At 47.6% G+C, this 70,787-nt stretch overlaps 3 protein-coding genes and 2 pseudogenes across 12 annotated transcripts; 1 reads left to right on the forward strand and 4 right to left on the reverse strand.

Annotated features, from left to right (window-relative positions):
- Positions 1–11,617: 11,617 nt before the first annotated feature.
- Positions 11,618–35,953, reverse strand: LOC136499023 (G-type lectin S-receptor-like serine/threonine-protein kinase SD1-1). 10 transcript variants are annotated; one of them, XM_066494722.1, is made up of 15 exons: positions 35,356–35,953; positions 30,629–30,704; positions 30,354–30,451; positions 29,822–29,945; positions 21,651–21,722; positions 21,410–21,553; positions 21,270–21,341; positions 13,991–14,056; positions 13,833–13,900; positions 13,468–13,581; positions 13,182–13,363; positions 12,814–13,024; positions 12,479–12,716; positions 12,217–12,367; positions 11,618–12,126 (listed from the first exon to the last, which is right to left on the reverse strand). In XM_066494722.1, exons 2-15 carry the CDS (start codon positions 30,640–30,642, stop codon positions 11,824–11,826), a joined length of 1,857 nt encoding a protein of 618 aa, XP_066350819.1. In that variant the 5' UTR covers positions 30,643–30,704; positions 35,356–35,953; the 3' UTR covers positions 11,618–11,823. The 10 variants fall into 10 exon arrangements, with proteins under 10 accessions (XP_066350819.1, XP_066350822.1, XP_066350817.1 ...); XM_066494725.1 differs by having other exon boundaries at positions 13,468–13,524; positions 29,822–29,951; XM_066494720.1 differs by having other exon boundaries at positions 29,822–29,951; positions 30,354–30,441; positions 35,356–35,952.
- Positions 14,621–17,002, forward strand: LOC136499025 (uncharacterized). Its single transcript, XM_066494728.1, has one exon. It carries the CDS (start codon positions 15,281–15,283, stop codon positions 16,991–16,993), a length of 1,713 nt encoding a protein of 570 aa, XP_066350825.1. The 5' UTR covers positions 14,621–15,280; the 3' UTR covers positions 16,994–17,002.
- Positions 35,954–37,493: 1,540 nt separating the features above from the next.
- LOC136499953 (probable methyltransferase At1g29790) lies at positions 37,494–42,319 on the reverse strand (annotated as a pseudogene).
- Positions 42,320–47,362: 5,043 nt separating this feature from the next.
- On the reverse strand, positions 47,363–50,103 carry LOC136500437 (serine/threonine-protein kinase RIPK-like). Its single transcript, XM_066495779.1, has 3 exons — positions 49,389–50,103; positions 49,064–49,200; positions 47,363–48,385 (listed from the first exon to the last, which is right to left on the reverse strand). Exons 1-3 carry the CDS (start codon positions 49,918–49,920, stop codon positions 47,654–47,656), a joined length of 1,401 nt encoding a protein of 466 aa, XP_066351876.1. The 5' UTR covers positions 49,921–50,103; the 3' UTR covers positions 47,363–47,653.
- Positions 50,104–64,353: 14,250 nt separating this feature from the next.
- LOC136500760 (serine/threonine-protein kinase RIPK-like) lies at positions 64,354–66,847 on the reverse strand (annotated as a pseudogene).
- Positions 66,848–70,787: the final 3,940 nt, after the last annotated feature.

Here is a 70,787-nt window from a genome sequence, read left to right on the forward strand (position 1 = left end):
AGAATCGGTTCTCTGGAGCAGGACCTAGAGACGGCCAAGGCGATGATTGGTTGGAGCATGGAGGCACTGGCCAAGTCCCTTGAAGAGCGACATGCTCTCGAGGGGGAGCTCGACCAGATCTGCAATGTTGCCTAGGTCATTGTTTTGGAGGTGTTCAGGTTGGCGCCGAGCACCAGCACACCCGCCATCCAGCTGGCGGAGGTCCCAAATGAGGTTCAGGCACTCATCTCTGATGGGATGTTCTATGGGACATTGGGGGTGCTGACCTCGGTGGCGACGCACCACCTGGACCTAGACTTCGCCGCCGTCTATAGAGGGTACACCGGCGGTTGGAGCACGGACACCATCCATGTGCTCGGGGAGAGCTTGGTGCCTTGCGCATAGATGGTTGCTGAGCAAGGCTCCACGCAGTGGGTGATGGAGGCTCGCCATGCGAGCATGGCTAAAGGTAGGCGTCAAGAAGACGTCATCTAGCCTATGGATGGAGTGGAGGCCGGGTCAGAAGCGAGCGTCGTCCCGCCTCCAACCGAACTGAACATCGCCCCATTAGAGAGAGAGAGAGAGCAGCCCTTATCTTCGTCGGTTGCGCTGTCAGCTGGGCTGCCATAGTAGAATTTATAGTAGTAGTCAGTAAATGTAAAAGTTAAGTTCGTGGGGGAGCCCCTGTGTGAACAGTTTGTATTCATGAATACATTAGTTTTGTTTTGTGAGGAATCACTTCGTAAGGGGAAGCTTGTCCTATCCGTTCTTTGTTTTTACCCTAGCACAGCTCTATTTTTTATCATTTCTTTTTCGCACCTACCCATTTGACCCATAGGCTACAACCTTAAGAACCCAGGCATGGCCCACGAGGCTCAGCTACTCGTAACCATAGGTTGTGGCGGGGTGTGATCGGTCGGGAGTTTAAAACATGAGTTACATAGGGTAACTAAAGGAACGGACTACCCTTTTGTTTAGGTAAAAAGTGGTAAAAAGTATTTACTATATGATTAGTAAAAAAGAGAGGTGGTATCGCACCCTTGTGGAGCCCCCGAGCGACCCAAGCCAAAAGTGTTCGGGCTAGGGTGCTTCTAGGAGCAACCGTTGAATGAAACAAAGCGGTAAGACCGAATTTTAGGGGAAGAAATGATGTAAATTTTTGATGTTCCAAGTGTTGGTGAGAATGTTGTTATTGTCGTCCTTCAGCCAGTAGGCGCTCAGTCGGATCACCTCGGTCACCGTATAGGGACCTTCCCATGGTGGAGAGAGTTTGTGTTTCTCCTTCATTGATTAGATTCTTCGAAGTACGAGGTCTCCGACCTCGAGGATCCTCCCTCTAATTTTTCTTTCATGGTACCTGTGGAGAGTTTGCTGGTAGCGAGCAGAGCGGATGATAGCCGTCCCGCAAGCCTCCTTGAGTAGGTCAACCACGTCCTGCCGAGCCTCCGCGACTTTGTCACGGTCAAAGGCCTTCACTCTTGGGGCGCCATAGTCAAGGTCGGAGGGCAGCACTTGCCCACCGCGCCTTCTTTCTTGGCCGCTGTCTCCTTGCCCATTCCTTCTTTCGGTCCGCCGGCCTAACGCAGAAAGCGCTTGAGGAGTTGGCAGTCCTTGTAGAGATGCTTGATGAGGTAAGCGTGGTTGGTGCATGGGCTATCCATGAGCTTGTCGAAGTGATCGGGTTGACCCTGCTGGGGCTGCTTGCTCGCACGATCGATCATAGCAACCAAGGTGGAGTTGGCTAGGTGGCATCGATCCCTCTTGTTCTTTTTCCCCCTTTGTGAGGAGGGGCCCTCATCTCGGTCTTCATGCTTGGCCTTGCCCTTGTCCCGGCCCCCACTAAAGACCACTCCAACCACCTCCTCACTGGAGGCATGGTTCGTGGAGACGTCGAGCAGGTCACAGGTGGTACAGGGCTTCAGATAGACAAGCTTATGGATCAAGGACTCACAGGTCGCCCTAGAGAGGAACACGCTGATGACGTCCGCGTCAATGACATCAGGAAGAGAGTTGCATCGTTTTGAGAACCTACAGATGTAATCCTATAGGGACTCATTGGGCTCCTGCTGGTAGCTCTTAAGATCCCAGGAGTTCCCAGGGCGGACATACATTCCCTAGAAATTCCTGATGAAGATCCTCTTGAGATCCACCAGTCGTGGATGCTGTCATGCGGGAGGAATTCGAGCCATGCTCGAACATGTTCCCCCACACAGATGGGGAGGTATTGAATGATGAAGTGGTCAACATCCACTCCTCCGGCTCAGCAGGTGAGCCAGAAGTCTTCAAGCCATATACTAGGATTCGTCTCCCTAGTATATTTGGTGATGTTGGTAGGCGGTCGAAAGCGCTGTGGGAACGGTGCCTTTTGGATGTGATGGCCAAAGGCCCATGGTCCTAGGCCGTCTGGGCTAGGACTCTAGTCATCTAGCTGATGACCATGCTTGGGGTGCGTTTCCCTATTCCTCTCAATGGTCCGGCCGAGGCCCGTGCCGCCTGCTCTTACCGCCCTATGATGGACATCATCATCATGCCAAGGTTGACGCTAGTTGTTGATGACATTGCAAGCGTCTTAGTTCAGCCCGAGCCATTCGCGCATAGGGGGTTGGTGTGGAGCAGGCACCAAGTCAGGCCGTGGTGTAGCTGTGGCCTCTTATTCCACGCCTAGCGACTGTAGTGGTGAGCAGACGGATCGATTCATCTGGTGCGTCCCCATTCCCTGGTGGGAAGAGAGGCCATGAGTCGGTGTCGTGACATGGAGCTCTCTGCCTACTAAACGGTGGCGGTTTCCACTAGCGCCCAGAGGTTCTGGTGGACCGCCTGCTCTAGGGGGTCGATAGGCTCTGGAAGGTCGGGCAGAAGCATCGCCACAGCGGTGATGTTCTAGCTAGCCCGAGCAAACTATGGGGGATCATTCCCCCCATCCATGATGTTGCGTTGAACCTAGCAGGCATGAACCTGGGCACCACTCGAAGGGTCACACGCGCGTGGCAGCTGGCTCTGCTGCCTTTGTTGTAACTCCTCGCTGTGCTCCTATGTGAGCGCGAGGGCCTCCACACGAGGGTCCGAAGGGGTGTGAGTCTGTAGAGACTCCGCTACCACCGACGGCTATCCTGGAGCATCCGCCATAGCGCACCCCCGGGATAGAGGGTGGTTAGGTGCCACGACATCACCGATGCTAGAGTCGTCGCTCTCAACCTCATCATCCACGAGGTCGTGGAAAGAGGAGGGAGCGTAGCCCATCATCCCCACAAATTCGGATATGAGAGGGGGCGGTGTTGGCATCTTTTGGAGCCCCATGCGTACGTGTACACAGGGGACGTGAGGCCATAGGGGAACCAGTTGCATGGCGGTTGCGGTGGGGACAATGGGGTCCCTCCGGAGAGTCAGCAAAAGATATGAAATAGCCAGTAAAGAACAATATGTACGTTACTCACAGTGGGGTTCGAGCCTAGCTTAGGCTCGGAGCGAAGCGTAGGCGTCTCGTCATTGAGGTCATCAGGTGCCTCAGGCCGATGGAGGGCACTCCTCCTTCGACAGGCGCAGGGACAAGTGCCTCCTCACGGAGGCAAAGCATGCCGAGCTAGTTGGCGACAAAGTCTAGGCTTCTAAAGAGAAAGGTCTAGAATAGCTCGAAGATAGGAGGAACCCATGTTCCAATAGGTGGGAGCATGGGCAACTCCAGCGAGCTAAAGCGAATCAAATTGCTTGAGCCCATCATGGCGAAGATGACGGAAAGGTGGGACATCCAACAATCAAAAGCGTGAACATACGACGTCTTCCCCATGGACGGCGCCAACTATTGGTGCGAAAAGTGATCAACCAGTAAATATTTGTTGTTTTACCATACATTGTGATCGGATGTAGCCTAGCGCTCAATGACACAGAGTTTATACTAGTTCAGGCAACATGCCCTATGTCCAGTTTGAGTCGGCCGGTGACTTTATTCCTGAGTCCAGGTGCTCGAAGTTTATTGTGGGGTTACAAACGAGTGGGAGTAAGATGAGGGGTGTAAGAGGTCCGGTTGGACTCTAGACTGAAGGGCCGAGAGTGATGGGAGCTTCTATGTGCGCTAAGTATTTGAACATGTGCTCTGTTGTGGCTTAAAAATGTCTAAAGCTAGCAGAGAGTGAGTTAGAATGATTCGTCTATTGTTTGTTTTGTCCATCGATCTCCCTTTTCGGAGAGAGCGTATCCCCTTTTATAGATGAAGGGGATGGCTTTACAAGTGTGAGAGAGAGTGTGTGTGCTACCTAGTCTTGTTGCCCACGACGTCGGGTATAAGACGGTTTGTTAGCACCCACAATACTGTTGATGCCCAAATGTATATGGTCGGCTCCATTGTGTTCTTCTAGTATGGCAAATGTCAGCGCCTATCATACTGTAGGACAAATGTCAGTGCCCACAACACTGTTCACGTTTTGATATGTCTAGAGGGTTGGAGAGCACCCTTCTGATATGGCCTGACAGTATTGTCCTGTAGGTGTGCAGGGTATGGTCCTCGGTATTGTGGTTGACTTTAGAGCCTCACCTTATCTGCTTCGCCTGATTCTTGGGTTTTTTAACGAGCGGGCGTCCCCGTTCAGTCGTTTCCTAGTTGGCTCCGACCACGCTGGTCGAAGAAGAGCTGTAAGTAGAGGCTTGGTGTATCCCTGGTCGGAGACACGGGTCGAAGGCGGAAAGCGAGCATCGTCCCTTCCTTGGCCAGGCCTCCCGGAAGGAGACACGGGTCGGAGTCGAAAAGCAAGCATTGTCCTCTTTGGCCGGACCTCTCGGTCGGAGATGCGGGTCAAAGTCAGAAAGCGAGCGGCTTCCTCTCTTTGGCCAGGCCTCCCGATCGGAGACTTGGATCGCTCTTCTGGCCTTTTGTTTAGGTATCTGGGCTGGCCCAGGAGTTGCGTGTCGTTCGCAACATCGTCTGTTGGGCCGAGCTTTTGCTGAGAAGTAGGCCCATTATGGACCCTAGGTTTATGAACTCGACACCACTCCCATCAAATCAAAAATCTGGTTTAGTCTCCTTTTCAAACCAAGGCTAGCAATTTTGGCTTCTTGTTCCTTGTCAAGATAAGGCCCACAAATCTTTTTGGCCTGGCTTTTGACATGGTCAACAAACATCTTGTCGTTCTTAAAGGTGCTAGGCCTTTCTCATTCTATTATGGGACCTCTATACCCATTCAGGTTAACTATACCTCCAATTTTGGTATGAACGCAGAGTGGTTTCCGCCCAAGGGCTATCCACTCTTCAATCATATCCCTGTTGATTTGCCATTGTGAGGTAAGAACGAAAGCTACCCCGCTTCTCACCTCACTTGGTCGAGAAGTCAAAAACGAAGGCATGCGGATCCCCGAAAGTGGGGTTAGTGTCGAAACTAGTGGCGAAGCTTTCTACTTGACATTCGCCTCAGCGTCCACAATTTTTGAGTCAGTACACACATGATGATAAACCAATACTGTGCCCACTATGGCCACTTGTTCTGAAAGGTTGGCACAAGCCCTTCACCATCTTCTAGCTTTTTTGGAACAAAAATATACGCACTGAAATTCGAATACACCTCTTCGTTTGTATCAGGGTTCCGAATTTTGTTTTGGCGTTGCTAAATCTTGTAGAAACAAGCGAAAGTGTCAACCAGTAATTTGGATCCAGTCATCTTCATAGCCATGGCAAAAACACATAAACGAGCGATGGCATTTGGAGTCAGTTGATGAAGTTGTGCCCCAAAATGGTCCAGAACATCCAAAACAAACTGCTCTAAAGGAAAATGCAAGCTGGCGACAAAGAAGTCGCAAAAGACAACCGCTTCATAGGGTTTCGGTTGTGGCACTATTTCATTGCCAGGAGGGCGAAACAGTGGGTGGCCCAAGCTATCCGGCTCCAGGTAGCCTTTGTTCACGAAATTATGTATTTGCTTGTGATTGGCCCGAGACCGGCCTAGGATGAAAGTATTCCCAACTAGCACTGGAGCAGGAGAGTTACTAACAGACTAAGTAATAGACACCTACGCTGAGTTATCCGACCCTTGTGGCTCTATCGTTTGAACCGGTTGCGCACTTTTGCCATTCCCAGAAAGTCCATCCCGAGATTCACTATGGGGGTGATTGGTTGCACGCAGGAGGTCATGCTGAGCCCCATCCTAGCATCGCTCGGTGCACTTGGACGTGTTTGGATGCCTGTCTCGCATCCTTTTCCTGCTTTGTCTCATTCATCTTCACTCCCCCATCCTGCATGGATCCGTCTTCTCGATTCCCACTTCCCTCATGATGCAGGACGACGCGATGCACCCATGATACAGAGGACCATGTGTCATACACTCAAAACTCCCATCCATGCGTGCAACCAAACAAGATCTTATCTCATACTGGACCAACAACAAAGACAACCAACACATGACTGGGTGCACGATTTGAGCATACATCTCACCATCTTGGACCGGTTCTCCATCCCGGCTCTCCATCACCGAAGCAACCAATCACCCCCTAAGGCTTCGACGAGAAGAACCAGAACTGCTGGTACTGGTCAAAACAGATGAGTTAGATGAACTACAAGAGGCCTTATCCGCAGCTATATATCTCCAGCCCTTCGGCCCAAGGAGCTAGAGCCCTTGCTACTTCCGCTTGATGCGTCGGATGGCGAAGCGATCTCTACCGAGCAAACCATCTAAACAGATGGCAAAATCACCAAACAAAACAAAAGCAAGTATAAAGCAACAAAATAAAACAAAAACAAAGATAGGCAAAAATCGTTACCTCGACGAAACTTGAAGCGAAAGCTAAAAGCCCTAGCAAGACACGAAACGTTAGCCGAAGGCTCAGGAGGTTTCCAGCAGAAGCATCGAGGCCGGGGCAGAGGAAGCGCATCTCGAGCCAGCACATGGGGGACTATATATAGCCATCCAGCAGAAGGCAAAGAGCTGCGGCACAAAAACCAAGAGGTACATGATCTAGCCGTTACCTCACGTGTCGCGTCGATTTGATTTTAAAACAATAGAAATAATAAAAAATATATAATAATAATAATTAAACAGTATGCCAATTTTAAGAAAATAATGTCCCATGAAAAATAAAATCAAACATAAAAGACAATCGGTTAAGCGTTTCGCACCTTAGGGGAAGGCGCCGCTGGCCGAAACATTGGCCAAAAGCGACGACCTCTTTCTGTGCGAGCGGCGAAAGAGATCATCGAGGGGCTACTGTTGGGGGAGGCCCTATGACTTAGGCCCCCTCCTTTTCCTACTAATTGGCCAACGTTTTGACTGCTAGGGATGAAAGGCTTGCCGACGAAACAAGTGGTGAAAGCCAGCGACACTTTCACCCAGCTCGCGTAGGAGGGCGTAAAAGTTTTCGACCAACGTTTCACCTGCTAGGGACGAAAGGCTTGCCGACGAAACAAGTGGTGAAAGCCAGCGGCATTTTCACCGGGCTCGCACTGGAAGGCGCAAAAGCTTTCAACCAACGTTTTGCCCTTATGAGTCGGGTCAACAATTGACGAAACCTTTGGTGAATGGCACCGATAGCTTTCACCCTTGAATGATGCATCGGCGGTGCCCATGGCGAAAGGCGACTGCTGCTTTCATCAATAAGTGATTAGTGGCAAAGTGCGATATTTGGGAGAACTTTTTGGTGGGACAGTGGCTAACCGTTAAGGAGTGACATGTCGTCTTGTAGGTCTTTTGTTGTTTTTGGCCCGCTATCCTACTAAGAAGGCCCAGCGGTCGCCTGCCCAGGGGGCCCGAATGGGGAGGACCCACCTGAGGAAGGAGTTTTCTAGGGCAGGCCAAATGCGGGTTGGACAAAAGGCGCCTCTAGGGTAAAAGAATATGCCTGAGTATCGTAGTAGTTAGGGGGGGCATTTTTGTCCTTGTAAAAATATACGACCGTGTATAAATAGAGCTCCACGGGAGCGTTGTAAAGGGAGGAAAAACCCTTGTTTTGGTGATCAATACGTACTTTTCATTTTGTTCTTCCTCCATGTTCCCTTCTTTCGGTATCATCATGTTTTCGGTAGCTACAGCAGCAACCTGGTGTTCAAAGACTGTGGCCTAGAACAACACTTAGATTATCAAATCTCAATCACTCCACTAGCCTCAAGCTCTCCCTTGGACACCAAAGGGTACATGTATGTGTGTGTTCTGAATGCCAAGAGAGTCCAAATGCACGAGATGGAGGGGTACATAAAGACCCCACTCAAAAAACTAGTTTGAACTCCAATCAGGATTTTCGCACTCACTGAAAAAGTCTGGTGCGCTTTTGAACTGAGCACCGGAGTTTCTGGTGCCTCTCCAACAACTATTTCTAACTAGTCATTTACTGTATGACCCTTGTAGCACTTTATCTGGTGATACAGACCGGATAAATCCGGTGACTCCAAACCCTTACTGGAACCTCATTGGTGAGCACTGGATTCTCCAATGATCCTTACCGAATTATTCTGGTGAGTCTAGGAACTCTCTGTTCCTTGTTCCCTGTTCCCAGTCGATGTTGACTTAGAGCCTTTTCTCTAGTGCCACTGGAAGAAGCGATAGCACCATTCATCGAACAATATATCCAATACACATGTCACTTCTCCTGTGACACTATATGCCAAGCACCAGATAAATCCAGTGGTATAGAAAAAAAAACCATTTTCGTCCAATTCAACCAACTTTGAAAACGGGTTAACTTTCAATTGATCTTATGCCCCGTAGATGTCTGTATTGAGGCCCAACATTTGGAATTGGAAAGGTCAGGCCTGAAATCCACATGTTTGGATGGTCATGGGCACTGTAGTCTCAAATCTAGGCTCGTTTCCTCACGACATTCACTTCACCTAGCCCAGCCCAAAGACGATACCGAGCCAAGACCCACGGTATTGGTTGGAATCCTTCACGTACCTCCCTCCCACCATGGCCTTGAGACATCCTCGCCCTCGTGCCGTCGCAAGTCTCTCTCTGTCTCCTCACAGCCTCACCAGAGCACCTCCACCCTCCTCGTGTGCCAGCACCTCCGCCCCCACCCTCCCCCCTCGTCGTAGGCCTCCCCCCCTCGTGTGCCAGCCCATTCTGGTCCCTCGCTGGAGGCCTCCATCCTCTCCTGCTCCGACAAGGGTGGCAGAACACCTCGTCTTCTCCTACTCCGGCAAGGGGCGACACCATGCCCTCCGCTTCCTCTGCCCACTCCCCGACGATGAGGACGGCGACGACCTCTGCACGGTCATGGACGCCATCCCCATCTGCCTAGAAGTAGAACCATCCCCATCTGTAGGTGCTCGGGTTGGCCAGCTCCGATGGCGAGCACCTGCAGCTTCACCTCCAGCGCCTATTCCTGCAGTGCCCCTCCGCACCTCTTGCTGTCACCGGTACGGGCTAGGTCGTGGGTGAAGAGGGGAAGAAGATGGGTCAATTCCCAATTCCATGGTATGCACATCCAAACATGAATTTGTATTTGGCACTGCATTTGATTCTAGCTAGCAATTGTATCTACATCCAAACAACCACTTCGGTATTGATATCCATTTCCAATATAAGTCTGATTTGGTATTGGTGTCAATTCAATTCCAGGATCTCTAATGCCTATATCCAAATGGACCCTTAGGGTTTCATCTGAGCTACATAGTGCTAAGTTTGACAACTATACATCACACTCACTCCCAAGACTCATGTAGATCAAGCTACTAGTTCATACACTTTTATAGTACTATAGGATCTCTGCTAAGCCTAGAGGGAGGGTGAATAGGCTGTTTAAAACAAACTCAAACAAATGTTAAATTCCACACGCGGCACTGCCGCCCAAATACGCGGTACGGCCACACAACAAAGTGGCACTGCCGCACCTATAGACAAGCTCGAGTTGCAATTCAAAATCTATTAAAGGAAACTTAGATTGGGAAATTTATTGAGCTTCTTGAGGTAGAGTAGAGCCTAGATCACCAGTTGGAAGTAGTTAGAGAAGCACAAGCGAGTAAATCGGGACCAAACCCTACAATCACCACATGAACAAGTATAGAACAATATAAAACAAGAACATAAGAGAGACAATGATTTATCCCATGGTTCAACTCGCCACTAAGGCTTGCCTAAGTCCATATTGTTGAGGAAGCCACAAAGGATTTAGGTTTCACAAACCCTATCCTCGTTCTCAAGTCAAGAGAGGTATCTCTTGAGATGAGGGGGTTCTTACTAGATGCTTGGGTGATTACAAACGTCTTAGAGCAGCCACACAAGAGTTAGAAGCTTTCGGGCGATGCCTAGCCGACTAGGAGCAAAGTTCTAAGAGTAACAAACACAATCCACCGGCTAAAAACGTGAACCAAGTGCTCTAGAAGTTGGGAATCAGTTGGATTTGCTCTCTAATCAAGTTTGGAGCCTTTTTCTCTCGAGGATTTGATGGGAAATCAAGAGGGGATGCTTGGGAGCTTGGGGTCTCCAATGGAGAAGAGAGAGAACGAGTTGAGTGCACCGGTTGAGTTGGTCTGGTCGAGATGACCGTTGTGAGGAAGAAGAAAAGGTATGAATACCCCCTTCCTAAGGGTCAGTTAAGTCATGCCGTAGCGCGGCAGTGCCGCGCGCCTATGCGGCAGTGCCACGACAGCCAGGCAGCACAAGGTTAGGGAATGGAGTGCTTGCTACCTTGGCTAGAAACTTGAGGATATTTTTTGTGGAAATGTGAGCACTTGGTTGCACATTCAAGCTTATGCATTGTAACCCCTTTGTAGTACGACTTTTCCTATACGCCTTTGAGTTCAACGCCACAATCTTTTATAATTGGGGGCTCCACCGTCACATGTGTTGTTGTTCTTTACGTCTTTCCTGCTTGTCATCTTGATAATCTCATTAATCCTCTAATCGCATGGTCATTATCACCAAAACCCATATTAGGGCTTGATTGCACTTACAAGTACAGACAAAGGAAAAACAAAATCATAAACTACTCTAAGTGTCTCACAACTCCAAACGAGATTTAAAACTAGTTGTCTTTAACCTTGTCACTCATCCTTTAAAAATCGGACCAAAAACCAACATAGGGGCATGAAAGCCATCGATTGCCCATTAATCAATAATCATTGTGACCCAACTTAGAATGCCCCCCCAAAACACACGTTAGTCATTAAACACTAAAGCCGGATTAGAGGCCTAGATGCTTTCAAGGGTATTCGTGAGAGTGTTGATAGAGGTAACCTATGAATATAGATACATGGATTAAATTATCTAAAGGCCCATTTCGATCCTTGGAATTGAATTCATTCTAATAATTATAATTTAGACATAGATTAATTAAGCTAATATAGTTGTATATGAAATACATTTGTATATTTATTGTTAGGCATATAAGGGACATACTTATATGTTGTATTTCTATTGTAGGGAAGTGAGTTGAAGAGTGTGCTATAAGTTGGAGAATAGAATTATAGCATAGTAATCTATAGAATCCATTTCTATCTCCCACACTATGAATTTGAGATAGGCTTATTTGTGAGCATGGGAAAGTTATGGAATGTCAAATTCCAATCCAAATAGCCTAATCCATTATGTAGATTTCAATTCCTCCAAAATGAAGGGATCCAAACGGCCCCTAATAGTGATACCATGTGATAATTTGCATTTTAGGACGATACAGATTGTTGGAGAGTGGCATCTGTTTCTTATCTTAGTTTTAGACAAAAGGATCACTGCTACGTTGTCATAAAATTCGCAAATGAATCCATCAATTCACTTGACAAGCAATGGAGGAAGCAACAACCTCCCTAATCCTAGAGTTCTATTTGGAAAAAGTGAGACCCAATGAAAATAGTTTACAGTTTACCCAATGAAAATAGCACAAACAGTGTCAAACATACTCATGAAAATCCAGATATGAAACAAAATTATTACAATATTATCTACCATGTGTGCTAGACATAGTCGCGTCATTGATACTGTATGTCTCTGCAATTGTGGACGCTTCTTCCTTTGCTACCCTTGCGTGGAAATATCCTGGGTGCTTGGGCTCAGGCAGGACCATGTCCTCACTGCCTAGCATTGCAACTACGTCTGACGTGGTAGGCCTATCAATCGCATTCTCTTGCACACATAGCAACGCAATGTTGATGCACCTCATCATCTCTAGTGTACAACCATTCGTAGCCAATGATATATCCACAAGTTCAGGCCATCTTTGCTTTTTCCATAGCTTCCATGCCTATGAGAATTTTCATCGTAGAATATGTAACTACATAAGTAATAATGCAATCAAAATAAATTTACACATGTGAATATGAACTAGACTCACGTATCCAAGTAGGTTTAGGAAGTTTCCATGGTAATAGAAACCTGAATTTCTTTCTCCAGTGATAATCTCAAGAATTAGCACACCGAAGCTAAATACATCAGATTTTCCAGAGAAAAGGCCTTCAGAAGCGTACTCTGGAGCCATGTAACCACTGTAAGGGCACACATGTAATTAATACAACATAAGAGAACCAATTTTGTACTAGAGTTGCTATATTTTGCTAGCAAATGACATCATTAGAATGGAGCCGAAAAGAGCTTACTATGTGCCAACAACCCTTTCTGTGTTTCCTTCATTATCATTTGAGCTAAACATTTTTGCCATCCCAAAATCAGAAATCTTAGGATTCATTTCGTAGTCCAAGAGTATATTGCTTGCTTTGACATCTCTATGTATAACGCGTAACCGAGAATGTTTATGCAAATATAAAAGTCCTTGGGCAATCCCTTCGATTATCACGAGTCGTTTATCCCAATTTAGTAAGGTTCTTCTTTTTTCATCTGCACATCAATTAAACATAAACACAATAGAGAAAACATCTACAGAGTTTAGAAGCAGTGCACAGAACGGACTGGCTAATTGTTGAAACAGTCATACCGAATATGAAGAAATCTAAGCTTTTATTCTTCAGATATTCATAGACCAGCATTTTTTCCTCCCCATGGGAGCAATATCCCAACAACCTAACCAAATTTCTGTGCTGGAGTTTTGCTATGAGCTGGACTTCATTTCTAAACTCTCTGAAACCTTGCATAGAATGCGAAGCAAGTCTTTTAACTGCTATCTCCAACCCATCAGGAAGCCGGCCCTGTGGAAAAGAATTTTTTTCTCTAAACTCAAGTCAATGGAAACTACGATGTGCAAGATCATCAGTCTTCTATCATGCAGAATGTTAATTTCTCTATTTGTGTGCATTCGTGCATGTTTTCTAGAGACGTTAAAAATAATCAACCAAGATCAGCTACCTTGTAAACAGGACCGAAGCCACCTTGCCCAAGTTTATTTTCTACCGAGAAGTCATTTGTAGCATCCAAAACTTGTGAATAATTGAAAAATGTGAAATCTGGATTGTTCCCTTCTGTTCCCCATACTAGCTCTACATCTCGGTGCATAATCACATTTGATCTATCCTTTACTCTCTGTTTGCCTGTATCAGCAATTGATGTAGTCCATTAGTCACAAACTACCAACAAAAACGTGATAAGTAGATGAAGCAGCAAGTACTAAGTAGCACAAAATTCCGTATCTGACCTTTGCTGAGGCTTCTGAACACGATTGGTCCAAAGCAAAAGATAATGCACAAAGCAACTCCAAGTAGAGAAGAAACAACAACCAAGATCCAAACATTACTTTTAATTTTAGGCCCTGACATAATGAGAAGCTATGTATATCATGAGATGGCATTTTTTCTGGTGTTTCAGAAGTCCAAGCAAACATCTGAAATACTTGTTCCAAAGTTTAAATTATTGTGTTTTGTTCAATGAATTCAACGAAACAAACACATTTCGGGAAGACCGATCAGATTTTGTGCTACTTTGTATTTAGGTGAGTACATATTTTAACAGAAAAGAAACTTACAATTATGTATATGGATTGAGAAGTTCTTAGTGACTTACCTGTCTTAGCTGTGCGTTTTTCACATGGAGTTGATTGTCGGCTACAGTTCAAGTGGTTGCCTGTATAGCTGAAAAGAAATAGAACATTGCACTTATACTAAATAAATTTAGAGTAGTTAACATATTCCACGGTCTGCTGCATTGCAGAATTGGCATACTTGTATTGAGCAACCTGGAGCAGTTTTTCTGGTATTTCACCACTAAGATCGTTGTCTGATAGATTTCTGCAAAGTAAAAGTGAGTCAAATATATAAAGTAGAGAACAAGCTAATTAGTTCAGTCCCAAAACATAATATATATTGGCTGTTGAGCCTCCCAAAGCTGGAAGTAGCAAAAAACGGAGTTCTGGGATAGGCACTTCACGAAAAAGGTATGCCAAGCGTCTCTCCCTCTCCCGTCGCCTCGTCTCCCCCTGCCCTCCCGCCGGAGCTCACCCCGAGCCCGCCGGCCACCCCCTCCTCGGTCGCGCAGGCGACCAGTTTCTCCCCATCGGCGACGACTTCCTCCCCTCCTCTGTTTTCTCGTGGTCGCTCCAAGCACGAGCGGTGGGGCTGTGACAGCCCAGACTCGGAGTGCTCCGACGGCTCGCCTTCCTTCCGCGACGTCGTCCTTTCGTCCTCGGGTCCTTCGGCGGTTGGCTCTGCCGCCGTGGAAGCTGTCCCTGCGCCGCCCCGTCCCAGGATCATCCTTGCCCGCCGCTCCCCTGCTCCTGGGCGGCGTGGAGGTGGGGGCCCGGGTCCTGGCGGGTGGGAGGAGGTGGTGTCATGTGGCGTGCGGCGCCGGCGCCGGCGCGAAGCCTGCCCCCCCCCCCCCCCTCGTTGACCCGTCCCTGCTGACTTGGCAAGTGCTTCAATTGTTTGTCTGCCGGTCACACTGCCGCCCAGTGCCGTCAGCGAACCCGGTGTTTTCGCTGCCGTTTGCTGGGGCATCGTTCCTACGAGTGTCCCATGGAGTCGGGAAGTGGCGGAGCCTTGAGGCCGGAGCGTGTTCCTGTCTGGAGATGGCTTGGGCCAGCCATGTCGTCGCCTGGCGACTTCCCCTGAAACGGCTCACCGGCGGGTGTGGAGTCTGGGGCCGCGGCGGCTAGGCCTGTGCACAGCCTGGAAGCTGCTATGAGAGTTTGGCGACGCAAATCTCCAGCCCAGCTGCCTGCCGAAGATAATCCCTGCAACGGCATTCCGGCATGTGACATCTCTGGTGGCGGGGTGGCTGAGATGGATCGGGCTACGCGTTCGGCTGCCGGCGGTGCTGTGGCGGTGAAGTCGGGGGCCGTCATGGGGGACGGGGAGAGGCAGAAGCGTCGTCGGCGTCGGCCTCGTTTCCGTCAGCCGGCTGCCTCTTATGCGGATGTTGATCCTGCGCCTTCGGTTTCTGCGTCGGTGGCTCCCCCTGAAGTTCCTGTCATGCCTGTGTAAGCTTCCCCATGCATTATCAACTGGGATGATCGCATGGCTAGGGCAGAAGAGGACCTCGCGCATGCTGTGATAGTGACTGTCTGTGCTGCAGAGCCCTTGGCCCCGGCTAGAGAGGTGGCGGAGGTGCTCGCTATTCGTCTGGGCGTTGAGGCAGGCTCCCTGGTGCTTCGTCAAGCTTCCAACTCGAGTTATCTCCTTGTCCTCCCTGATATTGGCTTAGTCGAGCGCTTGGTGGATCAGCGACTACCCCCACTCCGCTCCCCTGCGTTCACCCTCCTGTGCAAGCGGTGGAGCCGATTGGCCGGTGCCTCGGGACGGACCCTGCCATGGTTGGTTGATCTTGAGCTTCGAGGAATTCCTGCGCATGTCTGGGAGACCTCGACTGTGGAGCAGTTCTTGAACCCTCTGGCCTGCATCCAGCAAGTGCACCCAGAGACCCTCGGGCTGGTGAACCTGGCCTCCTTCAGATGTTCGGCGTGGTGCATGGACCCGGCTGCACTCCCACCCTCTAAGGAGCTCTGGGTCGTCGAACCTACTGTCGCTGCCATGGAGGACCCCCCAGTGAAGAGTTTATTGTCCTACCCAATTGAAATCAAGTGCTCCATCCTACACGGACTTGGCACTCCTCCCCCTCCGCCGCCTCCTGCTCAGGGCGGGCCGCCTCCTGCTGGGGGCGATGGCGGGGATGTTTCTCCTGCTCAGTGGCGGCGTCGACGTCCATCTTCCTCGTCGCCGTCTTCTCCGACGAATCAGGGCGATGGTCACGGGGGTTCTCAGCGTCGGACTATCCTTGAGCGGGTGAGCGTTGGCCACGTGGTGGCCCCTTCAAGCGCCGTCATAATGGCGGCTTCCTCGCTCGAGGCTACTCCAGAACAGGTTGCGGGTTTCCAGGGGACGCTAGATGTTCAAGGCTCCCCAGAGATTGAACACCTCGGTTCTATGCCACCCATTACTGCGTCGCCTGCCAACGGTTTGAAGGGCCCTACTGATGATAGCCCAGCAGCTGCCAACCCTTTCTCGTCAGACGATGTTGCGCCATCAATGATTTCCCCCATGCTTGTTCGGTTTGCTGTCGATGAGGAATTGACGCTCCCGTGGGCTGTCTCTGGTGCCCCTGGGCTAGCCCCCCATGGGCCTATGGATTCCCCCTTTGGGCTTCGAAAGAAGTCTGGGCCTTCAGAGGTTGGTGCTGAAGTTGAGGATCGTAGTGAGGCAACGGAGTGCTTGCTGGCCTCACCGTGTTCGCCTCTGTGTTTCTTCTCTGGTGAGGCGACGGATTTGCCGGCCTCACCGCGAACCCCATCATCTTCCCCTCCCATCCCAGAGTTCAGCCTCCTGGTCACTCCGCCGCTGTGCTCTCAAGCTCCAGTGAAGCCGCTCCTAGTTTATTCTAGGCGCCGCTTCCACCACTCAAGGACCCCTGTGGGTGGGGAGGCGGCGGCTGCTGCTGTCATTCCATCTCCGGCCTCGTTGGTTGGGGATGTGGTTGCGGTTACAGCTGCTCCACCTCTGGCCATCACTCTGGGTGACCCGGCGACCTCAACGGTGACTACTCCTCCGGCGGCCGCAACGGTTCCCCGGCGGCCGCAACGATGCTTCTTCCGATGGCCGTGGCTCCCCCAGCGGCCACAATGGTCCCTCCTCCGGCGGCCGCGGGCGAGCCTTCCTGTTCGGCAGCTAATGTGGGCGTCCTTCAGGTGCCTCCTACTCCGCCTGATGCCCGGGCAGTATTCTTCGGCAAGATAGTTCAACGCACTACAGGCTTATTGCCTGTCCCTGCCGTCAGCAAGCATGGAAGCAAGTCGCTGTCTCCTAGGGTTTGCCTCCGCCGCAGCCGTCGACTTGCTGGCGCCGAGGCCGATGTGGTCCCTACTGACATGGGAGGAAGAGTACAGAAGAAGGCGATGAGGTCTCTCGGCATCATTAACGAGCATGAAGGTATAAATCAACAGGCCTAGAACGATTATGCAAAGCTGTTTGGGCAACCGCTCTCAGACTCTCATCTTCAGGCTCTGACTGCATTGTTTTTTTGGTCTCTCCCTGAGGAGCTGAAGCCTGGGAGTGATGATGTACTGATGGTGAAAGTTTGAAAGTCTGATTTGGGTCAGATTTGTGGTCGTTCTTTAAGTGTGTTTAATGGATCCAAAAATTTTTTTGATTTGGAATGTTAGGGGTCTAAATTCTACTGCTAGGCAAGGTTCAGTGCGCTCTCTGGTAGCTTCGTCTTGTGTAGATATTGTTTGTGTTCAGGAGACTAAGATCACAGCCATATCCCAAAGAGTCATTCTCTCTGCTCTCGGGTCTGATTTCACAGGATACTTAGCTCTGCCCTCTGTTGGGGCTAGTGGTGGTATTCTAGTCGCTTGGAGGCACCATGTGGGCATCTTAGGTGCACAGAGGGTGGACAACTTTAGTATGTCCATTCAATTCTCCATGGATAGTGGACAGACGTGGTGGCTGACCTGCGTTTATGGACCACAGGGGAATGAGGATAAGATTCAGTTTCTTCAGGAGCTTCATGACATCCGGGCGACCTGTCAAGGGCCTTGGATGATAGCAGGAGATTTCAATTTGATTTACAAGGATGAGGATAAGAACAATGTCAACTACAATAGGGCTATGATGGGTCGGTTCAGGCGATTCATTAATGATCTGGCCCTCAAAGAAATCCCCCTCCATGGTCGCAAATACACTTGGTCTAATCAGCAAGATTCCCCTACTTTGGTAAAATTAGACAGGGTTCTTTGCTCTGTAGACTGGGAGGATAAATTTCCTAATTGTTTGCTTCAAAGTTTGGCTTCAGAAGACTCTGATCACTGCCCACTCTTGCTGGGACTTCAGAACAATAAAGTAGGAAGGCGCAGATTTCATTTTGAGTCTTTCTGGACCAAACTGGATGGTTTTCAGGAGGCGGTGGCTGCAGCCTGGATGTCAGTTCCTACTGGCTCCTGCCCCTACTTAACTCTAAGCCAGAAGTTTAAGGCAACCGCTAAGGGATTACAGAGATGGAGCAGCAAAAAGGTTGGTAATGTGAAGTTTCAGCTTGCCTTGACGCGGGAAATCTTGCATCAGTTTGAAATTGCTCAAGATAATCGTTCCCTATCTCCAGGAGAATTGTGGCTGAAGAATAATCTGAAGAAACACAGTCTTGCCCTTGCTTCCTTGAGTAGAACTATTGATAGACTGCGGTCACGCATTGGCTGGCTCCGGGAGGGTGATGCCAACACCAAGCTCTTTCACTTGCATGCCCGTCATAGAAAGAGGAAGAATTTTATTGGTCGCCTCATTTCCGGGGATCGCATCTGTACAAGCCACCAAGACAAAGCTGAAGTTATTAATAATTTCTATGAAAATCTGCTTGGAAGTTGCACAGACAGGTTGCAAACTGTCAATTTGGATGAGATTGGAATTGATACTCATGACTTAGCTGATTTGGATCTTCCCTTTAGTGAGGAAGAAGTATGGAAGACAATTCTGCAACTGCCATCAGATAAAGCCCCTGGGCCGGATGGCTTTACGGGACGATTTTACAAATCCTGTTGGCCAATCATAAAGGAGGACATCATGGCGGCAGTCTCAGCACTCTGGAGTAGGAAATTTATGAATTTTGGCACTCTCAATTCAGCCTACATCACTCTGCTCCCAAAGAAAGATGGTGCAGATCAGCCCAAAGACTTCCGGCCCATCAGCTTGGTACACAGCTTTGCTAAACTTATCACCAAGTTATTGGCTAGTCGGCTTGCTGGTCGTCTTCAGCAAATGGTTTCGCCGAATCAAAGCGCGTTCATAAAGGGGCGCTTCATACAGGATAATTTTATGTTGGTGCAACAAACAGCTAGATATCTTCATCAACAAAAACAGCCCCGCATACTCCTTAAATTGGATATTTCTAAGGCATTTGATTCGGTCTCTTGGCCCTTTCTCTTGGAGGTCTTGCAACACTTGGGTTTTGGGCAAATCTGGAGAGATATTATTTGTGGGCTGCTATCTTCCTCAACCACCCAAGTCCTCTTGAATGGGGTCCCCGGGGAATGTATTTCCCATCGGCGAGGTCTACGGCAAGGTGACCCCCTTTCTCCCATGCTATTTATCTTGGTCATGGATGTTTTGGGACACTTGATTGCCCAAGCGGCAAGTGAGGGTCTTTTACAGCCTCTCTCAGCAAGAAATCTGTAGCACCGAATCTCTCTGTACGCGGATGATGTGGTGTTCTTCCTCCGACCTGATGTTAGGGACATTTTTGTGACAATGGATATCCTCCAAATTTTTGGTGAAGCTTCGGGTCTGAATACAAACCTTCAAAAGAGCAGTGTACTGCCTATTAGGTGTGGTGACTTGGATTTGACAATTACTCAGAACCTGCTGCCTTGTGCCCTTGCTGAGTTCCCTTGCAAATATTTAGGTTTGCCTCTCTCCTTGAAAAAACTAAATAAGAGTCAAGTACAGCACTTTGTTGACCGCATTGCTGATCAACTGCCGGGCTGGAAGGCAGAGTTGATGACACGAGCAGGAAGGAAGATTCAGGTTCAATTTGTGCTCACTGGTATGCTTATATACATTGTCATGGCGACTGACCTCCCAGCTTGGGCTATCAAAGCAATTGACAAAATAAGGCGTGGCTTTCTTTGGCGTGGTCGCAAGGAAGCGAGGGGGGGACATTGTCTTGTAGCATGGGTAAAGGTTTGCCGGCCAACTGGGCTCGGGGGACTAGGAATTTCAGATTTAAAAACCCTCGGCTGGGCATTGAGAATGAGATGGTTGTGGTTGCAGAAAACAGAGCCAAACCGCCCCTGGGCTCATCTCCCAATTCATGTCCCTGTTCAGGTGAAAGCCTTCTTTGCGGTGGCCGTTATTTCTGAAGTTGGTGATGGTGAACATACCCTTTTTTGGGCTGACAGGTGGCTGCATGGTCAGAGTATATCAGAGCTGGCTCCTCGACTTTTTGCTGTCATCTCTAAGAGACGGATCAAGCAGCATACAGTCAAGGAAGCTCTCAATAACCGGGCATGGATCACAGACATACAGGGGGCTATAACTGTTGGAGTAATGGTTGACGTTCTCCAATTATGGGATATCCTTTCAGACGTTGTTCTACAGCCAGAAAGGGAGGATAAACATATTTGGAGGTTCTCTTCAAGTGGCCAATATTCAGCCAAGGCGGCATATGAGGGTTTTTTCTTAGGTGCTACTCTCTTTGCACCATGGGAAAGGATTTGGAAGACTTGGGCGCCACCAAAATGTCGTTTCTTCATGTGGTTAGTGGCACACAATAAGTGTTGGACATCTGACCGCCTTGCACGTCGTGGATTGCCTTGCCCAGATGGCTGTCCACTCTGTGATCAAGAGCAGGAAACAATCAACCATCTCCTGGTTCAATGTGTCTTCACTAGGGAGTTCTGGTTTATTTTGCTACGGCAGGTCGGTCTCCAGGCCTTGTCCCCACAACCTACTGAAAATTCCTTTCTTGATTGGTGGGAGAGAGCTAGTAATGCTACTTCTAGTTTGGTGAGGCAAGGGGTTAACTCCCTAATCATTCTGGAGGCCTGGATTCTTTGGAACCATCGTAATCGTTGTGTTTTTGATGGAGCAGCTCCTAGTGTTGCTGGGGCTTTAGTAGTGTCTGGGGAGGAGCGCCGGTTGTGGACCACAGCAGGAGCCCGAGGCCTTTCCCTCTTGTCAGCCCATCTCCCTGGATATTAGTGTTTTGGATCTGTGTGGGTCGTTTTGCAGCCATCTTGGCTGCAGTAGCGTGTGTGTGTGAGTTGTGTTTGGGTGTCTTGTAAGTGTTGGGTACTTTTACCCTCTTTCTTCTTAATACAATGAGACGCAGATCTCCTGCGTTTTTCGAGGAAAAAAAACATAATATATTTAAAATAATTTTTTTCAACGAAAAAACATAATATATTTAGAAATGGAGGGAGTATGATATATGATAGTGGACCAATTATTGATATGTTTGAACAAATAAAATAGCAGTAAGTATAAAAATGTTGAATCGATGACACATGTCAAGTCAACTTACATATTATTCAGTGATGAAAGATTTGAGAGAGAGATTGGGATTGTCCCTGCCAATGTATTTTCGCTTAGATCCCTGTTCAGGTTATCAAATTGTTAGATTTATTGACCAACCTTGATAGCATGTGTTATGGGCTGACTTACAGGTTTTGAAGTTTTAGGAGTCGACCAAGAGAGTTAGGTATGGAGCCATTAAATAAATTTCTTCCTAGATTTAAAGTTGTCAAACTTGATAGGTTCCCCAGCTCCTCAGGAATTCTACCACTTATGGCATTCCCATCTAATAACCTGAATCCATAATATGAAAAAAAAACAGAAAATATGCCCGTCAATGTAGAAAAGTAAGCTTATGTATAACTGACCCTCATTTAGGAGGAGAGCTTACAGCTGTTGTAAAGTTGTTATCTTTGCAATGCTTGGAGATAAGATTCCAACTAAGCCTTTTGAGCTCAAAGTTCTGCAGACACAGAAATGAGAAACGAAAGAAAATATATGAAGAGAAGTGAATGGCATTACAAACTTGTAATGACAGAAGCATGAAAGCATTTAAATCAATTATGTGGTATCCAAAAGAAAACTCTTCTCCTGTGATGAACAGTTAGTACTTAGTAGCAATCCCTTCAGATATAGTTTTTTGTTCTATATAAAAATATTAGATATTTATAAAAGAAGATTAGGGCAGTTAACAAAAGCATCTGTTGGTGCTTAAGCTGGTTTAGGTCACATTAGCACTTTGCTTTAGGTGTTAGCCTAGAGTTTAATGAGGTTTGCACACCTCTTTGCTACTGGTACTTGCATGCACTATGGTTGTACATTCCAGGGCTTGTAAGTCATCACTCCAACCATGTCTGTGGAGTGGCTGCTGGTGGTGTACGAGGGAGGATATGCCCACCAAGTGAAGATGACGGGGAGCGACCCAGGAGAGGCTTGGCGGAGACCCACTTGTGCGTTGGAAGGCCCATGAGCTATCCATGAAGTTACCCTGACCAGGAGATTGGCCTTTGTGAAGGCATCCTTGCGACAGGCTCCTACAAGGACTAGTGAAAAACACGAGCTTTCCGATACCTCAGTAGAAAAAGTTGTCAGAGTGGGAGTTTGCATTCTTTAACTCTTTGCACTTATATTCTTGCGTTCCTTTCTACTGTTCTCTTTTACTTTGTAAGGAAAATGGACCCTGGGCCCATTTACTTTGGATTTTGGTGTTTGATGACCAACATAACTAAATTGGACTAATAAATTTGTAAGTAATTGTTTTGTAGTTCAATAGGGTACAAGACGTGACTTGGACGAAGGCGACATGATGATTCCACAATCAACACCATAAGCAAGACCCTAGAAGCACAAGAGAAGACCCAAAATATCAAGCATAGTCCAAGCATGAAGATGGGAACCAAGCCGGACGCAAGATCGCGAAGAAATGAGCTCGGCAGAGGTGACTGGACGCGACCCTTATAGGGACCGGACGCGTCCGATCACTTGCTCGACAACAACAGGCATCAGCAGCTATAACCGGACGCTGAGCAAAGCAGTGATCGGACGCACCGATGACACTGTTCTTCATCTCAGTAATGTTTTCAGCATGACCAGACACAGCGGCACTGGACAATCAGACGTACAAAGTACATCGTCCGATCGAGTCCAGAGAGGTTCCAGAGCGGCGCCAGCGTGACCGGACGCATCCGATCGAGTGAGACCGGATTCAGCCCAGAGACCGATCAACATGCACGCTTTAACGATCGGGACAACCGGACGCATCCAGTCAGGACGATAGCTGCGTCCGGTCAGTAGCAGAAAGTTGGGTTTTGCCCCCAACGCTACTTTCCCGGTGGGGCTTATAAATAGACTCCCAACTAGCCATTTGATATGTGGAGCGCTAAGGAAACATACCAAGGATGTTGATACACCATTTTAGTAATCTCCACTTGCATAGTGCTTAGTGATTCATTAGGTGATTAGCGTAGGTGCTTTGCGAAGTGCTTAGGTTGATTAGACCACCACTTATGCGTTTGCTCTAGGTTTAGGCCTAGTGTTTAGTGAGGTTAGCACATCTCTTATCACTTGGTGCTTGCACGCACCATTGTTGTACATTGGAGGGGCTTGTAGTCTTGCGAGATCACACCAACCGTATTTGTGGTGTGGCCGCCACCATGTACCGAAGGGAACAAGGCCCGCGGCGGTTCAGCCGGAAGCTTGATAGTGAAAACGGTGCGGAGCGGTCTGGGAGAGACTTGCCGGAAGGCACACCGGAGACCCAATTACGCGTGGGTAAGGCCCGAGGCTATCCATGGAATTACCCGACCGGGAGTTTGGCCCTTGCGAGGGGCTCCAACGAGGACTAGGGGTAAGCTTACGCGCTTCTCGATACCTCGGTAAAAATACCGAAGTCATCGACGGGGGTTTGCATATCTCTACCTTACTCTTTAGCTTCCGCATTTACATTGCAATCTTGGTTTGTGCTTTACTTTCCTAGCTTAGTGATAGGCTAGTTGATAAGTTTGTAACCTAGGTTGCATAACTTCTTTTTGTTGTAGAGATAGCAATAGACTAGCAAAACCGTAGTTGCACGTTTAGGTATTTTATCTTTTGCATAGGTTTTTGCTAAGGATAAAAAGAGGCCATAGTTTAGAGTTAGATTTTTAAGTTGCCTAATTTATCCCCACCCCTCCTCTTAGGCATCACGGTCTCTTTCAATTTGTATCAGAGCCGGTTGGCTCAATTTTGACCTTTTGGCTTCATCGTCGTTGAGCCGACGCTATTTAGAGTGGTTGGGATGGATACCTCTAGGCCTCTATACTTAGATGGCACTAACTTCCCCTACTATAAAGCTAGAATGGCTTGTCACCTTGAGGCGGTAGATTTAGGTGTTTGGAGAGTCACTCGTGACGAGATGAAACCCATTAAGAATCCTGATAAACCCACAAAGAGTGAAGAAAAAGAAATTTATTTCAATGCTAGAGCTAAAAATTGCTATTTTGAATCTTTTAGCATGGATGTGTTTAACCAAGTGTTCACTTTAAATATGGCACATGAAATTTGATTAAAACTCCAAGAGCTCCATGACGGCACAACTAATGCCTGTGAGCAAAAACATTGTCTAGCTAAATAAAATTATGATTCCTTTAAAACGAATGATGATGAGCTTGTTCGTGATATGTATTCTTGTTTGAATCTAATTATCAATGAGCTTCATTCAATAGGATTAACGAAGCTAGATGATGTAGATATCGTAAGGAAGATCATCTCCGTGCTACCACAAAAAGAAATATGCAAGCACCATCACCATCCTTCACAACATGGAGGACTTGAGCACCATGACCCCGGTCATAGTCATTGGCAAGATAGTGGCATTTGAAATGTCACGCAAGATGGGTCAAGAAAAAGCCTCTTCATCAAGCAAAGGCAAAGCTCTCACTTGTAGTGAGAAAAAAAAGATGAAGGGCAAGTAAGTTGAGACAAGCTCAAGCTCCTCAAGTGAAGATGAAGGAGAAGATGAGGATGATGATGACGAAGAATCAAGTGATGATCAATCTTCCTCCTCCACCTCTGACCTTGATGAAGAATCTATCAAACTTATCAATAAGGTGGAGAAGATTATCCAAAAACTCAATGTCAAGGGTGTGCCCAATTAAATTCAAGATTTCATCTTCACCAATCAAAGAAATGAGCAAAGAAAGAAAGAATGCTATGGATGCGGCGAGTTGGGGCATTTTGTGGAAGTTTGTCCAAACAAGACCACACCCAAGACAAAGAAGAAGGCATGCAAGGACAAAGCCCTCACATCAATAAGGTCATAGAACGATTCTTCAAGTGAAGAAGAAGACCACCACAAGAGGCGCGGGCACAAGCACTCATCATCAAGCTCTTCTCGTGTGTGCCTTATGGCACGAGGTAACAAAAATCCTATCCCTAGTGGTAGTGACAATGATAGTGATAGTGATGATGAGCTACCTTCTTATGATGAAATTGTGCAATAAAATCTTAACTCTGCTAAAGTTTGCACTAGTCAATAAAAGAAGCTTGAAAAATTAAAAGAAAAACTAGATAGCTCACAACAAGCTTATGCTACTTTGCTTGAATAATATGAAACTTTTGTCAATCTTAATATAGAGCTATCTACTAAAATTGAGCAACTTGAGACTAGTGCAAACACAAATAATTGCACAATCAATGATGAGCAACTTGTAAAGAAAAATGAAAAATTAAAGGAAAAGTTAGCTAGCTTACAAGATGATTATAAAAGTTTGCTCGCTAAAATGGAAATCATGTGCAAACATTGTGATGAGCTAACTAATAAAGTTGTTAATCTTGAAGCCATCGGTACAACCCCCACCGAGGCACCTAAAAAGAAAGGTTTAATTTTTTACATGCCTAAAAATGATGCCTCTACTTCTTGTAATGATTTATGTTTAAACTCACCCTTGTGCAACCAAGTTTGTGTTGAGAAAGTTGTTGTAGAAACATACACACAAGAGGTCGCAATGGAGAATGAACAACTCAAGCAAGAAGTGGCTCGCCTCACCAAGGACTTGACTCAAGTGAAAGGCAAGACGGAGCAAGCCTAACTTCATCAAGATAACACCGTCAAGGGAGTGAAGAAGCTTGATGAAGGATAAATCGTGGTTTGCTACATATGCCACAAGGAAGGCCACAAGTCCTATGAGTGCAAGGTGAAAATGGGGGAGGAGAAAAGAAGAAAGAGAAAAACAAAAGGCAAATAAGCAAGCTCTCCAACACCTACATCAACAAGGTGGACAAAAAAGCCTCCACACCTTATCTCTTGAAGAAGAAAAAGAATGACTAGGTGGTGGCCATCAAGGTGAACAAGCAAGCCAACAATGTGACCAAACACAGTTGGGTGCCAATGAAGATTATTTTTAATATGAAGAGCACCAAGAAAGTTTGGATCCCGAAAGGGAAGTGAGAAGTCTGATGGACTTCGGGAAATTTAGGGACTTGGCAAAGTATGGGTGTATTTCATGGGGCGCATCATTATGGACAAGGTAATTGCCAAGTGGGTTAGCGAATACTATGGACCTAAATTCTCCTTCCCATATTAGGTAACTAGATTTAATTTCTTGCAATTTCAATGAGCATCTAGTTCCTTTTCATACCTAGGTTTGCATTTGTATGTTTAATCTTTTGTCTTGCATACACTAGGTATATCTTATGGTAGGCTTGCTCGGTTTCATTCTTAACCCTTGGAGCAAACCTACATGGTTTAAATTGTTTTGGAGCACGGTACATAGCTTGTTTTACAATTATTCATCTAATATGTGCCAAAGTCTAAATTATAGATAATTTCTCCCGAATATCACCTTCGAAAATGATTCTCACATTCATTCAAGTGGTATTTTTTATTCTAAAATCAATGTGCATGTCTCCTACAAGTATTCTATACTTATGTGCATAAATTTAGGGGGAGGTTACTCTATAAGTTGGATGCTTTAAGACTAACACATTTTCAAGCTTATCATGTATGTAGTAGTCTCATTGCAAGAAAATGGAGTCCCCGGAGTTAAGCATCATACTTCAAATATCCACCACCTATTGCAAGTGGTATAAATCAAATTGGGTTCCACATGTGGTATTTCTAAACCGATATCATCATGTTGATTTCACTTTGGTATTTATATGCTTTCTCTATGCATTATATAGATTAAACTTCCTTGAGCATTAATTTGCTAATTATGCATAAACTACATTCTCCATCATATGTATGCATATATTTAGGGGGGAGCTTAGTCTATGTAATGTGAGAGTCAAATTTTATGACCTATTTCACTCCACATACAAAGGATCACAAAGTTTGACCCTCTCTTGTGCTACTAATGTCTTCATTTTCGGTGTTTGATTCCAAAGGGGGAGAATTTGTAGGACCAAAAGCAAGCCCGATCATAATAATTTACAAGCGGTAATGGTCCGAGAAAGAGAGGATAGTGGATTATGAAGTTAGGGGGAGGCTTAAATCCATAATGCCACATGTGGACATTTACAAGGGCAAGATAAGTTTCCAAAGATGTTTACATGTGGTATCTTTTAGCATCATATAACCTTGCCCTTTGCATTGCATCCTAGTAAGTAAATAGTTTTTAAATTTCAAAATTTTTATTATGTGCTTACTTTGGTCGTGTTCTCATCAATCACCAAAAAGGGGGAGATTGTAAGGAAAATGGACCATAGGCCCTTTACTTTGGATTTTGGTGTTTGATGACCAACACAACCAAATTAGACTAATGAATTTGCAAGTAATTATTTTATAGTTCAATAGGGTGCAAGACATGACTTGGACGAAGGTGACATGATGATCCCATGATCAACACCATAAGCAAGACCCTAGAAGCACAAGAGAAGACCCAAGATATCAAACATAGTCCAAGCATGAAGATGGAAACCAAGCCAGACGCAAGATCACGAAGAAACAAGCTCGGTAGAGGTGACCGGACGCGGCCCTTATAGGGACTAGACACGTCTGATCAGTTGCTCGGCAACGGTAGGCGTCAGCAGCTATGACCGAACGCTGAGCGAAGCAGTGACCGGACGCACTGATGACACTAGTCTTCGTCACGGCAATGTTTTCAGCGTGACCAGACGCAGCGGCACTAGACGACCGGATGCACAAAGTACAGCGTCCGATCGAGTCCAGAGAGGTTCTAGAGCGGCGTTAGCGTGACCGGACGCATCCGATCGAATGAGATTGGACTCAGCCCAGAGTCCGATCAACGCGCGCGCTTTAACGGTCGGGACGACCGGACGCGTTCGGTCAAGACGACAGCAGCGTCTGGTCAATAGTAGAAAGCTGGGTTTCGCCCCTAACGGCTACTTTCTTGATGGGGCTTATAAATAGACACCCCAACCGGCAATTTGATATGTGGAGAGCTGAGGAAACATACCAAGAGTATTGATACACCATTTTAGTGATCTCCACTTACATAGTACTTAGTGATTCATTAGGTGATTAGCGTAGGTGCTTTGTAAAGTGCTTAGGTTGATTAGACCACCGCTTATGCGCTTGCTCAAGGTTTAGGCCTAGTGTTTAGTGAGGTTAACACACCTCTTATCACTTGGTGCTTGCGCGCACCATTGTTATACATCGGAGGGGCTTGTAGTCTTACGAGATCACACCAACCGTGTTTGTGGTGTGGCCGCCACTGTGTACCGAAGCTTGATAGTGAAAATGGCAGGGAGCGGTCCAGGAGAGGCTTGCCAGAAGGCACACCGGAGACCCACTTACGCGTGGGGAAGGCCCAGGGCTATCCACGGAGTTATCTGACCGGGAGCTTGGCCCTTGCGAGGGGCTCCAACGAGGACTAGGGGAAGCTTGCGCGCTTCTCGATACCTCGGTAAAAATACCAGAGTCGTCGACGGGGGTTTGCATATCTCTACCTTACTCTTTAGCTTTCACATTTATATTGCAATCTTGGTTTGTGCTTTACTTTCCTAGCTTAGTGATAGGCTAGTTGATAGGTTTGGAATCTAGGTTGCATAAGTTCTTTTTGGGTAGAGATAGCTACACACTAGCAGAACCGTAGTTGCACGTTTAGGTATTTTATCTTTTGCATAGGTTTTTGCTAAGGATAAAAAAAGGCCATAGTTTAGAGTTAAAGTTTTAAGTTGCCTAATTCACTCTCCCCTCTTAGGCGTCACGGTCCATTTCATACTTTCTTACTCTAGTTTGCTAGATTAGTTGATAGGATTGGAACCTATGGTGCAATCCTTTTTTTTTTTGCATTGGAGATACCAACACTTAGAGAAACCTTGTTCGCATATAGATAGAATTTGTGTAGGTTTTTATAAGTGAATTTTAGCCTTAGGTTTTAAGTGACATAATTCGTCCCCTCTTAGGTGTCATTGTCCCTTTACCAAGCACATCTAGATTGACATATACTTTGTTTGTGGAAGATGTTTCTTGGACAAGTCCAAGTGTTGCATGTTCTGTCCTCTCACCAATTTACAGGTATTATGATCAAAGCCTTGCATGTAAGTTGATTACTGAGTTTAATTTTAGTCATGCGTCCATGATCCTCCCGCTTTGACTTTAGATGTGTATTAGACATGTATATGTGTGTTTATACACATTGACTTATAACGCAAGCTATACGTAAAGTCACTTGATCTAAGGGGTACAAGGGGTTTCCCTAATTCTCTGCAAAAACAAAGGAGGAATTCCCCTAATGATTAGACTTGTATTAATAATAAAAGCAACAAGTTTTTACATAGAGGAAAAAGAAGAAAACCAAAAAAATTACACACATCGTACTAACCATTGAGGTTTCTCTATCTTAATAGGCAAGAATGCAAATTAAATTTGGTTAAGAATTGAGGCTAGCTCAACAAGTTGGGTGGGAGGTGTGGTCATGCACCCAACCACCCAGGTTCATGTCCTCTCTTGCCTTGAATTTGGGTGCCTATATTTTCCCTTCTTAATGAAAAATGAAAAATCCATCCTATGTTGGATCACATTTTTTTCAGAATGCGAATTTGTTTAGATCTAATTGACTTGGGCAGGGATGGCAGTTCACAGTTCAGACAGTGAGTTATTAAATAGAATGAGCTTACATTGCGATAACTTTGTTGTCTTGACAATCAATGTTAGTCCAATTGCAGGGGGTCATTTGATTATCCTTCCAGTCTTTTAGGACACCACCATCATCACTGAGCTGCATCCTCATTTCATACAATGCTGCAACTATGGATAAAACAAAGTTTATTTGCGGGTTTGTGAGGTAGATGCAAGGGAGAAAATTTTCTTTTTTAAAAAAGGGAGCCAAAATTGGTGAAATGCTTCTGATTGACAGAAAATTACCAATGCTCAATAGACGTGGTTTTATCTACCTTGAAAGAAAAAAATAGTAATCAAGCGAAGGGAAAGCACAGTTGATATGCACCATTCTTACTTCAGAATCTATCCTATGAATTTCTTCTAGAATTTTAAACTGAAACATTTGACTGGTCACTTGTAAAAAAAAATGGACCCATCATTTACTGATAGACACTTCAGTGTTCAGAGTCGAATTCACAATTTAAGTATGTTTGTTGATTAGTACTATATTTGATGCGGCAAAGATATCTAAATCAGTAAAGACCTTACCTTGGTAGTCAGATGTAGCAAAAGATTGTAAGCAGCTCAATAAGACTAAACCGAAAGCCAATAGCTTCATGCTTTCTGAAAGTATCCTCTGTGTTTTGCTTTTCAGAAACAGAAGCACTGTTAGTGTACTCTGAATTTGTTTGCTTGATAGAGGAACCAATCAGAAAACAAAGATGAAGTATAACTCTATATGAAAAAGAAAACAAAGAAGAAGGTGATCAATAGTTGTATATATGTGAACATGCAAGGAAGAGTGTCAGGATTCAGGAACTTACCAATAGGGGGACATGCATGCGTCTGGTAAAGGCGCTTCTATCTTCTTACAGCTCTCTTCACTCAGGCTTCAGCTGTCTTATAGAATGGAAGAGAACTGAGCTAAGAGAGATGTGCAAAGAGCTTGCTCCCTCTGTCCATATATAAATGCCGCTATAGGTGCGTGCCAGTCAAGCTTTCTTAAGTTTGATTAGGTTTTTACAAAAATATTAACAATATTTATTTCTCTAAATAAATTTATTGTAAAAATATATTTAACAATATATCAATGATACTAAATATCATAAATATTAGTGTTTTTTAATATATATTTGGTCGAAGTTGAGTAAATTTAATTTCTCGGGAAGTGAGAATGACACTTAAAAAGAAACGGGGTCTACAAGATTTACGCGAGTGTTCGGCTGGCTGGCCAGCCCACTCACAAAAACACTATTCACCTACACAGTGTTTTCAGACATAACAGTATTTTTTTCTCACAACAATCAGCCGAAACAGTATTTTGGCTTATTTTTCAGTCCTGCCGAATAGACGGCACATTTGTCTTAGCCGCATGCCCGAGATTCTTTCAGTTGAATTGGTGACTCAGTCCATTTAATGCCCGAGATTCTATCAGTCCATTTAATTTTTATCTGGTCCACTAGACAACTACTGCCAGTAATTGCAAATTGTTCCGTGCACTGCTAGCTTGTGTCATTTTCATATGCTAGTTGCGCCCTCTCTTATATCGTAAAATCCACCTTGAGTAAGGAACTCCCTCCGTCGAGTGCAATTCTTACTTTCGAAGAAGTCAAACGATTTTAAATTTAACTAATTATATTAAAAATTATACAAACATTTATGATTTTAAATAAATATTACTAGATTATTTATGAAATATGTTTTAAAGTAAACTTATTTAGAGACGTAAATATTGATATTATGTTCTATATACTTAGTCAAACGTAAGAATGTTTGCTTTATCCTAAATTTAAAATTGCATATTTTTTGGGACGGAGGGGCTAGAGAGTATATATATATATATGTAATGACTCAATCTAGGTGAAGAAAAATGACAGTACATATCTAGGTTTTGGTGTGTGACGTGATTCTTAGGTCCCGTTTTTTCGGCTCCTGCATGAACAGTGACAGCCGGAGCACGCGCTGCCAAAGAGGACCTTAATTCATCGGATTGACGATTCTGCAGAATTTCTGTGGACAGAAAAGGAGTGTAGAAATTTCTTTAGACTGGAAGAGTCTAGTCTCGCGGTCTCGCCAGTCCTGCTGTAGGCTGAATCTGCGGTAGAGAGTAGACTTTTGACCGCGGGAGCTTGACCGGAAGACGGTAACCTTGGAGGCTCGGAGGTACGACCGTGAACCGTCCGGGAATGTCGTAGGCAGCACTGCAAGGGCGGGGTTTGTGGCCTTGGGGCTTGAACGTACTCGGCCACCTGAAAATTTTGTAGAACATGACATATCCCAGCCCATTTGTGCTGGTTTGGACCTGTTGTGGTGTATGTGTTATGTTTCAGTGCATTTAGTATCACCTTGATTGTTTAAAAACAGATTATAATCCTTCTCGTTTTCAAGCATAGAATCTTCATTAATCCTCTTACATGAAGCGAGTGTTAAAATGTAAGATATATTATTCGGATGTGGACTCAATCCATGTGGGAGTTGGGCCACACATAATTTTTGTATAGGTGTTATAGATGGTACTCAGGATCATCCTGTTTTCTTTTTCTCGATCACGCAAAAGGTTTGTGCATATTTATATTAAGGTGGTGAAAATTTTAATACAACATACCTTAGCGGCGCCCTAGGGGATCAGAAGAGTTGTACTTTATCGCTTGGACCATACTAGTGTACTGAAAGTTATGCTGTAACATTGGACACCGATCAACCCGAGTCGCGGGACCGGCTACGAGGTCTTTGCCCGAGCTGCAGAGTGGCGGCGGCGCTGCTTGTGCGCACCTATGTCACTGTCCCCTAGGAACAACTCATGTAGCGCCTGCATATTACCGAGGTCACCGCTGAAGATTTCATCATACGCCTTCAGGGCCGACGTGGACGGAAAGGACATGCTGCTGATTAGTCCCAGGCGCTTCAAGACAAGGTGCTCACCTTGCTTGGACGCCAAGATATGAGCTATGCTTTGCGTCGCTATCTGCTTGCTTCGCTTGGGGAGCGAGGGCGGTGCCCGCCCGTCGATGGCCGTATCATCTCGAAGCAGCTCTAGGAGTGGCGGCTACCTCCTCTTTGTGATTTGCTCGGTGAAACGCTTGAGGCGTCTATCGGCCGAGGTCGTTTAAGGTAAAGGAGTGCGATTGACACCGTCCGTCGTAGCCACGATCGCCGCGTCTCCCAGGGTGGTTGCCCCGACGTTGGCGCTGGCTAGCGCTGGGCTCATGGGCGGGGGAGGAGTGGCTGCGTCCTTGCCTTGGTGGCTTGGGCACGCCTCGGCATCCACGACACCGGGCTTCCCCCGTGGTGGCGTGACTTGTGGCTTCCCTACACTGGCGACAATGGAGGCGAGTCCGTCGTCTGGCGGGAAGCCTCCGTTAATGCTCCAACAACTTGAGAGGCGGGCGCCAGAGGCGGGCTCCCAAGCGCTGTGCTCCTGCAGGCCGGGTGACGACGAGCAAGGCATCGAGCTCCTCCAGTATTGGGTCCACCCAGGTGGGAGAGCTCGCGCTCGCGCATAGTTGCAACACCAGCAGTGTGCTGCAGCAGAGGGAGCGACGTTGGTGTCCCTCATCGGCTTTCTCCGTTGTCGATGGGTTTCGTCGGTGCCCACTGCAGCACCCTGCGCGGCCCTGTCCGAGCTCGGTGGACCAGCACAGGGTGCGTGCTGGGAGGCTGGCACCCTTCGCTACTGTTGTTGCAGAGACCTAGGCCGCTTGCAATCCCTAGCGAGGTGGCAAAAGCCGTGGCAATGCAGACAACGTCGTGGCAACCAGCTAATCACTACTCGGTGCGAGTAGGACAAACAATTGAAACACCTGTCACCAAGCTCGACCCATCGGGGGAGGACCCCACCCATTGACGTTGAGGGCGGAGACCCCTCCACGGCGGCCGAGGCATTGACGGGCAGGGATGTGGCCATCCACTAGCCGAATAGGCAGGGCGCACCAGCTGGGGGCACGGACGGCTGTGCTTCCTCCGCCTTCGCGCAGGTCCTGTTGTCCAGCGTCCGCTTCGCCGCACCCCAAAACTATGACTAAATGAGTCTGGGCTACTCCACCTCCGCGCGCAGCTAGGAGGCGGCAGCGCCACCGGGATCCGTCGACGGGGAGGCAGACGCGAGGGGCGCCGCAGGCGGGGGTGGGGGCGGCCAGCCACGCGGCGTGTGTCTGCAAGAGCTGGCTCCCGTGCAAGGCGTGGCCGTGACGCCGGGATCCGCCGCTGGCGTCGTCGGGGAGGCCGCCGCAAGGGGGCGCCGTGGATCTGAAGCAGGCGGGTGCGGGGCCGGCCGCACGGCGTGCTTGCCGGCTTCCACGCGTGGCTGGGGAGGGGAGGGTGTGGCGGGTGCAGGGTGGGGAAGGGTGGGAGGGGAGGGTGCGGGCTCCAGGGAGCGGCTCCTACGGTTTGCTCTCCGTTTTAGAAATTTTTGCTTCAAGTACTCACGTCATTTTTCCAATCATCCCGTTTTCATATATATACTCTGAACCAAATTAAAAACAAGGACGATCCCATCACTCCAACCAAATACGAATTAGTACTGTTCCATCCTAGAAAACAGAGATGAGATCGTCTCGTCTCCTCTTGTCCATAAACCAAACTCAACCATGAATTTTGACCATCTCTCGTAGTGCAAGAGAATAGGAGCAACTGCGTCAAGCTTTCTCTCTGAAGATGAAAAGAAGATTGATTGGTGGTTTTAAGCTGTATCTTGAGTTTGAGACTATATATATGTAGCATAATTAGAGTATACTAGATCACATTCTTGTTTTCTTATTTTATTTTTGATACTTCATTATTTTATTTTGTAATGACTATTACCACCGAGTTACAGAGGCGAGAACTTTATTTTATTTTAAATGAAAACTTCATCTAAAAAGTAACGCGCTTTGGTCATTGAGAGTTTTGCACAACACCTGTTCAGTGACCAATTCGCTGCACAATTAAGTCGAGATGACAAATGTGATGTCACTGGACAAGGTATATATAATTATGTCACCATGGGCAGTTACACCAATTATGACTAACACGAACCAAAAAGTTGAACAAAAAAAAATTCGCAACCAAACCAATGCGGCATGGTTCTGTCTTCTGTGTCTTGCTGTGCCGCACCCATCTACGATCTAGCTTAATTATGTACACATTAATCTCTCCTTTTGCTGCATCTCTCCTAACAAAGTTTATTTGCGGGTTTGTGAGGTAGATGCAAGGGAGCAAAAATTCTTTCAAAAAAAGGAACAAAAACTGGTGAAATCTTCTGATTGACAGAAAATTACCAATGCTCCATAGATGTGTGGTTTTATCTTGAAAGAAAAAACAGTAATCAAGTGAAGGGATTACACAGTTGATATGCACCATTCTTGCTTCAGAATCTATCCTGTGAATTTCTTCTGGAATTTTAAATTGAAACATATGGCTGGTCACTTGTACAAAAAAAAAATGGACCCATCATTTACCGACAGACACTTCAGTGTTGAGAGTCTAATTCACAATTTAAATATGTTTGTTGCTTGTCTAATTTCTGCAAAATAGGTATATCTGATGCGGCAAAGAGATATAAATCAGTCCTTACCTTGGTAGTCAGATGTAGCAAAAGATTGTAAGAAGCTCAATAAGACTAAACCGAAAGCCAATAGCTTCATGCTTTCTGAAAGTATCCTCCGTGTGTTTTGCTTTTCAGAAACAGAACCACAGTCAGTGCACTATAAATCTGTTTGCTTGATAGAGAGGAAGCGATTCAGTAAACCAAACAGAAAACAAAGATGAAGTATAACTCTATATGAAAAAAGAAAACAAAGAAGAAGGTGATCCATACATGTATATATGTGAAGATGCAAGGACGAGTGGCAGGATTCAGGAACTTACCAATAGGGGGACATGCCTGCATATGGTAAAAGCGCTTCTATCTTCTTGAAGCTCTCTTCACTCAGGCTTCAGTTTTCTTATAGAATGGAAGAGAACTGAGCTAAGAGAGATGTGCCGAGAGCTTACTCTGCAAGATTTACAGTTGTCTTGAGCCGTCTGCCGGAGACTCATTCAGTTGAGTTTGTGAAACTCTTTAGAGCAGTCGCTGACGGTTACTTCAGTAGTTCAGTCCATTTAATTCAATTGCATCTCAGACTGATTCCACCAATCTGCTGGTGTCGTGTTGGTCTTGCGATGTCCCGCGTATTCAGATTTTATCACTAGACAACAACTGCTAGTCATTGCAAATTGTTCTGTACACTGCTAGGTTCTGTGAGTTTCATTTTCATATGCTACTTGCGCCATATTTCATCATTAGACAACTACTGCTAGTAATTACAAATTGTTCTGTACACTTCTAGGTTCTGTCAGTTTCATTTTCATATTAAGTTTCAGTTTCATTTAATATATGTGATGACTCAAGGCTTTGGAAAAATGACAGTAAAGGAGTGTAGAATATCCAGGCTTTGGTGGATGACGGTGACACTTAATTCGCATTACCCTGTTCGTTTGGCTGATAAGTCATGGCTGAAAGTACTGTTGGCTGATTTGTTATGAGAGAAAAATACTGTTCGTTGGCTGAAAAAATACGGCTTATAAACTAAGTGAACGGGGCGTCTGCAGATGGTGCAGGTAGGAATGATCTTCCTTTGCACATGAGAATTTCAGTAGACAGAAAAGGAGGTGTAGAAATTTCTGGAGACTGGAAGAAGCCACGCTCATTTAATATATGTGATGACTCAAGGCTTTGGAAAAATGACAGTAAAGGAGTGTAGAATGTCCAGGCTTTGGTGGATGACGGTGACACTTAATTCGCAAGATGCCCTGTTCGCTTGGCTGCTGAAGGCTGAAGCAGAGGTTGACCGGAGGACGGTGTGACCTTGGAGGCTCGGAGGTACGGCTGTCCGGGATGTAGGCTCGTAGCACTGCAACTGCAAGGGCGGGGTTTGGGCCTTGGACCTTCAACGGACTCGGCCACCTGGAAAATTTGTAGAACATGACATATCCCGGTCCATTTGTTCTGGCTTGGGCCGGATTGTGGCATATGCGTTGTGTTTCAGTGAAACTAGGTAAATATCCGTACATTGCAACGAGAACATATAATACCACGATAATATATATATAAATATGTCTTATACTGTTATCTAAAATAGATACCACAATCATAATGTTCCAATCAATATTACATAAGTCTTCACGAAAGATAGATAGTTAAAATATAACTCTAAATTTGAATGCAAAACTAAAACATCAACTTCAATTGTCGCATCACTTCATACCTATGATACGCGAAAGATAAGCTTGCACTTCTTTAGAAATCAAGTGCTACGGAAAGATAATCATAACAAGTTTGCATTTCACAATACATGTTTTAGAATATATTCTACAATTAAAAATCTAATCTCTCAATAGTTCGACTAAGAGAACGTGCTTTGCACGAATACCAAGCTGCAGTTGGTCACCAATCAACGATGATCCAGAAGATTTAGTTATGAATGTTTTAGTTGTAGAGATTCTAATTTCACCTCAAAATTTTTCAGTTAGGCACCATAATTCGCTAAATTTCTTTTTGGTCTTAGACAATTATCAACCAAAAGAAAGCTGACACGTAATGTATTGCATTTTTCTGCAATTGGGCAAAAAGTCATAGTACACCAGAAGCAAGAATGAACAAGACATAATTTACAGGATTATTACAGCCGCAATTTCCCTGTAAAAAACAAACGCACACAAATGTTCTCATGCTCATGTCATGGGCTTCTCCAACAGCGCCGACACGTACCACTTCTCCTTCTCCTTTCCCCTGCCGGTGTTCCACAGCAGCTTCCTGAACCCGACGCGATCAATCATCGGCGCGAACGTCACGTTCAGCTACGCGGCGGCGCAGATGAAGTGGTCTAGCCATAACAAGCCCCCTGGCCTGAGCACCATGTACACGTCGAACAGCGCGAACTCCAGCATCACACCGGGGGCCATCCACCCGCCTCCGCCGAGGTCGTGCCCGGTGTGCACGATGTCCATGGTACCGTCAAACAGGGGCAGCCGGTGTGCGGCGGTGACATGCAGCGGCACTAGGCCGCGCGACGCGACGAAGCTGCCGAAACGGCGTGCCGGAGTTGACGGCCGCGGTGACCATGGTGACCCACGCGCGCTCTAGCATCCGCGCCGTGAACGTGTCGGAGGGGGAGCCGCCGCCGAGGTCTAGGCCGATGCGTACCGTGTTGTTGGGCCGCGCACGGAGCACGGCATCGATGGAGTAGGACAGCGCGCCGTCATCGCGCGCCCATCTGTTGGCCTTATTCTTATTCCCCCACCCGCGACGCAGGTCGAAGCATCCGTCATCGCAGCCACGGATGCCGCCACCGTGGGCGGCGGGCGCGCGGCACGAGTAGTTCTTGCACGCGTACGCGTTCCACACAACGGTGGTGTCCGACGGCGTGGTCCAGAGGCTCCGGGGCAGCGGCAACGGCTGCGGGTACCCCTTGGGCGACCGCGGGCGGCACCGGCTCACAACCACTGAGCATGAGCTTGTGCGCGAGTGGCTCATCGGACGGGCACTCTCCGCCAGGCATGTAGTCCATGTAGCGTTCCAGGTTGTCCTGGACGCGGACGCACGCGTGGCCTAGCACCAAGAACACCTCCCCCGCCATAGCCCCGGCCACCTTGCGATGTGGGCCGACGGCCAGCCTGAGCTCGTCGGTGGGCTCGTGCTTCCATCCATAGTCAGGCGTCACAAGGAGGTCCCGGCCGTCGTGGTCCTCCATGTCTTGGAGGAGTGTCTGGAGGAGCTCGTTGGCGGTGCGGACGCGGGCATGGAGGTCTGCGAGGTCGACGTGGACAGCGGCGAGCGCGGCCTGCGTGGCGTTGAGGTCCGCTTGGAGCGCCGCGGAGCCGTCCTAGAGGTGGACGATGGTGGCGGCGGGCCTATAGCCGTTGCTGCTGTAGCAGCGAAGGAGGGAGGGCCTAGCGCCCAAGGAGACGACAGCGATGGAGATGACATTGGTGAGCAGGAACATGAGCAGCGTGGCCACTGTGGTGCTACTGCAGTAGTTATGGGGATTGATTTTTGCCTTCCCGATTTGCTGTGGCTATTATGAGGATTGAGCTAATCGTAAGGAGCGAGTACGCGTTGCCTTCCTAATCTGATCACATGGAGCAACTTTGGTGTCGTACCTATGGACGGAATACTTATGAATATTTTAGTTGTAGAGATTAGTATCACATTGACTGTTTAAAATGGGTTTGATCAACTTATAATCTTTTTTGTTTCAGAGGCACTAGCGCCCGGATGTCTAGCCTAGCGCTCGGATGTCTAGCCCAGCGGCTTGTCCGGACACGGCTCCCACCAGCCAACCGTGACTCGATACATGGGCTTGGGCTGGCAATGGAAGCGGTATCTCTGCCCACTGACTGGAGTCCAATGGATTCATTTTGGAGGCACTAACACACGGATGTCCGACCCTAGCGGCACGTCTGAACGCGGCTCCCACCAGCAAACCGTGTGTCAACACATAGGCTTGGGCTAGCCACGGAAGGCTCCCACCAGCAAACCGTGACTCAATACATGGGCTTTGGCTATCAATGGAAGTAGTAACCCTACCCACCAACTAGAGTTCGACGGATTCTTCTAAAAAATTAGAGTCCAATGGAAATCCTATTCCTGCTTGCGTAACAGAGAAGGGGAAAGCACGCGAACCAGCAAACCATGACTCGATACGTGGGCTTGGGCTGGCATGGCAACAGAAGTGGTAACCCTGCCCACCAACTGGAGTCCAACGGAATCCTATTCCAGCTTGCGTAACAGAGAAGGGGAGAGCATGCGCTTGCGTCCGCGCCACCATCCCCCAACGCTCCCCCTCCACCGACCTCTGTCACACCCCCTCCACGGTCTGAGAAAGATGCAAGACAGCAAAAAGCGAGGAGGAAGATGCAACACCCAATCTACTTTTGAAACATCCAAATGCAACATTTGCAACATATGTATGAAGATCAATGAAACACTTAAAACAAGCATCTGAAACACTTGAAAAAACACCTGAAAACATGTGAAACTATTGCAAGCATACGCAACATCTAGATAAAACACTTACAACATATATGTGAAACATATACAACATCCACATAAACACACTTGCAATATACATCCAAAAACACAGATGAAACATTAGGAACAGACGCTTGCAACATACTATACAACCATTGCAACATATGCAACATCTAATCTACTTTTGCAACATTCATCTGAAACACTTGCAATATATCTTTAAAACATCTGAAACACTTAAAATGTACGCTTGCAACAGGCGTTTTTCACCCTTCTTTCATAGGACGCAGCGTAGAGCGGGGGATGGACGTGCCACGGGGGATGGCGGGGGCGTGCCAGAGTGGGGCGTGGCGTGGGATGGAGGGCGCTGAGGGGCATGGTGGTTGTTGGCGATCCTTAACTCACACTTTTACCCGCCAACACTTATATAAAATCCATCCAAACAAACACCAAACTTAGAATTAGGGCTCATAACTGACAAAATTCCACGAGTTTTGATGATTCATCAATTGCAGGAGGACATGTCGGAAAAACTCAAGAAACGTGTCAAAAGTACACAAAGAACATAGCAAGACAAACACCCGATAGGAGCCCAAGGGGGGAAGGCCCACTTACTAGGCAAATCAGGGCCTAGTCCGGTGGACAAAAAAGGCCAAAACCCATATCAAATCAACTCCAAATGGCGCCAAACTCTACAGGACCCATCTAGAGGCCCAAGGAAAGCAACCCACCGAAGATGGGCCATTTGGGCCCAGTTGGGGTGCGCCCGCACCCCAGGTGCGCCCGCACCACCACTAGTGCCTCTCGGGCCCATTTTTGGCAGGTTGTCAGCTACCGCCTTTGCAATGACGGTTTCATAGGGGTTGGCTAGGTTCAACGTATCTAGGACATCGGTTTGAGGTCGGTTTGGTGCTTTAATGAGAGGATCAAGCATATTCCAAGGATGATTCCCTCCTCTCCACCTATAAAAGGAGGCCACCCCCTCCTCTTTTAACAACACATAAAGACACAACACAAGAGACACAATGTGACAAGAAGAGAAGAGCTTCATTCCTATCTTAGCTCTCTAGCTAGTTCTAGTGTAGGGAGTGAGTGAGTAAGAGTGGAGAAGTACCGGAGTTGTCGGCTACCTCCTATTGTGTACTCGGGGCCCCTTGTACACTTAGCGGAAGGAATGCCAGGAATCATCGGCTCCTCTCCACTTGTACCTCTATGATCCGAATACTACTTGAAGTGTAAGGTTCGTGTTTATCTTCGGCGGTGAGTTCTACTTTAAGTTGGTCTCGTTCATTATTTAGTTACGGGTTTGTCATTCGTCCTTATGATGAATACTCTAGTAAAGGCCCTAATAAAGACGGATAACCCTGATCAATGCTAGAGTAGTAGTCGATAGCATAGACGTGGTGTCTAGGCTAGAGGCTACCTCTGTTTGCCTCGTTCCCCATGTTTGAGGGGTAGGCGACAGGTGGTGACAGCTCTGTCCATCCCTTGTAATCCCCCATGTTCGGGTTCGGTATAGTGCCATAGGCCGGCAACGCTTGGTAGACCAAGTGTTATCCGGTACCCGAAGCAAGTCCATAGGGCAAAGCTATCTTAACTTAGAATCTCTATCCTTAGAAAACCTTGCTACCTAACCTATCTTTCTTCTTGTTATCTTGGGTGAACTAGCTAAGAGACTTTTACACATCCGTTCCTTATGGAAATACGATACCCTGAATACTTTCGGGTGAAATGCAACAACAGTAATTCCGTGCGCTTGTAGATTATTTCTGTATGCGTTAAGAAATACCAACAGTGGTTGCGACGTGGTCCTCCTCATCCACGTCGTTGTCGTTGCTCGAGCCTCCATCAGCATCAGTGTCCGAGCCCGAGAGCTCATTAGCCTCGCATCTGACCCAAAGAGCTCCACGGCATCAGAGTCAAAGGGGACGTCGAGGTTGAAGCCCTCCTATAGCAGTGTAGTTGTTGCTGCTGCTTCATATCGGAATGGTCAGAGGACTCGAGAAGCTTTGGTTTTTTTCGCACGAGGCACGGGCGGTGCGTGGGTGTGGGCGGGTCGGTCTGTCCGGAACGCCCTGAGGGCATCATTATCGCTTTCGTTTCAAAATGTAGAATCTACGAATTCCTTTTACATGAAGTGAGTGTTAAAAATGTAAGAGGTATATTATACGTATGGGCTCATTCCATGTGGGAGATGGGCCATACATAATTTTTGCATAGGTATTATAGATGGTACTCAGAACCAGACTAAAAATACGATAATGATACAATTAAGACGTTCGAATAGACGGACATCTCCCACTGCTCACTCCCTCATGTGTCGCTCACACAGCGACCTATCTGCTCATCCCGTCCACGCGCCCCGATGCTCACTGTGTTGTTTTCTCCCTGTGTCTCTGTTCCCACCCCACTTTGCCTTGTCGCCACTAGTCTCCCGCAGCGCCGCCCCCCCATCCCCCGCGCTGCATTCCCCACTGGGCCTAGTCTGCCTTGCCCGTGCTCCACCATGCTGCCTCTTTGCCGTCATGGCCCGCTCGCCGCGACCGCCTCCACCGAGCTGGCGAGCCACGACCACCTCCATCGAGCCAACGAGCCTCCACGATGGATGCTCCAACAAGCAGGCGATGGGACAAGATTTGTGTGATGCTACACCCATCAGCGAGTTGCCCGTGACGCTGCCGCACAGCGAGGTCTATGCGCCGCCATCGACCTTTGCGCCGGCATGCCTCCATTCGTCCAAGCAAAGCCCATGTTGTAAAATATTTCAAGTGTTTTATTTGGATATTGCAAGTGTTTTATTTTGATGTTGCACATGTTGCAGTAGCTATACATATATGTTTCAAGTGTATGTTCTAAATGTTTCATCTCGTTTTGTAGACGTATGTTTGCAAGTGTTTCATATGGATGTTGCATGTGTTTTCACACATATGAAGTGTTTTTAGGTGTTTTTAAGTGTTTCATACGCATGTTTCGAGTGTTTCAGCTGTTTCATACGTATATTACAAGTGTTTCACTACCAGAATCCTTAAATTTACCGAGTGTTTTTATGTTTACCGAGTGTATTCCCTCGGGCACTCGGCAAACAAATTCTTTACCGGGTGCTATACTAAAAACACTCGGTAAAAAAACACTCGACAAAAAGGGCAGTTTGCCGAGTGTCAAACAAAAAACACTCGGCAAATATGGAGTTTACCGAGTGTAAAAAACACTCAATAAAAAAGCAGGTTTGCCAAGTGTTCCAGAGACAACACTCGGCAAAGAAAAAAAAACAAAAAAACATCCGCCCCTAAAATCCCGCCCTAACCCTCCCCAGCCCACTCCTCCCACACCCGCGCCCCGGCCTCCCCTCCCCAACACCCCGCACCCGCCCCTCCCCTCCTCCCGTACCCACCCCCTCCCTCCCCTTCTTCACCGCCGGCGCCGGCCCCTCCCCTCCCTCCCCTTCTTCTTCCCCGTCGGCGGCCGACCCCTCCCCTTCTTCTTCCGGCGGCCGTGGATCCAGCCCCTCCCCTTCTTCTTCCCCATCGGCGGCCACGGAACCGGCCCCTCCCCTCCCTCCCCTTCTTCTTCCCCGTCGGCGGCCGACCCCTCCCCTCCCTTCTTCCCTGGCACTCGGCCCCCAGCGCCCCTCCCCTCCCTCCCTCTTCCAGGCCACCGCCCCTCCCCTTCTTCGCCCCTCTCCCGAATCCGACCCTCCCTCTCCCGGATCCAGCCGGTGGAGGCCGGTGGCGGCCGGATCTGGGCTCTGGTGGTAGCGTGCGGCGGGCGGCGTGCGTCGTGGCAGCGGGCTTTGTGGTGCTGGCGTGGTGGTGGTGGTGGTGGTGGTGGTGCGTGAGTGTGCTGGCGGTGGCGTGGTGACCCTGCACAGAAGGCCAAGGCTAGCGGCGGTGGGGCAGTGGGGGCCGCGATGATGCCCTCGATGATGCTGCAGGGGGCGCCGCTGTGCTATCGCAAGGCGGCGGCGCGACGCTAAGCCCTGGTCGATGGAAGCGTGGCGTGCGACCCAGGTACCCCAGGCAGTGTGTGGTGGTGCGGCCAGTCCAAGGGCATGGCGGCTAACCGGTACCGTGCAGCCCCAGTGCTCCAGGCGGCAGCGAGATCTGACGAGGTGGCACGGGCGGACCCGACGAGGTGGCTCGGTGCAGAACGGATCCAGGTAAGTATTGTCGTCCTATAGATCTGGAATCTGATGCATTTTAGTCTTTTTTAGCTCATAGTGTTTATCGTAGTCCGACATACTTTTCAATTTTCTAAGGCTGTGAGATCCCATTATCAGAGCCAAACAGCTTCGTTCACAAGAGCAATTCAATATATCAATTATTTTCTTTATCTCTGTTCGAATTATTAAGCTGGCAGCAGGATCAAAAAGTTTAGTTTATATTTGATGGTCATGTGCCTAGTGCAGCTGAACGGATAAAATTGCTGGTGGTCTGAAATTAACACCCCTTTAGTCCTGTGTTTTGACTAAGGCAATGGTCTTGATCAGTCCTTAGGACTGATAGCTACGGCCAATGGATATGACTGCTATTTTTTTGCTCTATAAGCATGGAGTATTAGCTTTGTGATTGAGTTTGCCATGTGATTCAGCCTATCAGGCCTCTTGTCTCTGGCAACGCACCAAGAGATTGGAGCCAGTGGTGGCTCTGAGGCTGTCCATGGCCAGCTGATGCCGCTGTTGGTCTAGGGGAAGTGGATGGATATTTTGGCCATGAAGCTTCTGTGAGTTATGTTTCTTTGCTCATTTACCTACTACTGAGAGGCATGGTAATGTTGAAACTAATATGTATATCAGTATATGCTTTATTATCCCTACTGGTAAAGAATGCATGATTAACAATTTAATTTAATATACTTTCGAGTCATGGTAATGCTGTTTGGACCCTTGTTGGAACCAGTATGGTCCCTCATGTGTAGTTAGTATTCCATGCTTTCATTCTTTGTTTATTCTATATAAGCATTATTCTGCATGCTGCATGCGGATAAGCATGGTTTAATCTCTCTAGAGTTATTCGAGTTTCTTCATGGTTCCTGTCTATATCAACCATTCTATTTTTGCACAGTATATTTTGGCAATTAGTTTCTCAGAAGTTGAAGGACTTGTCAAATCCTAATTTGCTGAAGCAGAAATATAGCATGATGGAAGTTGTACCTAAAGGGTAGTCATGCTCTTTCTGAGAATCTTTGAGAAAGGAGATGACCCTGGAATTAAACATGATCAACCCCAAACTTATTTCTGAACTATTATTCATAAGCTAACCTTATTTCTATCTAATGATAATCAAGGGATTGTTTATATTTAGAGAGGAGAAATGTCTGAAAGATCAGTAAAGCTGATTAGGTTCATATGTCTGTCAGGTACGTAGTTACCGAATGCCTGAGTTCAACACAAACATTTCTTTAGCAAAGGTTTCAGTCAGCTGTTTGGCATGCAATTTAGCTGTTGAACTATTAGCCGTCAAGAGCTAAGCATAGTCTTCTTCATTTCCTCCCTTTTGCCTTGTTTTGATTTTGTTGGAGTGGACCTTCTTCTACGGCGATTTAGCTTTCGTGGTTTGTCCATCTTCATTATTTCGTTTCTACCTCTTAGATCTGGTTGACACCTTTGTTCTCATTCTGATTTCTTTTGTCCTTCGAGGTGTATTGTATTCTTCAGCTATCTGATTCATTTAGAGGCGAGTTCGAAGCAATTGATCTTCGGCGACGGCAATGTTGGAGGTCAGTTACCGCGTGGGAAGCACGGAGAGCACCCTCTCAATGTTGGAGATCAGTTGGTCTTTGGATTGCCTTTTTGTTTTTGGAGCTTTTGGTCCTCATGGGTCTGTGTATTATTGATATCTGACTCGTATGAGGACTTAGGTCTGTAAGTTATTTGTTATATATTTTTGAGTAATTTGTTGTCAATGCGTTTGATTCACATGAGGAATTAGGACCTAACTTAGTATCTATTTCATTATTTACATATCCATTTTTTTAATTTTACATCTCGTGGCTTCATGTAACTGAAATATGCTGAGAATTTTTTTTCTTTGGAAAATAGGTTTGCCGAGTGTAATTCTAAAAACACTCAGCAAACAACGATGTGAACAGTATTTTGCCGAGTGTATTTTTGAAAACGCTCGGCAAATCACTTTTTTTTGCCGAGTGTATTTTGGAAAACACTCGGCAAACCACTTTTTTTGCCGAGTGTATTTTGAAAAACACTCGGCAAAACACTTTTTCTGCCGAGTGTCAAATTTGACACTCGGCAAACCATTTGCTGAGTGCGCGATAAAAAAACACTCGGCAAATAGCTGTTTGCCGACACTGTAGATGCCGTGTGTTGTTTGCCGAGTGTTACACTCGGCAAAGCCTTTGCCGAGTGTTTTTTTTGTCTTTGCCGAGTGCCACAGGCACTCGGCAAAGTTACTATTTCCGGTAGTGTTTCATCTGGATATTTCAAAAGTAAATCTGGTGTTGCAACTAGTGTTTCAGATGCATGTTTTATGTGTTTCATTTGCCTTCAGACGTATGTTGCAAGTGCTGCATTCGGATGTTTTAAAAGTAGATTGGGTGTTGCATCTCTATCTTCGTTTTTTTGCTGCCTCACCTTCGCATCGGTGTCTCCTCCTCCTCCCGGCGCTGGCTGGGCATCCGCCGCCCCCCTCTTATGGATGTTTAGCGTAGCCACCTGCTGTAGTCACCTACTGGCCGCGTGTATGCGCGTGAGAAGCGGAGGGGGTGCGGGCGGGGACTCCCCATGTGCAGTCGAACGGGTCGGGTAGCGCGGGCCCCGCGTAGGTGGGCGTGGGATGCAGGTGCGCGGAGGGAGACGGAGTGTAGGCGCGGACGTCCGGGCGCTAGCACTGCCGCTAAAAATAAGGGTGACCATTCTCTCCGACCAAAAAGCGAACTAGGACTATTCTATCTTAGAATTGAGACCATCCCGTCTGCTCTGGTCCCCAAACCAAATACAACCATAAATTGTGACTATCTCTCGCAGTGCAAGAGAATAGGAGCAACTGCATGAAGCTTTTTCTTTGTAGATGAAAAGAAGATTGATAGGTGGTTTTAGGTTGTACTTGTACCTAGAGTCTGAGACTATATGTCGCTTAGAATATACTAGATCCCATTCTTGTTTTCTTATGTTCTTTTTTATTCTTTATTATTTTGTACTCTCTCTGGTTGGTTTTCTAGGATGTCGTTTTGTGGTTATCTTATGTCAAACATTTTAAATTTTAACTACAAATAAATTTTTTTGGGTTGAGTTTGAAAATATATAAATGATGTAAGTAGATTCATTTCAAAATATAGTTTTATAGAAGTATATACGAACTATATTTTATAAATATTTTATAGCAAAAAGTAACGATCAAAGTTGTTTTTTAGAGACCGTATCGTTATCAAAACGACGTCCTGTAGGAAATGAGAGGAAGTAATGACTATGTACCACCGAGTTACATAGGCTAGAACTTTATTTTATTTTAAATGAAACTTGCTCCGTCTAAAAAATATCGCTTTGGTCATTTTGTTGCACAACACCTGTTCAGTGACCAATTCGCTGCACAATTAAGTAGAGATGACAAATGTGATGCCATTGGACAAGGTATATATAATTATGTCACCAAATGGGCAGTTACACCAATTATGACTAACAGGAACCAAAAAAAAATTTCTCGAATAGGAACCAAAAAATTGAACAAAAAACTTTCGCAACCAAACCAATGCGGCGTGGTTCTGTTGTGTCTTGCTGTGCCACACCCACCTACGATCTAGCTTAAATTTATGTACACATTAATCTGTCCTTTTAATTTGCTGCTTCTCTCCTAGTAGTAGTACGTGCCAATTGCCATGCTAATTAACCATGAGAGCTACTACGCGCCTACTACGCCCCTCTCTCTTTGACGTAGCTGGACGTCCTCCGGTGCCGCCGCAGCGCGCTAATGTGCGGCCCGAGTTCGCCGCCGTCCCGGTGATGCAGCACCACGTCAGCATGGACCACCGAGTTGGGGAACTTCTGCCGGTGCCGGTCCTGGTGGCTCTGCTTCTTCTCCTCCACCGTCGTCTCTATCGTCACGTCAACCTTCTCCCCGTGAACAACCTTGCCTTCGCCACCGTCGTTGCTCTTGCCGTCGCCATCTTCCACTAGGACGGTGAACACAAACGGGCCGATCTGGAGGTAGTCGTCCATGTCCAGGACGGGCTCCAGGGACTGGACCACCTCCCTCATGGTGGGCCTAGACTTCGGGTTCTGGCTCAGGCACTTGTACGCCACCATAGCAGCCCGTTCAGCCCCTCGGCACGAGTACTGGCACTCCATGGCCGGGTCCATGACCCGGTACAGCTTGTCGGGCTTCTTGAGGTAGGGCCTGGCCCAATCCACCAGGCTCTGCTCCCTGGGCCGCCGAGCCCGGTCGACAGACCGCCGGCCCGTCAGGAGCTCCAGGAGCACCACCCCGAAGCTGTAGACGTCGCTCTTGGCGGTCAGGTGCCCCGTCATGATGTACTCTGGCGCCGCGTATCCGTTTGTCCCCATCACGCGCGTTGTGACATGGGTCGCGTCGCCCTGAGGCCCGTCCTTGGCGAGCCCGAAGTCCGACAACTTGGTGTTGTAGTCCTGAAAATCCAAAGAACCAGATTGAGTTAGGCGAAGATCGCATTCGTTCATAGGTGACAATTACATGCTTGGATGCTAAGACAACACCCCGGCCCTCTCAGACTATCACTGTCAGGCAGCATCAAGCTGTTTAAGCTACTACTAGTGATTTGATTTGGTGCCAAGAAAAATAATGCAGTGCAGATTCTTTTTAATTATACATGTTGCCATTATTTAGGTAGCGGACTGCATGAGCTGGGATTGATGTATAGGAATTGGGCATCCAAGAAACTTCCAAGTTGCAGTCATGCATGCCGGGGCTGGTCTTCTATCGAACCCAGCCAACAATTTTGGAACGCGTGGCAGACAACTTTGACATCCATCTCCTATGGACGATTCAGGGTCAAATCTGTCGAAAAGTGGATTTGTACTGAGCTTTTTATGAATGAATTCCGTAGCGAATGAATTTTCTGATTTAATTTGCTAAGGCAGCCACAAGGTAGGTAGGTGTCGTCACTATATCCTTTTCTACAGCTACGCAAGAGCTACCGTGGAAAGCAGCGAGCCGTATGCGTCAGAAATGACCGTGCTTTTCCTAGTGTCGTCGAAACCACCTACCACTAGACTCCAGTAGTCCATTGCAAGCGCAACGAAAAGAATGCGCAGAATTCTCACGCTGGACGTGGATCGGTCGCTCACCTCGTCAAGCAGGATGTTGGAGGCCTTGAAGTCCCGGTAGATCACCGGCGTGTCTGCGTCGTGGAGGAAGGCGAGGCCCCTGGCCGCGCCGACGGCGATCTTCATCCTCCTCATCCATGGCATGGAGCCGTCGAGACCTGCACGCACACAGTTAGCACGACGCTTCGTCAAACCAAAGCTATTCTGAATAAATATGATTAAACGACGCCAATTGTTTGGCTAACCACTCTACTTAATATCATCATTAACTCCGTACCACTAGCAAAAGTTAACGATGGAGACAACAGACACGTGAATTTTGTGCTGCAGGAGTCGGAGTACTCACTTCTGAAGAGGTGCTTCTCGAGGCTCTGGTTGCTCATGTACTCGTACACCAGCATCCGGTGCTCATCCTCGTAGCAGTACCCGACGAGCTTGACCAGGTTGTCGTGCCGGAGCTGGCCGAGGAAGAAGACCTCGGCGAGCCACTCCCGGTGGCCCTGCGTGCCGGTGCCGTCGAGGTCGAGGTACTTGACGGCCACCTGCTGCGCGTCCAGCCCTTTGCGCAGGCCGGCGTCGACGCGGCCCCTGTAGACGGGGCCGAACCCGCCGGATCCCAGGTAGTTGGCGCGGGAGAAGCCCCCCGTGACGGCCCTCAGCTCGGCGTACGTGAAGGCGTGCAGGTTGGACCCGGACAGCGTCACGGACAGGTCCTCGGGCGTCAGCGTCCCCGATGAGCTGAGGCTCGACAGCGACACCCGCGACGCCGACGTCGAGGACGGCAGCAGCAGGAGCCGCTCCCCCCGGTCCCTCCTCCGGCTGCGGCTGCCCCTCACGCAGCAGAGCAGCGACCCCCACGGCTGCGCCGTCGCAGACATCGCGTGGTACGCCGATCGATCAGCTCCAGGAATCCACCCACCGGAGGCAAATGCGCTTTGATTGCTTAGTTGCTTTGCTTGCTTGGTCGCGGCTGTGGAGGGATCGGAGTCGGAGAAGAGAGTCGGCCGGCGGCGAGAGGGAAAGGAAAGAAGGTTAGAAGAGAGCTGAGAGCCTGAGACAGCTCGCGCGGCTAGTGGCGTATATATAGTATAGCGTGCGGCGTCCGAAGTCCTAACGGAACGGGGCGTCCCCCCTGCGTGTGCCTTGCTTGACCCTGTCGCGGGGCGCAAAGCAGACAAACCACGGGGCCGCGACCGCGGACACGGCGTCACAACCCGGGCAAAACCGCTGTGACGCCCCCTCCCGTCCCCTGCCCTCCCCTGCTCTTGGACCCGGCGGACGGACACCGGGACACGGACACGGCCACACGGGCTGGGTGAAATCTGCCGCCGCGGACGCCTCGTCGCCCCGCCGGTTTGGGAGCCACGACGCCCGAGGGTGGGGGTGGGTTGGGCCGCTGCGACGATTACGCGACGCTGACCGGTGAACGCAGCTCGCAGCGTTACGTGACGCCGATGAGCAGGACGGGGGGCGGCGGCGGTACGTGACAAGGCGTGAATGCGCGATCGCTAACAGGTCGGTTTCTTTCTTTACACGGGGGATCCGAGGTTGCTTATAACGAAATCACGCGTGGTACATGCCCGGAGAATTTTTATTTACCCATGAGCAAGTATAAAGTAAAATAAAGCGAGTGCTCAGATCATGTGAGAAATCTGCACGAGTGTTTTGTTTGTTATTAATAATCAATGCTCAAGTAGTAGCTTTCTTGCTGGTGCTCCTCTTTCTCTTGCCTTTCAGTTATGACCAATCCTCTATTTCGGCAGGATTGTAGCTGTAGAAGCTACAGCTATGCACGTGTTTAGTTAGGTGAAAGTTAGAAATTTGGCTACTGTAGTACTTTCGTTTTTATTTGGCAAATAGTGTTCAATCATGGACTAATTAGGCTCAAAACGTTTGTCTCGCAATTTCCAACCAAACTGTGCAATTAATTTTTTTTTTCGTCTACATTTAATACTCTATGCATGTATCGTAAGATTCAATATGCTGGCTATTGTAGCACTTTTTAGAATTTAGGTTGAGAACTAAACACACGCTAAGCTATGAATGCAGATAAAACCGTTAGCTCTATCTAGCGGCTTGCATGGCGTGCGGACAGGCAGGCAGAGGGTTGCACCTACGCCCTGATGAGCAGCCTGGCTGTCTGATATTCCACAGGAATCAGGATAAGGGTTCAGGACATGCATGGCGCAGCAGCTAGCGCCGTGTCTTCTGTTGCACTGGCACCTCAATTATGGTCGTTCTTAATTAGGGGACAAGAAACAACGGTGTGACGGAAATGGAAGAAACGCCTCTGATCCGTGTCGAATGAATCGGTGTCGTGTAGAAAATGATTAACATGTAAATATTTATAGTTTTGCTCTATGTTATGATTGGATGTGGCCTAACACTTAATGATACAGGGTTTATACCGATTCAGGCAACGTGCCCTACGTCCATTTTGAGTCGGTCGGTGACTTTATTCCTGAGCCCAGATGCTCGAAATTTGTCATAGGGTACAAACGGAAGGGAGAAAGATGGGGGTACAAGAGGTCCGGTCGGACTATGGTCTGAAGGGCCGAGAGTGACAGGAGCTCCGTTATGTGCTAAGTGTTTGAGCGTGTGCTCGAGGTTTGAACTTGGAGGTTCTGTTGTGGTGTGTGAGTGAACTCTGAGGGTCTATCTGTTGGGAGAGAGCGCATCCCCTTTTATAGATGAAGGGAACGGCCTTATAAGAGAGAGAATACGTATGCTACTAAGTCTTGTTGCCCACGCCGTCGGGTACAAGATGATGGTAGGCGCTCATAACATTGTTGTTGTCAGACACATGTGGGAGGTTTTACCGTATTCACCATGTATGGTAGATGATGGCGCCCACAACACTGTTGATATCCAGAGGCATGTGGGGGAGCCTTACCGCTTTTGTCTGGTATGGGAGTTGACGGCGCCCACAACACTGTAGGGTAAATGTCGGCGTCCACGACACCGCTTGGGTTCTGGCATGCCTAGAAAGTTGCAGGGCACCCTTCTAACATGTCATTTCAGTTACTGGCATGCAGGTGTGCAGGGTACGGTCCTCAGTATCGCGGTTGACTTGAGTGCCCTGCCTTACTTGCTCCGTCCGTTTTCTGGTCCTCACCGAGCGGGCGTCCCCGGTTGGTTGGTTCTAATCGGCTCTTAGTGCGCTAGTCAGAGAAGAGCTGTAAGCATGGGTTCGGTGCATCCCCGGTCGGAGACACGGGTCGGAGTTGGAGGCGGTGTTTGGCCAGGCCTTCCGGTCGGAGAGACGGGCTGGAGTCGGAAGCAAGCGCTGTTCCTCTTTGGCCAGGCCTTCCGGTCGGAGAGACGGGCCAGAGTCGAAAGCGAGCGTTGTTCCTCCTTAGTGAGATCTTCTGGTCGGAGATTGGATCGTCCTTCTGGTCTGTCGTTTAGATATTTGGGCTGGCCTAGAAATTTACGCAACGTCGTGTGCTATACCGAGCTTTTACCGGAAAGCCGGTCCACGAGCCGACAATCGGTGTTGAACATTCTGTCGCGATGATGCGCATGCAGATGATGCGCATGCAGTTGAAGCATCAACGTTGGGTTTCGACTTTCGACTTCTTGTCTATTTTTTTTTCGCTCTCTCCCTCTCTTGATTTTTAAGTAAGTGATACGGAATCAGGAAAGCATCGATCTGGTGTGAGCTGACATTTTACCCTCTCTTTTCGGGAAGTGGTTCAAACGTTTTGTGCGCATTTGGGTGGTACGCTACGCTGAGGGTGTTGTTTGGGTGGTAAACAATAGAGACACCTAAGCTGATCGAGGGTGTTGCTTATCTCCCGATGCCCGCAAATTGGAAAAAGGAATAAAAATACTACCAAATCTATAGACAAAAAAGAGAGTATGACTCCCTCAATCTCAAATTGTAGGTCATTCTATTTTTTCTATATACATAGCTTTTAGTACATCAAGACATAATCTCATCTAGGTACATAACAAAAACTGTGTAACTAGAAAAAGACTAGAACAAATTACAATTTAAATAAGAGAGGAGAATAACACTTATGATACAGAATAAGTATCATAAGATTAACTATGTAATATACTAGTATAATAAACCTACTTGAAGATGTAAATGTGGACATTATTTTAAAAAAAAATAGTAAACCTTAGAGTTTGGCTTGTTTTAAAGTTAGAATTATATTTTTTCGGATCGATTGAGGGAGTATATCCTAGGGTGTATTTGGTTGGAGCACAGGCACTGACAGAGACACTTACCCGGTCAGTCAGCGCTCCAAACAGCCAAGCTGCGGGCGGAGCAAATGGCAAGGCGGTTCACTGTTCGTGCCTTCGTGGCCTTTGGATTCGGCTTAGCCCCCCATAAAACCAGGCTGCTACTAGCAGTACATGCAATGTATCCAGGCTGCTACTAGAATCAGCGACAGGGCAGTGGAATTCAAGATGCCCGAGGCGACCAGCAGCGTCGCCCGGCCCAGGCGCACGCATTTTCTCGGGTGCTGCCGCTGCCCCTGCCCCTGCCCCTGCCGCCCTGCGCGGGCAGATCCATTGTAACCTAACGGAAGGCAATAATGGGGCCACGGGGGGTCACACGCGGACCGCGCGCCAATCGGGCCGGCTCGAGAGCGGAAAGCGACGCCACGCCGCCTCTGACCCCGACGCCCCCGTCCAGCAGGCGACGCACGCATCCGCCTCGATTTTTTTTTTAACATATTTTTTAAATTAATTTTAAAACTAATACTGTTTATTTATTTATTTTTTCAAATCTAACACTTTTGGCCACGTCTATTCGTACGGCGCGGCGATTTAACGCTGCCGCGCCATGCATGGGGGCGCGGCAAGCTTGCCCACGTGGCAGGGACCAGGGGCCTGACCGGTGATGTGGCTGGCTCTGCCACGTCACCGATCAGGACACGGCGGGGACGCGCCACGCATCATGGCGTGGCACCGCCCAGGGCGCGACAGAGCCGGCTATATAGGCCTGCGGCAAAGCCTTTCCTCCCTCTCTGTTTCAGTCTCCAGGGCAAAGTAGTTGCCTCCGTGCCGCCCTGCCCCCGCCGTCGCGCCTCCCAGCCCGCACCATCGCGCCATTGCTTCCCGGCTCCCACACGGCCGGCCACCGAATTTCCTTTCCTTGGCGTTCTCCTCCCTACCTTCCCCGGAGCTCCTCCTCGGCCTTGTTAAGGTAATGAAGCTCCTCCTCGGCCTCCACGGTGGATCGAATGATTTGAATGAGTAGATAGGGTATAGAGGAAAATATGAGTTCGTTAGAACGTTGGATTGAAGGATTATGATTAGGATTGTCAATGTTAATGTTAATTGGTTAGTTACAATTATGATTATCATGTATTTTGCTTGTTTGAGTTTGCATCTCAACTTTTATATGTGAATAAATACATGGACACGTTGATGATGTACCAAATTTTATTTTTTACTAACCAAAGTATAGTTTTTATATAGTTTTCATGTACGCAGCTAAGATAGAGTTTGCACCAAAGTGTATGTTATATATTTTTTTGTTGTAATACAAATGGTTCTCATTGACATTAATTTGTGATGTTTTGATTTTTGTTTATTAAATTACAACCGTTTTGTTAGATGCAAGAAACGTATTGGGAGGAGTTTTGACAAAAACGGGGTCGTCCACGAGAATTATACCCCGACGCGTCTAGCAAAGATGCCCCCATCCCTCCCGACCTCCCTATCTCTAACTATGACTGTGGTTTTCTGGTCCACATGTTTCAATCGAGACATCCAGACATAGCGGCGCGTTGCTTCTACCCATATAGTCGTTTTAATGTAAGTAATTGTTTCCACTATCTTTTTTTCTTTATTTATGTAAGTATGCTACTAATATTTTGTTGGAATCTTGTTGTGTAGGACCATGAGAGGTGCTTTTTTCTTTCAGTGGATTGACGGTGCAGACAAGTTTGACCCTAGGTACCTCCTTTTCGACGATTGGTATAGAGTGAGACATCCACATAAGCACTTCAAGCAGTGGGTTTCACCCTCCTAACCCCTAGTTAATGACGGCTAAGGAGAAGCACCTAGTTGCAGTTAGACGACTCAAGGAACCTCCTTTATATAAATACAGAGATCGAGCTATGATAAACCCTAAGAATACGTTGGAGTTTGTGTGTCTGAATAAACACGAAGTAAGTGTAAAGTGTATCTGTTTAAATATTTAGCTCTATATGTGCGTGTACTGATGTCTTCTCTTTTAGGTGTATGGATTTGCGAAGTGTCGTTTTAAAAAATGGCTCTATGGTCCTAAGAATCAATGGCCGGAGCCACCAAAGGCAAAGAAAAAGAAGAAAGAAATGTTAATTTACAAAGCACCTCCAGTCAAGTGCGAATATGGTGTTAAATCCAACTACGGTCTAGTCCCTTCATAGCTTGGAATAGGCTATTATTGCGGCTATATGGTTGGTTATGATGAGATTAGTTATTTTTATGGTAAATATAAAATTGTATTTTGTTTCTTTTGCTAAGACATGTATGATATAATTTTCTGTTTGAACAGAGCACTAGAAAATATAGGTGGAAATGTTATGATGGTCAAGCTAAGTTCTTGGATGAACTAAAGGGGAGGCCAATAATTGCACGGGTGAGGGGATATAGACCTGACTACGTCAACCTATTCGTTAAACATCACAAAGACAAGATGTGTGAGTTTGTTAGACAGCGCAGTATTCGTAACCCGATCGATATTGGGCTTGACAAATGGAGATTGGAGAAACGGATGACGTTAGAGGAGGAGAGGACAAGGAAAGAGTCAAGGGAGGAGACAAGAGTACAGATGCAGGTCTTGAACGAGCATGTTGTTGCATTATGTGCCAGTATGTGCTTGAAAGCCTTTTTTCGTTGCCTAATTTTAAATGTAATATAATCGCGTTGCTAACTGATTGTATTTTATACATGAAGGGATTAGATGCAGCGAGGACCATGCCTCAGAGGTGGCTCATGCAAGTTATGAGGAAAAGAAGTTAAATGAGCACAGAACACGCGCTGATCGCACCTTTCAATCACCGGTTGCATTGTCTGATGAGGGGGATGAGAATGAGGACGACACTGGCAGACTAAATAAGCTCATCGCTCTAGCAAGGGCGGGCTTGCAGGCGAAGGAGGCTGAGGACGACACTAGAAGACTGAGCGAGCTCATCACTCTAGCAGAGGCGGGTTTGCAGGCGCAGAAAGCTGAGGACGACACTGGCAGACTGAGCGAGCTCATCGCTCTAGCAGAGGCGGGCTTGCAGGCGGAGGAGGATGACGACGCGTTCTTGACTCAGGCCGCAGAGGCCGCAGATGAAGCGGAGGCCGCTTACTGCAGGCGACAGGCATATCAGAGCAATGCATGTGAGCCTAGCCACAGCAACAAGGTTGTGGTAGAGGACTGATACTTGGATGATGAGTTGCTTACTCAGTATGTTTCAGACTGAGGATTGGTATAGGTGTGCTAGTTTAATGTTTTAGATTTGCTATTTGTATCGTAGAACTTTCTCGGTGCTGCATTGTGTTTCATTTGAACTATTTATGTATTGTACCCATGTAACAAACACTGGTTAATTTTTGTAACGGACATTGTGTTATCTCATAAAATTTTTGCCACAAAAATGGTATTACAATGCTGCTCCTGATGCGCTCAGAAGGGAGTCTGGCCAGCGCCAAGCATGGGATTGCCGCGCCACCGTCCACAGCGTGGCAAGGCTGACGCGCCAGCAGCCATGGCACGGCAAGGCTAACGCGCCACCAGCCATGGCGCGGCGGTCAAAGCGGCAACAAAAGGAAGGTTTAGGCACTTCTATTATATCATCGTGTCGGTTTAACGAATAGGTCAACAGGAAGTTCGAGATACGTTCATCGCAAGTTCATCGCTCGAGCACTATCCCAAGTTCATCGTAAGTTCGATATAAGTTCAGCAAGTCATAACTACGACACAAGTTCATCAATACATAAGTTCGACAACACTCGATATACTACATGTTCCATCAGTTATATGGGTGTCCGAGTACAAGTGAGGGCGGCGGCGGGCGCGGCAGTGAGGGCAGCTGCCGTCCGGAGGGTGGCGGGCGGCCGGAGGGGGTGGTGCGCCGATGTGCGGGCGCGGCGGGCGCAGCGGGCGGCCGTGGCACGCCGGGGTTCGTGGCGCGGCTGGCGCGTGAGAGCGTGGCGGGCGGCGGGCGGCTACGCCGACGGCAGGCATGGCGGGCAGGCGGGCGGGCGCCGCGGCCGCGTGCGGGAAGGCGGGCGGGCGCGGGTGTGCGTGCGGTGGGCAGGGAATGGCGCGGCGGGACTAGGCCGCGGGCCTATAGCCGGCTCTGCCGCGCCCTGAGCGGTGGCGTGTCACTGCCGCGCCATGATGCATGGCGCGTCACCGTCGCACCCTGAGCGGTGGCGCGGCAGAGCCGACCACGTCACCGATCAGGCCCCTGGTCCCTGCCACGTGGGCAAACTTGCCGCGCGCGGCAGAGTTAATTCGCCTCGCCGTACGAATAGGCGCGGTCAAAATTGTTAGATTTAAAAAAAATGAAACTGTGTTAGTTTTAAAATTAGTTTGAAAAATACGTTAAAAATAAAAAAAAAATCCTCCGCCTCCGCCCGGGCCTCGTGCTGGCCGCTGGGCGTTTGCCGCTCGGTGCGCCGCGAAAAAACGTGCCGAAATGGCCGTTGTTCGACGACCGCGACCCCGTTTTCCGGTCCGGTAGCGAGCCTCGGCGGCGCACACACCATGCCAGGTGCCCCCCCGACCCAATTGGCTGGCTCGGTCACGACCAAATCCAAGGCTTTTGGGAGCATCCATGCTGGCACTGCTACTACAACATTCCCCTTTTCAACCTTTCGAGGAACAGAACTTTCTGGAATACTACTAGCTTTCCAAATTCAACCAGGGACACCGTTTTGGGTTTTCCCCCCCTTTGTTTTTAGATAATGGAAGCACGTCTCTTGTAATTTGCACCACGAAACGAAATATACGCAGCCATTTCTGTCGCACAGCTCGCAGTCTACGAGGAGAAATCCTGAGCCCATACGCCATCTCGCAAGCACGATAAAAAAGGCGGTAGCCGCGTTACATATTTGGATCGAGCCAGTGATAACTAACCGTCGACAACGAAGATCGAATAGATACATACATACATACACTACTCTGTCTTGTACTCCGTATATGAAAAACGTGGGAAATAAAATGCTGATGCAACGATTCTTAAAAAAAATTTGTTGATGCAACGACCGTGATGGCCAAGCTGTATGAGACTGAGTATGAATATGGGCATATTGTTGTAAAAAAAATGGACATATGATTAGGGTGGATGCACGAACATGACAGGGCCCTAGCTAGCTCTCTGCGCACGAATTATATTGATAAGGATATGGATATTCCAATTTGGGACCTTCTCCATCGACTAGTGACGTACGGCGGTACGGGGGCGATGATCGCCATATGGTTTCGTGGCCTGCATCTGCATGTAGCCGGCCAGCAGACAAAAATCCAAACTAGTCGTCGTCGGAACGGCCGGCAGAGGTCCACACGCCAGCTGTGCAGCACGCGCCATTGTAGGGGCTCGTTCTCGTGGAAGGCGGTTTTGCAGAGTTTCAAGGTGCGTACTTGCGTTGCTTGACCATGCATCGTGCTAATTCATTCGATCCGTGATCATATCGTTCTTCTTCTTCCCAAGCGGAGTTTTAAATTGTCTCACATTTTAATTAGTTTATTATGCATGCGCGATCGAGATATTTTGCAAATCATGGATCTTTCTATAGCACAGAGACGGATCGTTGCTGTAGACTGTATATACAGTACAATATATTGCCGCCACCAGCTTTGGGAGTTTTGGGTGAAATGGACTCGGAGATTCGTGCGGCAATCAATCACCAAACCTGAAAGCAACACCGGAAAAAGTGGAAACCGGTTTTCCCTCTTAACCGCAAGGCAGTTATACAAGCTATCACAAGTATAAATGTCCATGCTGCCCGAGGCACGACGGTACGGCACGAAGCCCATTTTTTTTACCGCCAGGCACTGTAAAAATGGGGCCTTGGAATATATATATATATATATATATATATATATATATATATATATATATATATATATATATATATATATAGCCAGACACTGTACGCGACGTTGCCGCCACCAGCTTTGGGGGTTTTGGGTGAAATGGACTCGGAGATTCGTGCGGCAATCAATCACCAAACCTGAAAGCAACACCGGAAAAGGTGGAAACCGGTTTTCCCTCTTAACCGCAAGGCAGTTATATAAGCTACCACAAGTGAGGAAGTTTACAGGGGCTACTAGCAAGGGTCCTGTGGAGATAAAAAGCTAGGGTCCTGTGGAAAATTTCGTACGGCACAGTCAGTCGCCCTTGGATTGGATTGGATGGCACCAATCAGTCAGTGATGCTGAAAAAATATGATTGGAAAATATCGATCATTTTCACCACCATACCATATTCGGTGAAAATTTGAGGTGGTTTTTGTATTTCTCTCTTTCCCTGATGTATTATATTCTTGATTCTCTTGTGTTTCCTGTTCTTGTGGTGTTAAGAATGACACATTGTAATATTGATGACAAATAGGCATTCACTACTGCTATCTTTTTCTATTTAAATTTAATTTTATATTAACCAAGGGGTATGTCTTATTGTGAAAGCAATGTAAAGTTACAAACACGTTATCACGGATTCCATGAAAAGCAAATTTGGCTTTAGGATTTCCTTTTACGTTTGAATCCACATAGGATTAGTTGGACGAACAATTCTGCAAGGTTAAAAGTTTTCAATGCATTGACAGAAATCAGACTATGTAACTATAACCCCAATAACCCCATGCGATGTCATGAAATGTTCAAAAACAAAGACAAATCACCACCGAGAAGTTCTGAGGTGGTTTTTGTATTTCTCTCTTCCCTGATATATTCTTCATTCTCTTGTGTTTCCTGTTCTTGTGGTGTTAAGAATGACATATTGTAATGTATTGACAAATAGGTTTTCACTGCTGTTATCTATTTGTATTTAACTTCAATCATATATTAGTCAAGGGGCTCCTGTTTTACTGCGAAAGCAATATTAAGTTACAAACACGTTATCAAGGATTACAGGATTTTGTTTGCCTGTACCTTTTGACCTGAACGAGGCCATCTAGTAGAAAGAATATGAAAGCAAACTGGCTTTAGGATTTCCTTGAATCCATGCATATAGGATTAGATGGACGAACAATTCTGCAAGGTCAAAAGTTTTCAATATTATATCGAAAGAAATCAGACTATAAGTAACCCCAATACCTCATGATGTCAAGAAATGTTCAAAAAGACAAAAACGAAGACAAATCACCACTAGTTGAGGCATGCTGTAGACTCCTCACATATAATGTATGTTACTTCCCACACCTTTGCTATTCTGAACTTTGAAGTTTGAAGATTGGTGACTGCAACCTGAACACATGTTTGATCATTTCCAAAGGCACATGTATAGCGATGATAAATCTTTTGGTACATGGAAAAATTAAAGAATCCTATAGAAACAATAGTAATTCGTATGAAGTTGCGCATTCGTCTCAGCACAACCTATCATGGTTTACCTGCTATTCTCCTGAAGTACAAGAAACCCAGATTTTTTTTTGTTTGCTTTTTGCATTCTACTGGTAGCAAATATTCGTGTAGAAGATGATCAGTACCTATCTGAACAGTAGTGAGAGTACAATAATTTCGCTTTGGCAGGAAGCCAAGAAGTGATGCTATGCCTATGCTAGTAACATTTCTTCCAATTAGCAAGTGTCATTATCGTCGCACATCACATCAATTAGCAAAAATATCTTGGATCTCGACCATGTAAGTCATTGAAGAAAAATGCCAGGCCAAGAAAGATGGATCAGAGGTTCAAAAATCACGGTTAGGTGCTTCCGAATTCCGTGGCTGCGAAAGCAAATTCATCAATTTGAAAGGGAGTGGTGAGGACGGAAACTGAAACTTCTAGTAGAGTGCCAAGTAGAAGAACACGAGAGATGCTAGGAGAGTAGGACTTCTCCACAAACTTGGCCTAATGGTACCCCATGTAATATTTAATGAGACTGATTAGAGGTGACCTGCAAATATCTTGCAAAAATTGTAATTTTGAATAGGATTATGGAATATCATTTGATGGAGACACCGGAATTAATCCAATCCAGAATTATTCTGCAATTAATATAGCATACAGGTTGATGTTCGTCATTTTTGCAGCATGTATAGTCCACCGTTAGTTGTACAAATATTGATAATGACATCTACAGTGTAAATTTTTTTCGTTTGCATAATCACCAATATCGATAAATTATTTTTTTCTTGCAGATTTCACCTTGCACTATGAGTACTCCATAGGCCGAGGCAAAGTTTGCGTTTGTGATTTCGAGTTTTTCCTACTCAATGCTTCGATATAAATAAAACTGAAAGTTGGAAAAAACATGAGATCATTACAAACATCCATTGTTCTTTTTCACCTTTTAAAGGTCGGCAATCCTTCATAGCGTGCTAGTAAAGACATGTTTGATACCAAGGGATAATCGTTAGCTAATTAAAAATTAGTTAAAATTACCCATCCTCCATCTAAACATGACGGCTATTTTTTTAGCCAAGGCTTCAACTAATTGCTAGCCAACTCCAACTAATTCGGGCTAATTTTTATCCCAACTAGTAACTTGCTCTAGCCGATCCAAACAGGTCTAAGTAGTTTTTAAAATTTTATTGAAAGCGCATGCTAGTATGTAGTTAGTCGTATCCTATACATCAAGCAAATGAACAATTTAAGGACCAAGGCAAATAGGCAATCGAACTAAATCGTTAAAATTGTGATTCTCGAAGATAAGTACTAATCGAGGTTTCTTAACCATGTCATAGCAGACATGTAATCGAGCATTTTATTGCTACATCCATAAAGATCTACCAAAAGTTCAGGGAGATCATTGCAAGACACGTATAATTCTGACGCAGAATAGCCAGCTCTTTCCTTGCCGCTCAAGTCTCCAACAGAATTTAGCCACAAAATAAAAATGTTTCCACCAGAATTAGTCTAAAAAAAGAAGATTTTTCTTCAGGTAGAGTTTCTTGCTTTCTTATAACCTAGTCCGTAGTAAATAGAGGTGGAGCAAAGGCAAGGTAGCTAATAAAGAAAGGTGAGTACGTGCGAGGCGCGAGCCCTTAAAGAAGCTTTGAGCGAAGGTGTAGTCCGTAAGGAGGAAGTTTCTAAGGGGCTCCATCTAAAAGGAAGTGTTCAATTCGAACACAAACCGTTAAACATAATACAACTATTATTTTTCTTAGCCGAGGAGCCAAAGCAACAACCTTATCTACAGCCGTCTGCAACTATCAATTCGTAGTCATATATGTTTCGTACGAATATCGCTAGCCCTTATACGCTAGGGATATCCTTCAGCTTCTTGCTTCCGCTTCTTCTATATCTGATTCAACCTTAGCCGAGGAGCAAGAAAATGGATGTGCGAACAGAGAACCTCTTAAGGTCTCTTACAAAGAAGATTCTTGCCAGGGTCTTCGGTTCCGATGTTAGTCCAGTGGCAGTTGCCTATCATATAGTTGGAGTCCTTCTTCCAGCGAGAAAATTGAAAAGCAAAGTGAAGTTTATCCTGAAGTTAACCCAAGTTTTGTCTGCTCGTGAGAAGACGGAAGAGGAACTTTCTGAACTGCTCGGGCAGGGTCACCAGTTGGCAAATAGCATTCACGCCTCCCATCCGCACGTGAGAACTTGGAAAGCTCAACTGGGCTCGAAGCACACTTTCGCAGACTGATCTGCTTAGACTTTGGGCGTTGGGGCTTAAAGGGAAACCACGCAAAGCTCTGGTGATCCACTCTAACAGCAGGGAGGTTCGTTAAGAGGACATGGGAGTACGGACGGCGCGATGACGTAATCACTGAAGAACTTGTAGTGTCAGCAACTCGGCATGTAAGACCATGTTGCCTGTTTACAAGGGCCATATATACTAACATCATGCTTATGTGAGGGATGAGATAGCAAACTCTGATCTTCGACAAGATATGAACGAATATAAAATCAACATAAATGCAGTCTTTTTTGTTCTTTGAAAAGTTCTTTCAAACAAAAGAAGCACGCGAATTTCCGTGTAGGGGGGAAAAAAGAGAGAAGCTCTTGGAAGTCAGCTATGGGAGATTTCAGTGGTTCTTGCTTCGTCATGTGAACAGTAAACAAAAGTAGAAGGAGGCATTTGGAGCTCCGAGGAATGTTCTGCATGTGTCCCAATGTTCTTGTTTTGTCATCACCGGAACAGCACTTTAATAGCGATTTGGTCACCAATTGCACCCAGTGCCCTTAAAAAAAAGGTTAATTGGATTCATGCCATTATAATTTTTTATGGTTGGAGAAACGTCATTATTATTTGTCTATTTTGAAGCACGCCATTACAATTCTTCGTTTCCCACAAAAATGCCACTAAATACGTATGAACGCAGCCTGGGCCCAGCTGCAGGCATATACGAAGACGTATACTTCATCACTCCGGTCACTGACACGCGGCCCCACATGTCATCTTCTTCTTGCTTGGATCTTCGACAAGATATGAACGAATCTGAAATCAACATAAATGCAGTTTTTTTTTGTTCTTAGAAAAGTTCTTTCAAACAAAAGAAGCACGGGAATTTCCGTGTAGGGGGAAAAAAGAGAGAAGCTCTTCGAAGTCAGCTATGGGAGATTTCAGTGGTTCTTGCTTCGTCATCTGAACAGTAAACAAAAGTAGAAAGGAGGCATTTGGAGCTCCGAGGAATGTTCTGCATGTGTCCCAATGTTCTGTTTTGTCATCACCGGAACAGCACTTTAATAGCGATTTGGTCGCCAACTGCACCCAGTGCCCTTAAAAAAATGGATGTCTAGACCTAGCATCACGAAGCGAAAGTCGCCGTATGAAATTACAAGTTTTAAACTACCAGCTTGCCGAAGTAGTCAGACCAAATGGCCAAAGAGATCGGCTTTGTTTGTTAACTTAAAGGCTCCTTCCTTTTGCCGCGGTTTCCTCGGAGCATACGCGGCCATGGTTTTTCTCTTCTCGTGTGAACAGACGTGCGCTATGGAAAACCTGCCAAGAGGTGAATTCGGATGGTCGGTTAGGTGAAACTGAAGGCCAGGATTGAAAGATGGAGGAGGAAATCAGGTAGTTAAGGAAGCAGCGTGTTTGCAAAAATATTGAACAAAAAACTTTCGCAACCAAACCAATGCGGCGTGGTTCTGTTGTGTCTTGCTGTGCCACACCCACCTACGATCTAGCTTAAATTTATGTACACATTAATCTGTCCTTTTAATTTGCTGCTTTCTCTCCTAGTAGTAGTACGTGCCAATTGCCATGCTAATTAACCATGAGAGCTACTACGCGCCTACTACGCCCCTCTCTCTTTGACGTAGCTGGACGTCCTCCGGTGCCGCCGCAGCGCGCTAATGTGCGGCCCGAGTTCGCCGCCGTCCCGGTGATGCAGCACCACGTCAGCATGGACCACCGAGTTGGGGAACTTCTGCCGGTTGCCGGTCCTGGTGGCTCTGCTTCTTCTCCTCCACCGTCGTCTCTATCGTCACGTCAACCTTCTCCCCGTGAACAACCTTGCCTTCGCCACCGTCGTTGCTCTTGCCGTCGCCATCTTCCACTAGGACGGTGAACACAAACGGGCCGATCTGGAGGTAGTCGTCCATGTCCAGGACGGGCTCCAGGGACTGGACCACCTCCCTCATGGTGGGCCTAGACTTCGGGTTCTGGCTCAGGCACTTGTACGCCACCATAGCAGCCCGTTCAGCCCCTCGGCACGAGTACTGGCACTCCATGGCCGGGTCCATGACCCGGTACAGCTTGTCGGGCTTCTTGAGGTAGGGCCTGGCCCAATCCACCAGGCCTCTGCTCCCTGGGCCGCCGAGCCCGGTCGACAGACCGCCGGCCCGTCAGGAGCTCCAGGAGCACCACCCCGAAGCTGTAGACGTCGCTCTTGGCGGTCAGGTGCCCCGTCATGATGTACTCTGGCGCCGCGTATCCGTTTGTCCCCATCACGCGCGTTGTGACATGGGTCGCGTCGCCCTGAGGCCCGTCCTTGGCGAGCCCGAAGTCCGACAACTTGGTGTTGTAGTCCTGAAAATCCAAAGAACCAGATTGAGTTAGGCGAAGATCGCATTCGTTCATAGGTGACAATTACATGCTTGGATGCTAAGACAACACCCCCGGCCCTCTCAGACTATCACTGTCAGGCAGCATCAAGCTGTTTAAGCTACTACTAGTGATTTGATTTGGTGCCAAGAAAAATAATGCAGTGCAGATTCTTTTTAATTATACATGTTGCCATTATTTAGGTAGCGGACTGCATGAGCTGGGATTGATGTATAGGAATTGGGCATCCAAGAAACTTCCAAGTTGCAGTCATGCATGCCGGGGCTGGTCTTCTATCGAACCCAGCCAACAATTTTGGAACGCGTGGCAGACAACTTTGACATCCATCTCCTATGGACGATTCAGGGTCAAATCTGTCGAAAAGTGGATTTGTACTGAGCTTTTTATGAATGAATTCCGTAGCGAATGAATTTTCTGATTTAATTTGCTAAGGCAGCCACAAGGTAGGTAGGTGTCGTCACTATATCCTTTTCTACAGCTACGCAAGAGCTACCGTGGGAAAGCAGCGAGCCGTATGCGTCAGAAATGACCGTGCTTTTCCTAGTGTCGTCGAAACCACCTACCACTAGACTCCAGTAGTCCATTGCAAGCGCAACGAAAAGAATGCGCAGAATTCTCACGCTGGACGTGGATCGGTCGCTCACCTCGTCAAGCAGGATGTTGGAGGCCTTGAAGTCCCGGTAGATCACCGGCGTGTCTGCGTCGTGGAGGAAGGCGAGGCCCCTGGCCGCGCCGACGGCGATCTTCATCCTCCTCATCCATGGCATGGAGCCGTCGAGACCTGCACGCACACAGTTAGCACGACGCTTCGTCAAACCAAAGCTATTCTGAATAAATATGATTAAACGACGCCAATTGTTTGGCTAACCACTCTACTTAATATCATCATTAACTCCGTACCACTAGCAAAAGTTAACGATGGAGACAACAGACACGTGAATTTTGTGCTGCAGGAGTCGGGAGTACTCACTTCTGAAGAGGTGCTTCTCGAGGCTCTGGTTGCTCATGTACTCGTACACCAGCATCCGGTGCTCATCCTCGTAGCAGTACCCGACGAGCTTGACCAGGTTGTCGTGCCGGAGCTGGCCGAGGAAGAAGACCTCGGCGAGCCACTCCCGGTGGCCCTGCGTGCCGGTGCCGTCGAGGTCGAGGTACTTGACGGCCACCTGCTGCGCGTCCAGCCCTTTGCGCAGGCCGGCGTCGACGCGGCCCCTGTAGACGGGGCCGAACCCGCCGGATCCCAGGTAGTTGGCGCGGGAGAAGCCCCCCGTGACGGCCCTCAGCTCGGCGTACGTGAAGGCGTGCAGGTTGGACCCGGACAGCGTCACGGACAGGTCCTCGGGCGTCAGCGTCCCCGATGAGCTGAGGCTCGACAGCGACACCCGCGACGCCGACGTCGAGGACGGCAGCAGCAGGAGCCGCTCCCCCCGGTCCCTCCTCCGGCTGCGGCTGCCCCTCACGCAGCAGAGCAGCGACCCCCACGGCTGCGCCGTCGCAGACATCGCGTGGTACGCCGATCGATCAGCTCCAGGAATCCACCCACCGGAGGCAAATGCGCTTTGATTGCTTAGTTGCTTTGCTTGCTTGGTCGCGGCTGTGGAGGGATCGGAGTCGGAGAAGAGAGTCGGCCGGCGGCGAGAGGGAAAGGAAAGAAGGTTAGAAGAGAGCTGAGAGCCTGAGACAGCTCGCGCGGCTAGTGGCGTATATATAGTATAGCGTGCGGCGTCCGAAGTCCTAACGGAACGGGGCGTCCCCCCTGCGTGTGCCTTGCTTGACCCTGTCGCGGGGCGCAAAGCAGACAAACCACGGGGCCGCGACCGCGGACACGGCGTCACAACCCGGGCAAAACCGCTGTGACGCCCCCTCCCGTCCCCTGCCCTCCCCTGCTCTTGGACCCGGCGGACGGACACCGGGACACGGACACGGCCACACGGGCTGGGTGAAATCTGCCGCCGCGGACGCCTCGTCGCCCCGCCGGTTTGGGAGCCACGACGCCCGAGGGTGGGGGTGGGTTGGGCCGCTGCGACGATTACGCGACGCTGACCGGTGAACGCAGCTCGCAGCGTTACGTGACGCCGATGAGCAGGACGGGGGGGCGGCGGCGGTACGTGACAAGGCGTGAATGCGCGATCGCTAACAGGTCGGTTTCTTTCTTTACACGGGGGATCCGAGGTTGCTTATAACGAAATCACGCGTGGTACATGCCCGGAGAATTTTTATTTACCCATGAGCAAGTATAAAGTAAAATAAAGCGAGTGCTCAGATCATGTGAGAAATCTGCACGAGTGTTTTGTTTGTTATTAATAATCAATGCTCAAGTAGTAGCTTTCTTGCTGGTGCTCCTCTTTCTCTTGCCTTTCAGTTATGACCAATCCTCTATTTCGGCAGGATTGTAGCTGTAGAAGCTACAGCTATGCACGTGTTTAGTTAGGTGAAAGTTAGAAATTTGGCTACTGTAGTACTTTCGTTTTTATTTGGCAAATAGTGTTCAATCATGGACTAATTAGGCTCAAAACGTTTGTCTCGCAATTTCCAACCAAACTGTGCAATTAATTTTTTTTTTCGTCTACATTTAATACTCTATGCATGTATCGTAAGATTCAATATGCTGGCTATTGTAGCACTTTTTAGAATTTAGGTTGAGAACTAAACACACGCTAAGCTATGAATGCAGATAAAACCGTTAGCTCTATCTAGCGGCTTGCATGGCGTGCGGACAGGCAGGCAGAGGGTTGCACCTACGCCCTGATGAGCAGCCTGGCTGTCTGATATTCCACAGGAATCAGGATAAGGGTTCAGGACATGCATGGCGCAGCAGCTAGCGCCGTGTCTTCTGTTGCACTGGCACCTCAATTATGGTCGTTCTTAATTAGGGGACAAGAAACAACGGTGTGACGGAAATGGAAGAAACGCCTCTGATCCGTGTCGAATGAATCGGTGTCGTGTAGAAAATGATTAACATGTAAATATTTATAGTTTTGCTCTATGTTATGATTGGATGTGGCCTAACACTTAATGATACAGGGTTTATACCGATTCAGGCAACGTGCCCTACGTCCATTTTGAGTCGGTCGGTGACTTTATTCCTGAGCCCAGATGCTCGAAATTTGTCATAGGGTACAAACGGAAGGGAGAAAGATGGGGGTACAAGAGGTCCGGTCGGACTATGGTCTGAAGGGCCGAGAGTGACAGGAGCTCCGTTATGTGCTAAGTGTTTGAGCGTGTGCTCGAGGTTTGAACTTGGAGGTTCTGTTGTGGTGTGTGAGTGAACTCTGAGGGTCTATCTGTTGGGAGAGAGCGCATCCCCTTTTATAGATGAAGGGAACGGCCTTATAAGAGAGAGAATACGTATGCTACTAAGTCTTGTTGCCCACGCCGTCGGGTACAAGATGATGGTAGGCGCTCATAACATTGTTGTTGTCAGACACATGTGGGAGGTTTTACCGTATTCACCATGTATGGTAGATGATGGCGCCCACAACACTGTTGATATCCAGAGGCATGTGGGGGAGCCTTACCGCTTTTGTCTGGTATGGGAGTTGACGGCGCCCACAACACTGTAGGGTAAATGTCGGCGTCCACGACACCGCTTGGGTTCTGGCATGCCTAGAAAGTTGCAGGGCACCCTTCTAACATGTCATTTCAGTTACTGGCATGCAGGTGTGCAGGGTACGGTCCTCAGTATCGCGGTTGACTTGAGTGCCCTGCCTTACTTGCTCCGTCCGTTTTCTGGTCCTCACCGAGCGGGCGTCCCCGGTTGGTTGGTTCTAATCGGCTCTTAGTGCGCTAGTCAGAGAAGAGCTGTAAGCATGGGTTCGGTGCATCCCCGGTCGGAGACACGGGTCGGAGTTGGAGGCGGTGTTTGGCCAGGCCTTCCGGTCGGAGAGACGGGCTGGAGTCGGAAGCAAGCGCTGTTCCTCTTTGGCCAGGCCTTCCGGTCGGAGAGACGGGCCAGAGTCGAAAGCGAGCGTTGTTCCTCCTTAGTGAGATCTTCTGGTCGGAGATTGGATCGTCCTTCTGGTCTGTCGTTTAGATATTTGGGCTGGCCTAGAAATTTACGCAACGTCGTGTGCTATACCGAGCTTTTACCGGAAAGCCGGTCCACGAGCCGACAATCGGTGTTGAACATTCTGTCGCGATGATGCGCATGCAGATGATGCGCATGCAGTTGAAGCATCAACGTTGGGTTTCGACTTTCGACTTCTTGTCTATTTTTTTCGCTCTCTCCCTCTCTTGATTTTTAAGTAAGTGATACGGAATCAGGAAAGCATCGATCTGGTGTGAGCTGACATTTTACCCTCTCTTTTCGGGAAGTGGTTCAAACGTTTTGTGCGCATTTGGGTGGTACGCTACGCTGAGGGTGTTGTTTGGGTGGTAAACAATAGAGACACCTAAGCTGATCGAGGGTGTTGCTTATCTCCCGATGCCCGCAAATTGGAAAAAGGAATAAAAATACTACCAAATCTATAGACAAAAAAGAGAGTATGACTCCCTCAATCTCAAATTGTAGGTCATTCTATTTTTTCTATATACATAGCTTTTAGTACATCAAGACATAATCTCATCTAGGTACATAACAAAAACTGTGTAACTAGAAAAAGACTAGAACAAATTACAATTTAAATAAGAGAGGAGAATAACACTTATGATACAGAATAAGTATCATAAGATTAACTATGTAATATACTAGTATAATAAACCTACTTGAAGATGTAAATGTGGACATTATTTTAAAAAAAAATAGTAAACCTTAGAGTTTGGCTTGTTTTAAAGTTAGAATTATATTTTTTCGGATCGATTGAGGGAGTATATCCTAGGGTGTATTTGGTTGGAGCACAGGCACTGACAGAGACACTTACCCGGTCAGTCAGCGCTCCAAACAGCCAAGCTGCGGGCGGAGCAAATGGCAAGGCGGTTCACTGTTCGTGCCTTCGTGGCCTTTGGATTCGGCTTAGCCCCCCATAAAACCAGGCTGCTACTAGCAGTACATGCAATGTATCCAGGCTGCTACTAGAATCAGCGACAGGGCAGTGGAATTCAAGATGCCCGAGGCGACCAGCAGCGTCGCCCGGCCCAGGCGCACGCATTTTCTCGGGTGCTGCCGCTGCCCCTGCCCCTGCCCCTGCCGCCCTGCGCGGGCAGATCCATTGTAACCTAACGGAAGGCAATAATGGGGCCACGGGGGGTCACACGCGGACCGCGCGCCAATCGGGCCGGCTCGAGAGCGGAAAGCGACGCCACGCCGCCTCTGACCCCGACGCCCCCGTCCAGCAGGCGACGCACGCATCCGCCTCGATTTTTTTTTTAACATATTTTTTAAATTAATTTTAAAACTAATACTGTTTATTTATTTATTTTTTCAAATCTAACACTTTTGGCCACGTCTATTCGTACGGCGCGGCGATTTAACGCTGCCGCGCCATGCATGGGGGCGCGGCAAGCTTGCCCACGTGGCAGGGACCAGGGGCCTGACCGGTGATGTGGCTGGCTCTGCCACGTCACCGATCAGGACACGGCGGGGACGCGCCACGCATCATGGCGTGGCACCGCCCAGGGCGCGACAGAGCCGGCTATATAGGCCTGCGGCAAAGCCTTTCCTCCCTCTCTGTTTCAGTCTCCAGGGCAA

This window comes from Miscanthus floridulus, chromosome 13 (genome assembly GCF_019320115.1).
Source record: "Miscanthus floridulus cultivar M001 chromosome 13, ASM1932011v1, whole genome shotgun sequence".
NCBI classification, from domain to species: domain Eukaryota; kingdom Viridiplantae; phylum Streptophyta; class Magnoliopsida; order Poales; family Poaceae; genus Miscanthus; species Miscanthus floridulus.

Bases quoted from the DNA above. Each gene is read 5' to 3' on its own strand.
- LOC136499025 (XM_066494728.1), top strand. From the start codon at position 15,281: ATGGCTAGGGCAGAAGAGGACCTCGCGCATGCTGTGATAGTGACTGTC.
- LOC136499023 (XM_066494717.1), bottom strand. The intron at 21,723-29,821 runs GTAAGCTCATTC...CTGTGTCTGCAG, and splicing joins GACAACAAAGTTATCGCAAT to AACTTTGAGCTCAAAAGGCT. The intron at 12,717-12,813 runs GTATGACTGTTT...ATTGATGTGCAG, and splicing joins CTTAGATTTCTTCATATTCG to ATGAAAAAAGAAGAACCTTA.
- LOC136500437 (XM_066495779.1), bottom strand. From the start codon at position 49,920: ATGTCTGCGACGGCGCAGCCGTGGGGGTCGCTGCTCTGCTGCGTGAGG. The intron at 49,201-49,388 runs GTGAGTACTCCG...GTGTGCGTGCAG, and splicing joins CGAGAAGCACCTCTTCAGAA to GTCTCGACGGCTCCATGCCA. The intron at 48,386-49,063 runs GTGAGCGACCGA...TTGGATTTTCAG, and splicing joins CCAACATCCTGCTTGACGAG to GACTACAACACCAAGTTGTC.